This window comes from Polypterus senegalus, chromosome 12, assembly GCF_016835505.1.
Source record: "Polypterus senegalus isolate Bchr_013 chromosome 12, ASM1683550v1, whole genome shotgun sequence".
In the NCBI taxonomy this organism is placed as follows: domain Eukaryota; kingdom Metazoa; phylum Chordata; class Cladistia; order Polypteriformes; family Polypteridae; genus Polypterus; species Polypterus senegalus.
Genome location: NC_053165.1, coordinates 32,976,228 through 33,048,316, shown reverse-complemented (window position 1 = coordinate 33,048,316; position 72,089 = coordinate 32,976,228). Strand labels below are relative to the sequence as shown.

The following is a 72,089-nucleotide window of genomic DNA, read 5'->3' as shown; positions in this document are numbered from 1 at the left end:
GCTTCGATACGATTTCCGACACAATTGCTTCAAACGTTTTGATGCTTCATGAGGCTTCACTCCGCCCATCACTAATTGCACCCAACACTAAGACCTTCTAGCAACGAACAGCCGGCTTCCGTGTTGTGATTCACTGCTTTGTGCTGCCTGTCACTGCCGCAAGTGCCGTTTCTCCTCCCATACCTCCTCCCTCTTCATTAATTGAGTGGCTCCGCCCTCACGAGCATGATTCTTTTCTGCCACGAGCTGCAGAAATATTTCTTTGATGTTTAACAACCACGAATTCGTAGCAAAATGATCTGCATTTTGGCTAACGGTGCCTGATGTTTGGGTATATATTCGTGTAGTTTAGAATATTCCTCATGGTTTATATTTTATCAGGTGTATGTTGCCTGAGGAGTGGAGAAGAAGGACTACAGGACGGTAGTGAGACCAGATATGTTATATGGGTTGGAGACGGTGGCACTGACCAGAAAGCAGGAGACAGAGCTGGAGGTAGCAGAGTTAAAGGTGCTAAGATTTGCATTGGGTGTGACGAGGATGGATAGGATTAGTAATGAGTACATTAGAGGGTCAGCTCAGGTTGGACGATTGGGAGACAAAGTCAGAGAGGCGAGATGATAGAGAGGATAGAGCTGCCAGGGAAGAGGAAAAGAGGAAGGCCTAAGAGAAGGTTTACGGATGTGGTGAGACAGGACATGCAGGTGATGAGTGTAACAGAACAAGATGCAGAGGACAAAAATATATGAAAGAAATGATCCGCTGTGGCAACCCCAAATGGGAGTGGCTGAAAGAAGATGTGCACGTAGAAGATAAATCAAATGACCAGTAGTTTTCAATTTCAGTCCTGGAGCCCATTGTGGCTACAGGTTTCTGTGCCATCATGTTTCATTTTTTTACTTTAATTCAGAAATGAGCATTATTGCTAGGTTTATAAGAATTTAGGAACATTTTGTATTTTTTTCTACATCTTCAAATGTTTAACTCTGTGGAGGTTACTCATGTAAGTGTATGCAGATACTGACATGATTAATGAAGCATAGCAGGCTCTAGAGCATGGGTTTCTCAACATTTTATTCTGGTGTAACACCCCCAGGAATTTTAATGTTCCAAAGTACCACTATATTTTTCTGTTTCAAATTGTTAAGTACTGGACTCTTATTAGGGTATACTAAAAGAATACTTCATCTGCCCCAAAATTTTGTAATGTCTCTTTCCAGGTGGGAAAATAACCTACACTGGCAAGTGGTTGTAAACCCAAAGGTTTTATTTCTCTTCCATCTTAACTGGCCAAATGTAGGCAGGAAAAAAACAGGCCTAGAACAACCCACAAGACAAAAACACACTCTCTAACAATTTTGTATAAAAAACAGAACTTCCTTACAATGTCCCATAAGTCCCACCCGGCTTCCCAGAAGGTTGCTTTTTTAAGTGTGGCAGATGTCTCTCCTCATCGGGGACTATACACCCATACTTAGCCGCCAGGGCAGTACAGGTGTCTCCTTGCTCTTATGTCATAATGCAGCTTTTGGGTAAAGCCAGCCTTGTGCAGATGCCATCGTGCGAACGCGTGAGCCCTGTCGATTCGGTCCTGAAGACATACTCAGGTCCAGAGTGCTGTTCTCCCCTTTCCGATAGCAAACCATATTTGAGAGAAGCTGAGGTCCTCAATTCCCAGCCTAGCATGAACAAGGTAAGGGTGCATTGCGTGGACTCCTGCACCGCTGTCCGGCAAGCCAATAGAACCAAGGGCAGTTGCTGATCCAACTCGCGTTGGTCCTTGTTGACCACCATAGCCAACTGAGCAGATAAGGTACAGATGAACTGCTTAGCCAAACTGTCACTCTGAGGATGGAGCTGAGTGGTGCATGTTTTTAATATGTGTAGGAGGTCACACACACAATGAAAACTTTACTAAAATTATGCCCTTGGTCTGAATGGAGTTCTAGCAGCATGCCGAACCTACTAAACATGCCCTCAACCAGGGTAGTAACCACAGTTTCCGTATCTTGGTTAGGAATATGGTACACCTCCGGCCACTTGGAGAAATAGTTTACCCCAACAAGGATGTACCTATTCCCCTGTCAAGAATGGGCAAAATGCCCCAGTATGTCTATCCCGCTCCATAAGCAGACCAACTTGATATTGTTGAAGGGGGGCAAACAATTGTCTATAGCATCTTTTTTTGCTTGGTGCACACATCACAGCAGCAGCAGCAGTGGTCTTCAACATCTCATTGGCACCACCCCCATTAAAACATCTGTCAGAGCCGCTTCAGAGTCTTACTGACCCCAAAGTGGCCAGACCCCACACCCCCATGTACCAACTTAAGGACTTCATCCTGTTCCTCCTTTGACATTATCACCTGCCAAGTGACCTCTCCAGTGGCAGGGGCTCACCATCCTCTCATCAGCACCCCATCCTGAATGGCCAAATTGTCCCACTGAGCCCAAAGACCCTTAACAGTCACACCTTCTGGGGCTACCTCCTCCCAACTAGGTCTGTGATTTTCTGTCACCCAGGCTCTAACTTTATCTCTGGATCCTGGTCCTGCCAAAATCCCCAATCACATCGCTCCCTTTGCAGCACTAACACGGAGCAGCTGTGTTTCACCTCCTTTGTCCGCTCTCAGTCTTCCTGATGGAGGCAGTAGTCACAGTTTGTCTGAGCACATGGCCTGCAGAATGGCATATCTGCGTTGTGATGCTGACCCCCACCCAGTGATGCTGGATTTCAAAATAAATTGACTGAAATGTAGCCATTCTAGCCACCTTGCCACTTGCCCCTGTGGCTCTCTAAAAGACATCAGCCATTGCAAGCATGTGTGGCCACTGTGCAGTATAAAGGCAGACTCTTGTAAATAGTGTCAAAATTGCTGGAGCGCCTCTTTCTCCGCATGACACAGTAATTGCATTCTTCTCTGATTAGGGCTTGGCTGAAGTAAGCAACTACTTGATCTCTCTGGGAGTATGGTTGTGACAGGATGGCCCCTAGGCCTTCATTGCTGGCATCCGTATCTAAACAAAAGCCAGGACAGGGTCAGGTAGGGCCAAGATGGGAGCCTGGCATAAGGCATCCTTCAGGGCTTGGAAAATGCACTGTTCTTCTGCTCCCCAGCAGAAACACTGACCCTTTTTTGTGAGCTGGTGGATGGGTGCAGCCACCATAGCGAGCCCGGGGACAAAACACTGGTAATAGGATGCCAATCTGAGAAACCCTTGGATTTGCCGTATGTTAACTGGAGTCGCTTGAGTCTTGCTGTCTTCTGTGGCCACCCCCCTTTCACTCACTCGGTGCCCCAAGTAGGTCACTTCCCGGCACAGCAATTGACACTTACCAGGGTGTAGCTTAAGTCCTGCCTCCCGCAATCTTGCAAGCACAGTTGGAAGAGAGTGCAAAGCGACTTCAAACGTGGGTCCCTGTGCCATTACATCGTCCAAATATACCAGGCATCTGGAATGATGGATACCTGAAAGAATACAGTCCATTAGCCACTCGAAAGTTGGTAGCACTCAGAATTGCCAAAACCCACCCTTGTCAAAAATGCAGTTTTTTCCTTGGTTTCTGGGGCCAGCTCCACCTGCCAGTGGCCACTTCTTAAATCTAGCGTGGAGTACCAATGCGACCCAGACACCAGATCAAGGGCCTCATCAATTCTAGGAAGCAGATACAAATCTTTTTGTGTAACTGCATTCAACTAGTGGTAATCAACACAAAAACACCATTCTCCTGATTTCTTTTTAATCAAAACAACAGGGGAGAACCAAGGAGAATATGACAGCTCAATAATTCCAGAATTCAACATCTCAAGTACCAGATGATCTGCCTCAATCTGTTGTGCCAGGGTGATGTGCTGCAGCGGTTGCTTAATCAGGTGTGCATCTCCTGTGTCGATGTGGCGGTGGATGAAGTGGGTTCGGCCAAAGTCCTTAGAGAAGGTGGCGAAGCAGTCTCCAAATTCCTCCAATACATCCTTAAATTGTTGTCGCTGAGGTTCCTTTAGTCCCTGGCAGTTTCCTTCCCAGAGGCCATCCAGAGTATTGTTCCAACGCCCACTGTTATTTCTCATGAGGGTGGGGAAGGCTCCCAGTTAACTGACAGAGTGGGGAGGCGGTCTCGACTGAATCTGACAGCCCATCAACTGACAGGGTGCACTGCCGGGTATCAACAGGGTCCTGTGGCCAAAGTCAATGAGCCTGGGCTTTAGTCAAAAAGTCTAAACCCAAGATGCAAGGGTCTCTGATTTTTGCTACCCAAATGGGGAATGTCCAAATGTGTCTTCCTATTTTTAGGAATTGGCCGAGAATAGCTTGTAAGCAGCAGTTTTTAGGTAGCAGATTGTGTCGCACTATAGTAGACATAGCCCCAGTATCTATCAAAGCCTTCACATCAGTGTCCCAAATTTGGATAGGCAAATTACAATAATCTCTACAGCCTAGATGTCCCACAACAACAACAACAACATTTATTTATATAGCACCTTTTCATACAAAAAGTAGCTCAAAGTGCTTTACATAATGAAGAATAGAAAAATAGAAGACACAGTAAGAAAATAAAATAAGTCAACATTAATTAACATAGAATAGTAATAGTAAGTAATAGTAAGGTCCAATGGCCAGGGTGGACAGAAAAAAAAAAAAACTCCAGACGGCTGGAGAAAAAATAAAATCTGTAGGGATTCCAGACCATTAGACTGCCCAGTCCCCTCTGGGCATTCTACCTAACATAAATGAAACAGTCCTCTTTGGATTTAGGGTTCTCACGGAAGGACTTGATGATGATGGTCACGTAGACTTCTAGCTTTTGATCCATCCATAATTGTTGGAACATCATGATGCTTTGAGTAGGTGATGGTGGCGCTGGCCGCCACCACAAAGAAACCGGAAAAAGAAACAGAAGAGAGTAGGGGTCAGTATGGATTTTGGAGCCACTGTGAATAGTTATTATGATGAATTGAACATACAGAGTATCAGTATTATGTTAAAGTGAAGTTATGAGAAGGCCATGTTAAAGTAATGTGTTTTCAGCAGTGTTTTAAAGTGCTCTACTGTATTAGCCTGGCGAATTCCTATTGGCAGGCTATTCCAGATTTTAGGTGCATAGCAGCAGAAGGCCGCCTCACCACTTCTTTTAAGTTTTGTTCTTGGAATTCTAAGGAGACACTCATTTGAGGATCTAAGGTTACAATTTGGAATATAAGGTGTCAGACATTCCGATATATAAGATGGGGCGAGATTATTTAAGGCTTTATAAACCATAAGCAGAATTTTAAAGTCAACCCTGAATGAAACAGGTAACCAGTGTAGGGACATCAAAACTGGAAAGATGTGCTCAGATTTTCTTTTCCTAGTTAGGATTCTAGCAGCTGCATTCTGCACTAGTTGCAAATGATTTATGTCTTTTTTGGGTAGTCCTGAGAGGAGTGTGTTACAGTAATCTAGTCAACTGAAAACAAACGTGTGAACTAATTTCTCAGCATCTTTCAGTGATATAAGAGGTCTAACTTTAGCTATGTTTCTTAAGTGAAAAAATGCTGTCCTAGTGATCTGATTAATATGCGATTTAAAATTCAGATTACAGTCAACAATTACCACTAAGCTTTTTACCTCCGTCTTGACTTTTAATTCTAATGTATCCAGTTTATTTCTAATAGCCTCATTGTATCCATTATTGCCAATCACTAAGATTTCAGTTTTCTTTTTATTTAACTTGAGAAAGTTACTATTCATCCATTCTGAGATACAAGTCAGACATTGTGCTAGTGAATCAAGAGAATCGGGGTCATCAGGTGTTATTGATAAGTACAGCTGTGTGTCATCAGCATAGCTGTGGTAACTCACGTTGTGCCCTGAGATAATCTGACCTAACGGAAGCATGTAGATTGAGAATAACAGCGGACCCAGGATAGAGCCTTGTGGAACACCATATTGGATATCATGTGTCTTCGAGTTGTAATTCCCACAACTAACAAAATATTTTCTCCCTGTCAGGTAGGATTCAAACCAATTTAGGACTGTGCCAGAGAGGCCCACCCATTGACTAAGGCGATTTCTAAGAATGTTGTGATCAATGGTGTCAAATGCAGCACTCAGATCTAAGAGGATGAGAACAGATAAATGGCCTCTGTCTGCATTTACCCGCAAGTCATTTACTACTTTAACGAGTGCAGTTTCTGTGCTGTGATTTGTTCTAAAACCAGACTAAAACTTATCAAGAATAGCATGTTTATTTAGGTGGTCATTTAACTGCATAATGACTGCCTTCTCCAGAACTTTACTTAAGAAAGGCAGGTTAGAGATGGGTCTAAAATTTTCAGGGGTCAAGATTATGTTTCTTAAGTAGGGGTTTAACTACAGCAGTCTTAAGACAGTCTGGGAAGACCCCCGTATCTAATGACGAATTTACTATGTCAAGAACATTATCAATTAGCATGCCCGATACTTCTTTGAAATAATTTGTTGGTATCGGGTCAAGGATGCAGGTGGAGGGTTTTAATTGAGATATTATTTTTTGTAAATCAGGTAAATCTATCCTAGTGAAAGAGTTTAATTTGTTTATAACAGAATGCTGGGGTTTATGAGGATCCTTAGTGTTGGGGAGATATACTATGTTATTTCTAATATCGTTCATTCTTTGTTTGAAAATTACAGCAATAGCCTCACAGGTTTTACTGGAAGTACTTTGGAGGCATTCCTTTGAGTTACCTGGGTTTAGCAGACGATCTATCGTAGAGAACAAGACTCTGGGATTACTAGCATTGTTATTTATAATCTTAGAGAAATAGCAGCGCCTCTCAAGACGGACAGTGTTATTGTATTCTGCTATTTTAACTTTTAATATTTCATAGTGGATAGTTAGTTTAGTCTTCCTCCATGGGGATCACAGGCTCGTCCTGGCCTGCATTTGTTGTTGGTTGCAGCGGTACTACTGGAGGGTCTGAAAATGTCCCGCCTTCTCTGAACCCTTGCTGTTTTCCCGGCATTTCTCTGGAGCCCAAGATAGTTGCTGGGCGGAAAGGAAAAAATGGATGAAGGTGCCCGGGTTGGCCACAGCGTCAGCAGGTAGGGGGTGTAGTGAAGAAGTTGATGTTCTAACAAGGCTTAGTCCCACTGGGGGAATTCTTCCTGAAGTCTCCCCTCCCAGACACAACACATGGTCGCATGGTGGCTGGCGACACATCCTTTCCTGCTCCCTCTCATGACCCACAATATAGGTCAATTCCCCCTCACATACCAATTTGAACTTGGCAGCACGCTCAAGCACCTCTTCTAGAGTTGTGGGTGGGGCAAGTTGAGCATGGTGGCATAGCGCTTTGGTGTCAAGTCCACGAAGAAATGCGTCATGTACCAATTCGTCCTGGACCCCACATAGGAAATGTGCATAGACTCGCCCCACCAGTCCCTGCACTTCTGGGGTAAAAGTTCCTAGGCACTCTTTAGGCCACCAAGTTCATTTGTGTAGTTGCCTTTGCAATCCTAATATGGTTTCTGTCCACCCAAAATAATGCTCAATGGCTTTCAAAAGCAGTCCTAAATTCGCTAAATCCTCCCATGGAACATCCTCAAGGGTTTTCAATGCCTCCCATTCTAGCACCACCACCAACTGCACTGCTCTATCATTGGCCCCCCACCTATTCGCCTCTGCAGTAACTTCGAACCTGTTCTGAAAGGTTTCCCAGTTTCCCGTCCAAATTTCAGGAGGTGGAAATTCTTCATCAGCCATTCTTGCGTCCTTTGCTTCTTGCAACAGCGGTCTCAATGGGATGGCTCATTCCACTTCTGCCACCAGTGTAATGTCTCTTTCCAGGTGGGAAAATAACCCACACAGGCAAGTGATGGTAAGTGTCCAAAAAAGACAAAAACAACTTTATATAAAAAAACATAACTTTCTTACAATGTCCCACTCCCCCAGCATTCCAGAGACTACTTTATTTAAGAGTTGCAGATGTGTCTCCTCTGCCTGCCCCTCCCCACAGCACTCCGAGCGGCCCCACGTTTTTTAAAAAAAAAAATTATGGCTTTTTTTGGACAGACTGCGTCAGTGACAATTTCTTTTCCAGATTGTTACAGTATTGTATTTGATGGTTTTAATAAGAAATTACAAATAGTTTGTGTGTGTATCCTTTAATTGTTGTTATGTGCACCTAATATTTTTTAATAAATTATTTTAATGTGTGGACATCAGTGTTATTTGGTATGGAATAAAAATTAGAAAGTTTTACAATTAGTGAGTTTAATTGTACGTAGTTGTGCACTGCATTAGCACTAGAATAACCAATAGTTTAACTAAAAAACCCGGACAAAGCAGTATAAATGAGTATAATTTAATTACCATTACGCCTATATGTGCACTAAATTAGAACTACAACAATAGATCATAGATTAAAGAAAAAATCCACACAAAGCGGCATTAACACAAATAGCTTAATCACCATTCCAAACTGTTGTAACAGTCCTTTTCAGCTGTGTTCTTCCGAGACCTTAAATATGGCTCTGCTAAATATTAATAGCATTAACCAGCAAGATTTTTTTACATTAACGATTTTATAAGTGTTACGAAAATAGACTTTATTTCACTAAGTGAATTGTGGAGCTCATAGGGTGCTGCTATATTAGGCAGTGTGGTGTAGTAGTTAAGCTTTGGACTTCAAGCCCTGAGGTGGTGTCTTCAAATCCTGCTAACACTAGGTGACCAGGAGCAAGTCACTTACCTGCCTGTGCTCTAATTGGAAAATCAAAAGAAATGTAACCAATTATATCATAAATGTTGTAGGTCACCCTGGATATAGGCACCAGCCAAATAAGTAAATGCAATTGATTCAGGTTTCTAATTGTAGGCGATTTTAATTTTCATATGGACAACCAGTGTGACTCAAAAGCAAAAGAATTCATGCACCTACTGAAATCATTTGATCTTACCCCGCACATTAGCCAGCTGACACATAAGGGGCACATACACTGGATTTAGTGACTTCAAATGGATTAAAAGTTGACATGAGGCAGGTCATGGATATCGGTATATCAGACCATTTTTGTATATTATTTAATGTAGAAACACTGACAACTACAACCAATGAGAAGTGTATTGTTAAAAAAACATTATTTTGATACATCTACAGATTCAAGGTTTGCTAATATTCTAAACAATCAATCTGACTGTAATGCTTACCTTAATGATGATAATACTATAAACAGAAAGGTAGAACATTTTAATGCAAAGGTAAAAGCTGCAACCTAAAAAAACAGTTAAGAAATCCACCACCACTGTTATACCTTGAAGACACAAAGATTGTCTGATTTAAAGAGAACATGCTGGAGAGCTGAGTATAAATGGAGAAAAACAAAACTGCTAATCCATTATAATGAAGGCTGAATAACTGAATATAACAATGTAGTTTACTTTGAGAGGCAATGCTATTTTTCTGAAATTATAAATGATAATGCTGAAAATCCAAGACTTTTATTTTCAACTATTAATTGTCTTTTAAACCCAGCCCGCTCAATGGAATAGCTACTTAAAACTACTAGTAAAACTTATGAGGCTTTTGCTATATTTTTAAACATTAAGTAAATTATGTTAGAAATAATATAGTACACCCCTACAAAATTTATCCAGTTGAATTCCAGAATGTCCTGTTAAGCAATTCTTTCAACAGAATAGATTGACCTGAACCTGCAGTCTTGACTCAGTACCAAGATGCTTTTTTCAGATGTCCTTGACATAGTGATCTAATTTATTGCATATGGGGATCTTCCCTGTCTAAGGACTACAGTTAAACTCCTGCTCAAGAAAAATAATCTTGACTCCAGGAAATTGGATTCTTTTAGGCCAATTTCTAAACTGGCCTTTCTTGAATAGACAGTTTTTAAGTAGCCAAATGATTATTTAATTAAACATTCCATTTGTGACAAATTTTAGTCAGATTTTAGAACTTAGTACATAAGTACTGTACCATAGTACAGAAACTGGTTAAAATAGTAAATGATCTCTGGATTAATGCAGACAGAGGACATTTATCTGTTCCTGTTCTCTTATACATGAGTGTAGCATTTGACACCATAGACCACAGTATTCTTATAAATCACCTTAAACAGTGGGTGGACCTCTCTAGTATCGTCTTAAATTGGTTTCAGTCTTACTTAACAGGTTACATTCTTTGTGAGTTGTGGTGATTGTACTTTGTTGACCCATGATATTGCATATTGTATATGGTATACCACAAGAATCTATTCTGGGTCCAGTGCTTTTTTCAATCAACATGCTTTTATTAGGTCAGATTATCTCAAAGCACAAGGTGAGCTAGCACAGCTATGCAGATGACACACAGCTTTATTTATCGATAGCACGTGATGACCCTGACGCTCTTGGCTCTCTGATCCATTGTCTTAGTAGTACTTCTGATTGGATGAGTAGAAACGTTCTCAAATTAAATAAGCAGAAAACAGAAATATTAGTGATTGACAAACATGGATAAAGTGAAGGTATTAGAAATGAACTTGACTTCTTAGGCTTAAATGTCAAGCCGGAGGAAAAGAATTTGGGGTAATTATTGACTTTGACCTTATCTTTAAATTGCATATTAACCAGATTACTATGTCTGTATTTTTCACTTAGGGAATATAGAAAAATTTAGACCCCATATAACTTAACAAGACACTGAAGAATTAGTTCACATTTTTGTTTTTAGTTGATTAGATTACTGTAATGCACTCATAACAAGACTACATAAGAAAGACATTGGTTGTCTGCAACTAGTGGAGAATGCAGCTGCGAGAATCTTAACTAAGAAAACAAAATCTGAGCACATCTCACCAGCTTTAACATTGTTACATTGATTGCCTGTGTCATTCAGAACTGACTTTAAAATATTACATATGTTTTTAAAGCCTTAAATAATCTTGCTCGGTCCTATAGTTTGGAATGCCTGTCCCCACTATGCTTCAAGTTGTAACCTTAGATTTTCAGTTGGGGGTGTGCTTCTAATTCCAGGAGCCAAGCTTAAAAGAAGTGGTGAGGAAGCCTTTTGCTGTTATGCATCTGAACTTTGAAATACTTTTACTGAAGGAAATTCGCCAAGCTAATACTGTGAAACATTTTAAAAATTCATATTATTACAGGGTTTAAATGAGTACTTAGATGTTTCTGCTGCTGTATGCATCTGAATTTCCCCTAGGGATTAATAAAGTTTATCTAATCTAACCTAATCAAGTCTACAAGAAGTCTTCATTATGTTTTTTAAATCAAGAGGATTTCAGTATGGGATTTATAAACAATTATACTATCATGGACTACCTAATTTATCATATCACATGCAGTTGCAGTTTCTGTCCATTAACTTAAAAATAAAAACTGTTTAACACAAATACTAAAAAATGTAAACATTATTAAGTCACGGCCACATGAATTAGTGAATATCAAAATAATCAGTTTCAAGCTACTTTATTTCCTGTGTTTTTAAACATATCCATGTCTTTATGTGTACACATTCTATTCTGTATTTACAGTAGTAATTTGTAAAGTTTATAACTGGTTTTTTACCTGAGAACTTGTCACAGCACTCTGCACCTACACTTAGTGAAGAACACTATACTAAAATAAACTGAAATGAATTTTCATTTGCAAAAACTCTTTAAAGCTGCTTTTATAAAAATATACTTATCAAATAAGGTTTGACACAAAGACACTTTTGTGAGGTTTATGACATTTGCTGTCATGAGATTGCTTGAGTGTATAAACATTAGTTAGTTAATAAGACTTCTAGAAAGAGTAATATCAAATCCACAATTCAAATTATTTCACATTTCTCTAACACAGTGTTTCCCAAACGCTGTCCTGGGGACCCCCAGTGGCTGCAGGTTTTTGTTCCAACCAGCTTTTGTTTTTAATTGGACTCCTGGGCTAATTAAGTGAACTATTATTTCCCAAGATCTGTGTTTTGGGAACAATATGGAAATTAGAAAACTAGGTTTGGTAAAAAAAAAAATCAAAATATATTAAAATGTACCAAGTACTTGTATAGGAATAATGTATTTTTTTTTTCTTTTTAACAGTATTTTCATCTTGATTTTCATTCTACTTTTCAAGGTGTTCTAATTGTTTAATTAATCCATTATTTACTAATCAGTGGGTCTGACACTAAAGTAGTTGCAGCCTTTGATTATTCATTGTTGTTTGCCAGCACGACTGCTCTGCTCATTTTTAATTGTTATTAATAAGATACAATAAAGAGGAAAAACTGCACAGAGAAAGGGCAAAATATAATGAAATCAACAAAAGAGAGTTGACCATTTAAATCTATAGAAAAAGCAGAAATATTTCTAAATTCTGTTGTGAAGTGAGATTTTGGATATAAGTTGATAAATATTTTGTATGTCTATTTTTGTAATTTAGGCAAAACTAAGTCAGGAAAGCGAATTTTACAACAGAGTTGGGGGAAGTGCTTGAAACAAATGTTTCTCTGCTAGAGTCTCTCTCTCATCCCCCAGATTGCCTAACTGCCAAGTTTTACCTTAACATACGGTCTTGGGGGTGGCAGGTATTAAAATGTTCTATTCCCCCATTGGTCTGAAGTATGGCTGTTTGGAACTGGCTTGTATCAGAAGCCTTTAAGTACCATGACACCCTATTGGCTGTAGGGGTTGGACAGAACATCTATAAAATTTGCTTGGTTAACCTCACTCTCTCTCTTACTAACATCTGATGAATATTGCTCGCTCTCTTATCAAACTGATGCATGAACTGACAAGAACAACACAATGGAGAACACAGCTCGGCAGCCATATTGAAACAGGTATGCCTATTCTGAAGAAAGCTGACCACAAAGGATACCTTAACTAGAGACATTTTTTATGTATATTATCAATAATACAATTTTAAAGTGTAACTTAACTCCTGCTTGTCTTTTACTACACCTAATTGCCTGAGGTTGTAGATGTAGAATGGAAAGTGGGGAAAAGTTATATGGTACAATACCTTATAAACAGTGGTAAGTCTGTGAGATTTGAGGCATTCTGACAGAGGCTATGTATTAATAATACAATAGGGGAAAGTAGAGTAATATAATACTCTACCAAGACTCTACCTGTGCTTTTCTGAATGTAGAATAAGAGAAAAATAATACCAGGTAATTAAATGAGCTCAGTGCTATCAGGTGTTGTCACTGATTAGGAATCTGGTTGGAACAAAAACCTGTAGCCACAGAGGGTCCCCAGGACCAAGTTTGGAAAACACTGCTTTAACACTTTAGTTTAGGTATTCAAAAAATGCATCTATTACTCATTTATTTTTATGTAGTAAGACCTTAGCAAAGGCTTCTTTTGGTCTTAATTACAAATTTAAAGCATAACTAAATAGATTATTTGTCTCTGTGCAGTGTAGCATTTTAGAAGCCTTTGAGACACTGGAAAATGACTTCTGACTATGAAGAATTCACATAAAACATACTGAAATATGCAATATCAATAGAAATATGTCACAGTGAAGCCATTTCTGACAATTCTAATGTAAATTTATTTTACTAGTTCACATAGCACAGACAAATAACCATTGTACTGATGCAGTTGTGGTGTGAAATTTTGTATATAAGTTGATAAATATTTTGTATCTCTTTTTTGTAACTTAGAGAAATGTAATATTAGTGTTATATCATTGATAACAACAGCAATGGTTTGATGTTTAAGAACCACCCCCCACCCAGTCTTTAGGACTGAGTCTTTGTAACTTTACAACAAGGTCAGGAGAAGTGCCTAAAACCACTTTGGTAGGTAATTCTTTGCAGGACTCTCGCAATCAACCCTCACAAGAAAGCCAAATTACCTAGCTGGCAAGCATCAGCTCAAGAAATGGTTTTGGGGGCAGGTGTGAAAGGTATTGTGTGCCCCATTTGTCTATATATATATGACTGGTTGGGACTGGTTTGAATCAGAGGTCATTCTGTAGCTTGACGCCCTATTGGTGTAAGGATTTAGACAAAGAATGTATAAATTTGGTTGCTTTATTCATCCCTGTCTCTCTTACACCATCATGATGAAGGAGCATCTTCACACACCATGGACTGAAAAGAAAACCTCATTGAAGCATAACTCGGCAGCCATATTGAGACAGGCATGCAGCCTGTTCTTAAGAAAGCTAGAAAATGATGACTTAACTAGAGACATTTAAAGTAACTGCAAGTCTGCGTGCCGCCTGAAACTACACATTAGCATTTATCAGGTTGTATGGTTGAGAATATTCACATGTACTTTACTTATTGTTATTATTTTATAAATATTACCAATAATATATTATTTAAAGTTGTAACTTAAATCCTGGTTGTCTTTTACTCTATGTAATTGCCTGAGGTTATAGATGTAGTAGGGAAGGTGGGGAGAAGTTATAAAGTACAATACCTTCTAAACAGTGGTGAGTCTGTGGGATTTGAGGCGTTCTGACAAAGACTACATATAAATAATATAAAAGGGGAAAGTAGAGTAATATAGAAATCTGCCAAGACAAAATTGTGCCAGTAACACTAAAGAAAGCCTGTTTTAAGAGGTCTTGTTACATAAGAGTAAATGATTAATAGATGCAGTACCTTAACTAAAGTGTTACCCAAATGTCAAATGTCACACACATGATGCTTTAAAAAAAATATGTGAGAAAGTCATCACAATCACTGTTTGAACAAACAGGAATATTAGAAGTGGCTGGTGAAACAATATTAGAAGCAGTATCAAACATAACTTTAGGATTAAGCTTGTTATTTGAAATAAGATTTGGACAATAAGAGGTCATAGCAGCCATAACCATATTATAAGTGCAAAGCAAGTCTTTAAGATAAAGGCATTGCACCTCCAAGTTGGTAGTACTCGATAGGAGCTCAGTCTTTCCATAAGAAGGCCTGAACATGCAAATATCCTCATTCAACCAAGGTGATGAATTTAAAACTTCTGAATGGAGCAATTATGTTAAATATGCTACTTCACTGGTCATTAAAGACCAGGGTAGTGTCTCTACAATTACAATTGATAAAACCATCAAAACCAACAAACATCTTAGAGAACTATGTGATGTAAATAATATGAGCATGACTAGTATAATTAGAGACAACGGGATCTGGATTGAATGACACATCAAACAAAATACATTTGTGATCACTGAAAGTAACATCCATAGGCACATGACATTCAATAGCAACACCAAAAGAAAAAAAAAAACAAGATCAAGCCTATAGGTGGAGCCAGAGACATGTTGCTTAAACTGAAATGCCTTAAGAGATATTAATAAATTTAGAAACTGCCCTACATGAAAGATCATCAACATGAAGATTAAAACCCTCAACCAATATCACCCTGCCCAGCTTAATAATAGAAGATAAAATATCAGAAAACTCAGATACAAAAGAGCCAAAGCAGGGCCAAAGGGGAGCAATAAATTAAAACACAGTACAGAGTATTAATCTGGCCAACTCTCATCATTTTCAGTTCAAAAGAACAATGATGCTCATCTGCTGACAGTTAAACTTCTTCCTATGCACAGCTCCAAGTAAATCACTATGACCAAATAACTGTTGTGTGCTAAGAAATTAAAAGTACTGTGGACAAAGTTAATTGAGACTTATAAATTCCATGTCACATTTCCAAGTTTCAGTTACAAGCATAAAATTCACTTTTTTACTACAGAAAAGGTTGTGGAGTACAAAAGACTTATTAAAAATGGAGCATGCATTGACCAAGGCCATCTTATATATAGATGAAGAAATATCAGCAGCAGACAGTTTTGGAGGCCAAGGTACAGCACAAAATAGCCCAGGGCTATGCCCACAACAGACCTTGCCTCTATTTGCCTTAGGCTGCAGGCAATCAGCTGTCCCATAAAAACTATCTGGAATGATAGCCATCAGATCAAAGCAAATTCTAGGAACAATGGCCCAAATCCTATGCTGCAACAGAGTTGGCAGCATAACAATCAAGACAGAGATGCACACCAACAGGATCATTGCATCCTCACCTGCAGCCTAGCCCTCATCCCATGCATCCTGCAGCTTGACCACAGCTTGGTGTCAAGCAGAGGTAGAAAAAAATGAGTTATACTGTTGACACTGAACAATCAACATCACGCCTCTAACAGAAAGAGATCATAACACCAAGGCAGCAGGCACACTAGGTATAGAAAATAATTCCAGTAAGTAGCACAGAAAATAAACATAAACAGATAAACAATAAAATAAACAAAATAACCAAAACGTCCACAAATATATGAAAATTCTCCACCAGAGCGAGGATTACAAACAATCCATCACAATCAAGCATGTGAACACAAAGGGCAACGGAGAATTTTTATACTGTACATCAAAGAGTTATTTACAAAAATCAGCAAATATAACCAAATGCTTAAAAGAGCAAAAAAAAAAGCCAAAAAGACCCCTTCATCCATAATACTGTGGAACTAAATAAGAAAGGGCAGAGCAAACTCTTTTTTGTTAAGAGAATGTGCTCCTTTAATGTGGGTAGTGGGTTTTGACTACATTTCGTTTCCTGGGGCCTCATGTATAAATGGCGTGTATGCACAGAAATGTTGTGTAAGAACATTTTCACGTTCAAATCGCAATGTATAATACCTAAACTTGGCGTAAAGCCACACACATTTCCACGGTACCTCATACCCTGTCGTACACAAGTTCTACGCCCGGTTTTGCAGACTGGCGGCATCCAGCGTCAAAGCAGTGCTACTGTTCCTGTGTGGATTCCCTTTCTCTTTTAGATCCACATTCATGACGCGGCTTTGTAAATACACTGAAACTAACCGCGTATTGTTTATTAGTGTAATGCATCTGATTGTAATTAACTTGTAACAATATAATGGTTCACAGAATGGTCAAACTATTCTAAATACCATAACTGCTTTAGCGTTGTTACTCTCACTGCACCTTCTTTTTCTTCTTTCAGCTGCTCCCGTTAGTGGTTGCCACAGCGGATCATTTTTTTCCAAATTACTCTCACTGCACCACTCGGAGTATTTATTTCACCGTATCTGAGTGGGGAATCACAGAAGCAGCTGATCGGAAAGAGAATTACCGGGATACAGCATCAAGCACACGCTGCCTCAGCCACAGCAAAACACTTCAGAGACTTTCCCGTACGGACCTCGCGGTTCAGAAACAGTTTCGTCCCAAGAACTTTAAACAGTTAATCAGTCCATCAAGTGCTCCTGGTAGAACTATTTGTACCTATAAGTACAATCACCTCACTGTAAACTTGCACTACAGTTATAATATTACACAACCTGCGCCACTTTATAAAGCACTTATTTACATATGATGATATCATTTTTAAGATGAAATGCAGCAAAATATGTTGATTATATTATACAGATAAAACTTTAACTTCATTTAAATAATCTGTATTGTTAATAATTAAACATGTGAGGACATGGTGTCACGGCGCTAGCTAGTTCACAGATTGATCCTACCTTGTGCTGCATTCTTGCTGGGCTGGTGCGAAACTGGAAGAATAGATGGATAGAATAATTAAACACGTACTATGAAGATATTTCAATGTTCCTTAAAAGTTTTGAAGAATCAGCGTTGTAAGCTTACAGATGGCCTAACGTCTATTACAGAGTTGATTGTGTGGCGATTGGGTATTTGGAGAAAGAGAAAAGTAAGGACAGGAATTGGAGGTTAGTACGTTTGAAAGAGATAGTACTGCTGCAATAATTTCATCGAAGGTCGCACACAATCACTGCGCCACTGTGTTCCCATGTTTAATAACATGCTTTAACTCCTATCATCATGAAAGAAGATATCACGTATACATCTCAGTATTTTAATTATTCAGAGAGCTGTAATATTATGAATGTAATTGATTCTGTGTCCTGTCAGAGAAAGAGAAAGTGTGCAAGCACGTAGTGATTCACACACACAGAGCACATAGAAGATCAAATGCAAAACAAAGCATTTAACGTGCTACTTTAGTTACGATGGGATGTGAGAAACTAGTACATTAAACGATTTTAAGATGAAGTTTATGATGTTCTACTTTAATGACAAAATAAACTATGTGATTAAAGTGGAAATTTCAAGATTAAAGATGACATTTCATGTTTTTTCCCCACTGTGTGCCTATTTTTTTTTCTCTGTACCCTAATAAGCTTTCATATGACACTCAGACGGCGGGCTACAACTCGTCTTTTAACGGTCACTTTGATATCTGACAACTTCTTTTTTATTTCGGGCACTGTGCGACTTTGTGAACTTGAGCTTTCAAGTTTCTCCGACACTCTGTCATTCGATCAACTTCCTTTTGTTGTTCATACCACTGTTTAAACCAACAAATAGTATGTTTTTCCTTTGGCTACACTTGGTATTCGCTGAAATTCTTATATTTTCCCCAGTGCTTTTCCCATTGTCTTTTCACAGAAGGCTGAGCTTAAGGGCTATTTATATTGATTTGCATATTCAAAGAGACATAATTCTGGGAGGAGTTGGGGCGGGATAGCAGGCGCGTTCACGGGCATTACTTTTCACGCTGATCAAGATTTATGTAGCGGAAGAACGTGGAAGTTTGTGAACACAGATTCCTGCATCTGGATTTTTCAATGCGTATGCCCATTCCTGCTTTTGTGCTTACGCCATGTTATAGTGTGAGTTCTACACACGGTGTTATACATGAGGCCCCTGGTCTTTTTCTAGGCTTCAGGCAAAACAGAAACAAAGCAAGAGTATCTTAAATACCAGTAGATCCAAACAGAAACAGCAATACTCACAGGACTTCACAATAAACAGACAATTTTAAACTCCTGATTTTATGTTTCAGCCAGGGATCCTCCCCTAGCTGGGATTCAAATTCTTGTTTTATGTCTTATGTCTTTTATGTTTTTTGATTCTTTTGTCTATGTTAATATTGTTACTTTTGTTATGTATTTGCCTTATTCTGTGTTTTTTATTTGTTTTGTGTACAATGTTATTTCTATGTATCCATGCCGGTGTTACCATTTTTTATATATTTTATGGGTGCTTCCCGAAGAGGCAACGCCATCTGCCCATTTCCATCAAGGGCTATAAGTGAGACTACGAAGCTAGACAATTCCCTCTATTCAAAAAGAAGGCCAATAAATAAATAAATAAATAAATAAATAGATAGATAGATAGCTAAACATAAGACATTTTTTCAAATAATTTGCCGAAAATAAATCTAGAAAGAAAAAAACTGTTATTGTGATTCCATGATTAGTTTTCTATATGACTAACATTTATGAGAACAATCTTCTAGATTTGATTGTGATATTCAATTTATCAGTTTTGAACAGTAACTTGAGAATATGATTAACAAGGATTTTCTGTTTTATTGATGTGATATCACATTTTCATTTTTATAAATTGTATATCATACCATGGAAAATATAGAAAATAATCAAATGACTGCTGTAACACAATTTAATGTATGTTTTCTGTTATTAACATTACAATAAACATTAATGAAAATCCACTGTAATTAAAGGGTAACTGTATGTGTGCATTCAGTTGCTATGCCTCTGTCTTTCCAATAGATGGCGCATCACAGACATTAACACTGCTTTTATGAGGCCACACCAAACGGCGTATAACAGAGACATATCCATTACATGACGCACTGCAAACATTAATGCAGAGGTCTTTGTTGATTATTTAGGTTTCAACCAAGATTAGTCAAGCAGCACAGCTTGTAGCATATACAACAATATATGAAAATCCATGCCGCAATAGTTTTAAAGTAGTTGCATTAATTGTCCATTCAAATAATAACTACAAAATATTTTACCCTGCATTTCAATTTCAAGTGGCCACTTCATGTTTCAGAAATAAAGTATTCACAGTGGCCTCTTACACAAAAAATAAACATTTGACATAGAAAAACTTATCTAAAAAAAAAAACTCTATAGTCAATTAAATCTACCTACATTTTTTATTTTTTTCTTGAAGTCTTTATATTTCTTTTTCTTAATATTATGTGTTTGGCAATATACTAGCTATGCCATTGAGTCAGAGGTATTTTGATTAAAGCAGTGACCCTTCAGTCTAAATAAAAATGCTAAGTGAGATTAAACATCCCTTACCCTAGCATGCAAATCATTTAACAGTTTGAGGCCCCGTATATAATTACTCCGTCTCCTACAGTTATTTATAGGCTACTTTTAATATTTTACATTGCTATCTTCAGATCATATTGTGTATTCTTGGGCATATGCATTATTAGCTTTTGTTAAGTAAATAGTAACAAAATCATTGAAACTTTGCTGTATCTATTTATTATAATCAAAGTTTTAAAATCTTCAGAACATACCTTGATTTTTTTAGTTGGAAAAAGGTGTTGGACAAATACATGGATGCAACTGCATAAAGATACACTTGTGTCAAATGTAACATGCTGGGAAATTGTGTTCAGAATTTCAATATTGCTGGGCTTTAATTAAAAACAATCCAGAATTCTGTAGCCCAGCACACGGCCAAATTCTTTAAAGGTTATGATCTGGTTACTTCATAACGTCCCCGTCATTCTTACTGGGTCATTCTGGGAGTGGGAACGACTAATACAGATTTCATCTAAACATTACGGTATCTTAGATGTAATCTTCAGATAGCGTTGCAATAACGTTATTTTTTTTTTTTTTGCTCGATATAAAATAAGTGGGTAAACTCTTAACAATCAATGCTAGTGAGCTGGAAGAAAAAAAGCACACAGATTGTGCACTATGCAGTATCAACAAACATTACAGATTGTGCCTAGCTTTTCAGATAAACTGGGCATCTCCTGCCGCCATTACGTCTAGTTCTTTCGATTCTCCATATAAACAGTTGGCTGAGTTAAATAGAAATTGCCACTTGATGAAAAGTTCAGAAGAAACCCAGCAGCCTGTGAACGCCGGTAGTGCGCAGATTCGCCAGTGACGTCATTTTAACCGGCGCAGCGTCATTGGTTCAATCGGCTTGATAGATGTTTAAACGCCCGCCCTCAAACGAACTCTCCTGCACAGCTCGTAGAGAAGAGGCCGCGAGCCGATGGGTGCTACTGGGTCGTCGGTGTCGCGCGTCCCAGGGGCGGATGAGATTCAAAAGGAAACGGGCTGTAAGTGTGGTTGTACCGGGGACTCGGGCCGTACAGGGCATCGGAAAAACTCAGTAGGCCGAGGAATAACGGTTTGCATCAGAGAAAAAGTAATTGAAAACAGCTGACAAAGACATGAAAAGTCCGAATGCAGAGATTCTTAACTTTTAAGCGCACTTATTACACAATCAACAATAACACTGGAGAACAACACATGGGGGACTACAACAAAATATTGCAATAGCAACATAAATATAAAGTTAAATAGAAAGAAATCTATTATTGTAATAAGTAGGCATGCGTAAATTTGAGTCAAAAGAAGAAAGTTAAATACATTGTGATTGCAGTAAATGTTCAAAGAAAACGTTAAGGTGAAGAAAAAGAAAAGGGGAAAGAGTGAAGGTAGTGTTATACTTAGATAGTAAATAATGAGAGATGTGCAAAACTGATATTTTTACCCTAAATCCCGTGTCTACAGAATTTTTCTCCCAACCAGACTCTTAATCGGTTGCTTTAATAATTAAATGCCTTTTCCATTAATATTTTTATTAAAACAAGTCCAAAACACTAATATAAAAGCAGATGTTTTTCAAAGGTATATAGCAAGTATTAGTTTGTGTTTTGTGCACAGTTGGACTTTCTGGTTTGTTTTGATAAAACTTTGTTTAGATGTATATTGTATTACTAAATGATATGTATGATAATGAAAGTACATGCTAAATTGCACAGGATTTGCTTCTTCTCTTACGCATTTATTGTCACTTCCGGGTCATCCATTCATTTTTCAATCCTGCTAATTTAAACTTTATTGTCAAAGGATGATGGTCAATTGTAAGACACACTTATATCTATAACCAACGAATAGTTACCAGTTTACCTACTTGCCTGACTTTGGGATGTAGGTGGAAAACTGTACTACATGCTGGCATGTTGAAAACCCAACACAAACTTTAAATGGGTCACATGTAAATAAAAGGATCAGTTAGTGAATGTAGAGTTCTGTTTCTTTGTGCTCACTTGTTGTTTTTGTTTCAACTAGTGTTCTTCTCATTGAACTATCATTTTGAAAAATAAAAATGCTATCCGTGGCCCTCACCAGTATAAAAAGTTTTGACAATGGATAAGATCAAAATTACATTTTTCTTGCCTCTGATTATTATTACGTAGTTTGTAGCAATCTTAATTGGGTTGTATAACAATGGAGTATTTTTTTTTTTAACCGCAGTGCTTCTGCAGCAGATTCAAAACAATGTGTCATCTGTTAGATGTGACACTGACTATGCTGTCCAATGTATAGGTAACATTATAAGCAGTGATGTGACAGTAACCAGCTTTTTCAGAACTGGGTTATTATTCAAAGTATGAGAAGACCTCTGCAATGCAAGCACAAAGAGGTTTTAAAAATTGGAATTGAGTAGCTTTGTTTTGAAAGCAATAAAAATCTTTACTAAAATATGATGGCTTAATTTAAAACAATTATTTGATTTCTTTTCAATTTATACATATTTATAAGTAAAGTAGGAAATACTCAGACCTGTTATTTTTGAAGAAAGGTGGTTCATGTACTATTTATTGAAAACCGCACCCCAGGTCACTTTGCTAAGGGTGCCACCATCTTTCATGCCATAATGGTGTGTATGGCTGTGTTTTGTGCTCAGAGTGTATGACTTGTATTTACGATAAAAACTAGCAGTCGGCCTGTGTAATGTGCTCCACTGTCAGCAGATATCACCAAGGTTGTTTTCCTGTCAGTCATGCCACGTGCCTGCAGTGCCACTTGCCATGAGAAGAACCTAAAGCCTAAAAACTTGGTGGAAGTAGCCCACATCTCCAACTCTTTGGTCCTATAGGACTTGCTTTGGCACTCGCAGTGTATGGCCTGCATTTGCAATGACAACAATCAGTCAGCCTGTGCAATGTGGTTCACTGTAAGCAGATGTCACTATGGTTCTTTTTCCATCAGCTGTGTTGTGTGCCTTCAGTACCATTATGCGTGGGTGTGCCACTGCCTGCTGTGAGAAGGACCTGAAGACAATTACGTGGCCGAGGTAGCTGGAACCTTCCATTCTTGGGTCGTGTTACGATCAAAGTTCAAGACTCAGTGGTTTGCATGTTTTTGTGTGACAAATAACCCTTAGAATTTTATATATATAAATAATTGAATCCGCTAAGGTCAGTTTAACGAAAGCTGCCATGAACACATTTCTTACAGGCTCACCAGCAGTGTTTATATTGATTTCTTACACATCTTATTATAAGTCAGATATAACATTTCTTCTGTCTCTTTTACCACATGGCCCAGGGAGGGGCAGTATGGTGTCTGGCTTTTCTGCTTTATTTCTTTTTGAGTTTGTTTTAAATCCTAGCCTTGTGAAATTTGCATACTCTCTATGTATTAGCATGGATTGTATTACAGTTTCTTTCTGTAGGTGTGTGCCTTGTCATAATGTGGTGCCCAGTCCAGGGTTGGCCTTGCCTTGCATCTAAAGTTACTGTGATAGTGTTTGCTCCCTTAGAGCCTTCAATTGCATTAAGGCTGGAAAATGAATGGATTGTACAAGGATCCATTTAATAAAGCTCTAATGATAACAATAGGCATGAAAGCTGAAGAGGAAACTGATATGGCAAAAAGTAATCCTTAACTTTAACGTTTGAATTCCGATTTTGATTCCAGTCTCTTCTGCACATATCTATCGACTGTATGACAGATTCCAAGTACTGGACAAAGATGACAATGGTGTGCTCAGGTAAGCTTTCATTATGTGCTATAAGAAGGAATTTTAGTTTTTAAGTGTATTAATAATAGTTTTCTGAAACAGACAAAAATTTGTTTTGTATCTGCGTTTGACAGGATGAAATTTTACTTTACATGAATTATATAAATCAAGGATGAGACTAAAGTTGAAGTATCAACTGGTGTGCATCTGTCATCAACATCAGTATAGATTGACTTGGACAAAATTCAGAAATGTGAAAAATGGAGTTTAACATACAGTAAATAAATGTAAAACCTTGCACAAAAATAGAAATATTAGATTTGGTTACATAATGGAATATGCTTTATAAGAAATATTCATTACTCTCCTTAGCAAGATGGTGTACACAGTCAGTTAAAAGGGATAATGTAATATTAGGTTATGTAGTGCACTGTATAGTGTATGAGTTATATGGAAATTATATAATGTATTTATGAGGCTACATCTACAATATGGCTAGTTTAGACTCTGTATTAGAAAGACATAACTGGATTAAAGAATAAGTTCTGTATTTTTCCATGTCAAAGTTATTTTTTCAAAAGATGGTATTTACGCATTTGTCACATCAAATTATACTCCAATTTTAAGCGTTTTTAATAAATTGAAAAAATATATATCTCGCTTGCACTGCCATTTTATAATAGAGACATGAGGCTTGGAGCACAACTGAAAATAAAAGCCTAAGAATTACCAAATATGTCCACTTTGAAGGGGCAAAAGTTTGGATGTAAGAAAACAGGCCGTCCATGTTTCCAATGCATGTTTCGGGCATCTAAAGGGATATGGAAATAATAATAATTTTATTACATATACCTGGTGCAATTTTTCTTAAGATGAGGATAGTTTTTCTACTTGCTTATGTGATGGCAGGGACCTTCATAGGAGAAGTTTTCATACAAATAAGTAAATCGACATGACACCAAACACATGACAGGAAACGTTTACTATGATTTGGTCTTTTGAGAGGAAACATCACCCCTTGTGGGGTGGAAGATTATTGTGGAGGAAGGCAAGTGTCAAGCTAATGCACATGGCAGGTCTTCTTTTTAAACGGCTAAATGTCATAACATTTGGTGTTTTGTTTTTCTCAAGACGCAGATCAATGCCTGATACGTTTCTTGGTTTGAAAAATTGACACATTCTGCAAGTTTTTATTTTTGGTGGTACTCCAAGGCCTCCAATATAAAATGTATTTTTAAAAAGGTATTTTTTTAACTTGCAGAATACATTTAATTTTTGAAAACAATTTCATGTGACAAATGCATAGTGTATATTCCATGTTTGTGAAGAAATAGCTTTGACTTGAAAAATACTGAACTTATCCTTTAAGGAGAGTTCAGAAAAGAGCTTTTGGATTAATTTGAGGACTGTAAAGCATACAATATGATGAAAAATTGAAGAGGTTAAATCATCAGCTTATAGAAATGAAAAGTAAGGTGTGACATGATAAAAGTTCTTAAAATTATGAAAAGAATAAATAGACTGGATGTCAGCTTTACATTACATACGTTCTTCACTAAGAACACTGAAATATAGATTGAAGGCAGTTAAGATAAAATTCTACCATACATTTTATTAAATATTTTTTCATAGAGTACTATACTATATATGGAGCAAGTCAGCAAGTAGTCCTAAGTCTTATGGGCCTTCAAATCTTGCCAAAATTTTGGAAACATTCCGTAAATAAGAATTGACAAAATATGTTTAACTGAATGACTTTCTTGCATTGAGTTTTTCATATGTAATTATCATTGATTGACTTAACTAGAATGTGGTAAATATTATTTCTTGTATTTAACTAAAAGTAGGAAAAACCTGTTTAATGTTTTGAAGGGTCTGAGGTAGTGTGAAAGAAGGAATGAAGGGTGCATGGAAAGTTTTTACGTGAATTGTTTATGCATTACTAATTTATCATTTAGCCGTAGAGATCTCCAAAGCATTGGTGAGCTTGCAGTAAACCCACTGGGGGACAGGATCATAGATGCATTTTTTCCTAATGGGTAAGTTAAGAAATATCTAAATAAAACAGATTTTTTAGTTATTTAAAGTTATTTGCACTTTGTTGGAATATTCACCATGTGCACTGTATAATAATGGGATTATAACATGCACAGAACAGAGTGTGTGCTGCTCCCCTGGAGTCCTTTGTTGAAATGCCAGCTTGTAATACTGCCTGTGTGGAGTTTTCTTGTAATATCTTCTATTACAAGTTTCTCCTACAGGTACTATTAACTTTCTTCCTCATTCTGTAGATGTGCTTGTTAGGTTAATTATTGAGTGAAAGGATATGCAAGGTTGCTTCCTGCCATGTGCCTGATGCTGCTCTCACTGGCTGTAGTCTGGACAGTAGTAGAAAATTTTAGAAGTGGAAAATTCTTTTAAATCGAGTCTTCATATTTAAAATATTTTTTATTATGTCTGTCTTGTTGTATAGTATAACTGGGAGGTAGTTTAGCGTCTTTGTTATGTGAGTCTGTGAAGGCTGCAATGTAGTCATAGTCATTGGAAAACAGGACAAAAGCAATAGAGTGAGTCTTGACAAAGTGAAAAGGGTTATATTTTTATCTAAAAAGAATTGAGGAATGTGGTGGAATGAGCGTGGATTGCTGATATTCATTCAGATATGTTATGATTTGTTCTAGACAACAGCTATTCAATCTCAACTGTGCTTCTGAGTTCCAATTGACAATTATTTTTTCTAGTTTTTAAAAGAAAGAATACCATACAGAAGTGGTTAATGCAAATATCTAAATGCATACACTTCTGTGTTTGAATAAGTGAGTTTTAAAGTTAATGTGAGGAGTTTATTGGATATCCTGTTTTCCAGGGTGGAGACAATTGACTTCCGTTCATTTGTCAGAATCCTTGCTCATTTCCGGCCCACAGAAGAGAACCGAGTGAGGGAACCTAATGCATCAGAGCCACTCAACAGCAGAAACAGCAAGTTAAAGTGTTAGTAATGATGCACTTAAAACTGGTAAATGCTGTTAACAAGTGTTCAGTTTCATTTTACATGCCACCAACATCCTCAAAAAGAAAGTAGTTGGATCTCTGTTTTTGTCTGGAGATGTACAGCTGGTTAAATAAGGCATAATAACTGCGTTTTAACATGTTTTTCAGTTGCATTTCAGTTGTATGACCAAGACAAGGATGGTAAAATCTCTAGAGCTGAACTTTTGCAGGTAAACACTGCTGCTAAGGAAAGGGATATCAGCAGCTTGCAAGTTGATCTTTGTGATACAGGGAAAGACCTTCAATGCTCGTTAGTTAGGTTTCTAAACTGTGTAATTACGATCATCTTCAGGTTTTACGAATGATGGTTGGGGTGGAGGTTACAGATGAGCAACTGGAAAGCATAGCTGACCGAACAATCCAGGAAGCTGATTTGGATGGAGACGGAACTATCTCCTTTGAGGAGTTCAAGAAGGTAACTTTTGGCAATTATTTAAGCTTCTGCTTCATTCTATGGTATAAATGAACATTATCAACTTGATGTAATTTATTTTGTAGTCACTGGAAAAAGTGAATATTGAGCAGAAGATGAGTATACGCTTTTTGCGATAGAGAGCATTGCTTCCGGGATGTACATGGAGAGTGACTTCATAGTAACTTCACAAAGATCCAAAGCATCCAATTGTGTCCAGATTTCATCTCATGTGGTGACTCATCTAATAATAAATAAGTATTGAACAAAGCTGATTTGCTCCATGATTTCTGTCAGAAAAGTCAAACCTCCCAGATCAGACTGAATTACAGTTCAGAGCTCTATCATACATATTTTTGGAATTGATATTTTACATGATGGTAATTAACTTTCCTTAAGATAATGGACAAGTAAATAAACACTTTGATTTCATAAAACGTACAAGGTGAAGAATAGCACACTGCCACTACCACAACACTTTCTGACATTTTTCTTTCTCTCTTTATCCTTTTACTTAAGCTATGCGGGTAGTGTTAACAAAGCCTCCACCACCATGTGTAGTAGTACTAATATCCTTCTGGCTGATTCTCAAAGTAATCATCCCAAATTATGCTTTCATTTCTCTGTTTTCTTGGGCTGGAGAGTGACCACAATGCACAAAAAGGTGAAACATACAATTTTATTTTTATAGTATACATGAAGTTTAAAACATACTTTTTTGTCAGCAGCATAACATGGTGCCTGTCTGGTATGGACAGTTACAGTGGCATCCTGCTTAATTCTTTTTTGGCAGTGAAGCAATTAGAAGCCAGTACAATGAGAATCCTGTACCTAAGATAGAACAACAGTTTATTAATAATATGGCATGTCAGAAACAAGGAGACTGGAGGCTGTGACCCAAAGAAAAGTCACCTAGTCCTACCTGCAACTGTGATGGCCATGGTAAAGCGATATAATAGGACATCCACTGTCCCTCCTTTTATGTGAACAGGTATCCCATTGTCCTCCTGAAATGCAATTAAAAAGTTAACATTTTGTGACAACTAAAAGGATCGAGCTTTACAGTATATCCCAAACTGTTCTTGATGGAAACTCTGTAGATATTCTATACCAAATGGAGAAGAGTGATGTCTAATGTTTTGTTATTGTGGGTTGAAACATCTAGGCAATACATTATTTGAAAAGAAATAATATTTCACTGGAAATTTCAATGCTATGTGTAATACTCCAAAGACCAAGATCACTAATGATGAACGAAACATGCAAGTTTTGATTTCCATACAATTTTGCAAAACTGATACTAAAATTAGTTTTGCAGGTAATTTCAAAATTAAGAAACAATAAACTCACTTGGAAGAGAATTTTGGAAGTTTTAGTGTTTTTTGGGGGAGGTGGAACATAAGGAATGTTGTCTCCATAAAACCTTGTTCACAGTTCTGTGTTGCATGTAATCTGCTGCACACCAGTAAAATCATTTCTGTTTATGACCCTCATTCACATCACAATAGAGGAACACACTGAGATTTTTTTAAAATGTGACATTCTGCTTTTTATCCACACAAAGATGCACTAAAGTGCTCCATTTTACATATTACTGTGTTTTCTCCACATGAGAATCTCACTACAGGGAAACTACCTTCACCATCCCCAAGGAACTGCCCTTCCCTGTTTCTTGATGCTTGTTGAAGAAGATGAGGATATGTACTGTCCAAGTGCCATGGAGCGTTAAACTTCTTTTCTGTCTCTAATGCAATTTCAGGATTGTAATCGCCAGATTGTCATTATTGGCAAAGTGAGACTTGAACAGACACATCTGGCCCCTCAACAAAATGTCTATGTATGACAGGAAATAAGTTGGGTAATTGTTTTTTTGCATAAAGGTTTGCTGAATTTGGCAGATCTTTCATGTTGTTTTACTTTAACTGGCAAATGAATAATGGTGAAGCACAGAAAAACAGTACTCATAACAGTAAAAGAGAAAGTAAAAGAACAGTAATGAAAAAATGTTTACCCTACATAAGTAGTTCTTTTGACAGTATGTCTAATAGTACTAATATTACAGATCCTGTAGGAAATATAGATATCCATAAATACAATGTTTTAAATGTTTCCTGTCTGGTAGAAATGTCTGCATTGATTATTAGTTAGAAGATTGTCAGAACATCTGGTCATCTGCCATTGTTTCTCATGTTGACATTGGATGATCATTTCCAACAAAAACTCATTGAAGTAGACACCAATTGTGAATGCTAACAAAGTTATATCTGAAAGTTGTCATTACTATATCTATCCCTGAAGTGATAGTGATAGTGCAGGTGAAGATTTAGGCAACATCTTTAGATTTATAGCTAGAAATTTCTAAAAACTCTTTGAGCTTAGGGAATGATTGGAAAGGGATTTCTTAATAGAAATTTTAGAAAAGGAATGAAATTCAGCAAATCATAAAATGTACTCTAGCATACCATAATTCAATTTAAATATGGTTTATTATTTACAGTATACATTTACAGTATCTCATCCAAAATTATCTAAAATATACTTAGTACAAGATCCAAACTGTTAGATATGTCAAAGTAATGACCTATAGAATACTTAAACCAGTTTTGGCAAAAATATTTGCCTTGCATTTAAAATCGCTCTCAAAGCCTTAGCAGCAATATTTGGAGTATTACTAAATGAGTTAAATAGTGTGCTGTAAAAATGGTTATAATATCCTATACCATGCTAATTGCACAAGACTTATTTTGCTGAACTAGACAAATCCCAATCCACCCTCTCCTCTTTATGAGGATTTGTGCAGAACTTGGCAGTGTAGGTTGGCGGCATGTGTGCTAAAGAAATTGTACTGCTGTTTGCAAACTGCTGTTTGCCTGCAAAGACATAGTTTCTGTTATTTTGCACACATGACTTCCACAAATGGACATTCAAACAGTCTTCTGTTTTAGCAGTTCATTGGGATTAATTTAAGAATTTATCAGACATGTGGTATCTTCATAGTCACATTGGCCATAAGTTACTGGTAATGTTATAGTGAATCATTCTGGGCTATTTTCAGAAGGGTATGTTTCTGCAAAATATTTCTATAATTATGCATGTTAATCAAGTAGATCCCAGGGTCAAACTGTGGGTTTTATGGCATTTAAAGTGTCAGCCTCTTCCTCAATTAGTTTGTATCTTGCAGCAGCAAGTGGAACTGGTTGAGCTTTGATCTCTGACTAACTTTAGCTTTTTAGGATGTATAAGGATACCTCTTCAGGTACCAATAGGAAGTTAATTATTTATTACATCCAGAATGCTGCCTATGCATTTCTAGTATTCCTTGTTTTGCCACTTTTATTTAACTTTGCTACTGTATATACTCTTGAGTTTGCTTTTAATTGTCAATTACTTATTTATTTTTTTTAATTTTATTGATTTTATTATAATTATTCCATACAAATAGATCCATTTTTACAAAAAATAGGACTGAAAACAAATCAACACCCACCCCTGAGAAAGAGAGCGTGGCCAACGGAGTAAAACTTTAAGCTAGTAAAAATAATTAAATTGATGAGTTTAATAGGCGGATAAAGAGAAATGGAGAAGAAAAAGAAATGGGAAGCGAATCTGCTTCCTCAGTGCTTTATGAGCTTATTCTAAAATGTTATTGATTAGATCCTGCCAGGTTCTACACAGATCCTGTAAGTGAGAATTTGATTTTTCACAATTTCAAATGATATATAACATCAGTTACCCACTAACTTAAAAGAGGAGAGTTAGGATTCTTTCAGTTTAGCAAGATAAGTCTACGTGCCAGTAGTGTAGTGAAGGTAATCACAGCTTGTTTGTCCTTCTCCACTTTTAGCCCATCTGGAAGAACACCAAACACAGCTATTGTCAATTATTGTACTAATTATCTTTTTGCTATTATTGCAATTAATACTGAAAAGGTGTAGCCAATTTTACTATGGACACATGCTGGAATGCAAACTCAGTGGTTCACAGTCTGAATATTCCTGTTTGGTGAGTATTGCATGTATCACACTGAGGTTTTATTCTGGAACACAAGCTAAAGAATGGCACTGAGCCTTTGAGATTGCATATGAAACTGTGAGGCTGTAGTAGAACACGATGAGTTGAAACTAGCAAAAAAATGCCTACATATGCTGGGTCTGTGTGGTCAACCTTTACGTCTTTCCTGATGTTTTATCATATGCTAATAACTATGTTAGCCAGGACTCTTTAGCCACAGGGCTCTTTTTGTTGAGTGGGGATTGATTGCTGAGTTTCATGGATTGTTTTCAAAGCATACTATTGTACTTGCTACGTTATTTTCATTTGTTTGATTACGTTTATTATACTTTGTTGGTTGCAAACTATAGGATGCAACAAATTGATGATGTCAAAAGAAAGACAGAACAAGCAAGAGACATTTAAATTTTAAATGGTTAATTGAAGGAGCATCTGATCTGAATAAAATGTAGTACTGTTTGTTTTACTGATCTGTGTATATTGTAATAAAAAGCTTGTAAAGAAATAGGTACTTAATACTATAACAGGCTTGGACCAAACACATGGAGGGTCATTACCCACTTAGAATCAAACCCATACCTACTTAATTGCCAAGGAAGGTTACTACCATTGTGTCATGTAGGGTGGTGTTAACTCTAACATCTACAACATATTCTAATACCATTTCAGATACATTTTTCTGTGGGGTGGCACGGTGGCGCAGTGGTAGTGCTGCTGCCTCGCAGTAAGGAGACCCAGGTTCGTTTCCCGGGTCCTCCCTGTGTGGAGTTTGCATGTTCTCCCCGTGTCTGTGTTGGTTCCCTCCCACAGTCCAAAGACATGCAGGTCAGATGCATTGGCGATCCCACATTGTCCCTAGTGTGTGCTTGGTGTGTGTGCCCTGCGGTGGGCTGGTGCCAGGATTTGTTCCTGCCTTGCACCCTGTGTTGGCTGGGATTGGCTCCAACAGACCCCCATGACCCTGTGTTAGGATATAGCGGGTTGGAAAACTGACATTTTTCTGTTTACACATTGAAAACACAACTAAGTTAGTGGAAGTATTTTATTTCCCTGCCAGATATAATTGTCACCAGGGTCTTTGAAATGGCTGTGCTTTTCAATTGTACTAAAGAAAAAAAAGTAAGAAAAATGCTAATGTTCGAATAACCTTAATTATTACCTGTGTATTTTGTGAAAAAAAGGAATAGTTTCCTTCTGTATGCTTAACTAAAGTAGGAATGTTTTATTGGGAATGGTATGGCTTTGTGGTGAAGTAATTAGTAATGGTGTTTCACAACTTCCAAGTACTGCCTTTAAATATGTCCTGTTCTCATGGAGTTTGTATATTCTTCCTGTGTTTGTGTTAGTCGACTCCCTGTATTCTTGTTTCCTGATATATCTCAAAGATTTACAGTTTAAACTGATTGTCAAAATTAATTTGCCCTGGAATTGTTGAGTGTGGATATGTATTTATGTTTTCCCAGTGATGAATGAGCGCTCTGTCCGGTGTTGCAGATGGGATAAGCTCTGATCTCCACAATCTTTTTTGGGATTAAGGAGGTTTGAATGAATATATCTTCTGAATATATCCAGAATTCCTTTGACATATAAAACACAAACTGTCTCCTTGTCGAGTGATTGTTTCTTTCTTGTGCCCATTGCCTCCTTGGATAGGCACCAGGTCCCATCAACTCTGCTCGGGATAAAGTGGGTTTAGAAAAAAGACATACGGATGGATGGATGGATATAATAGTGCAAATTAGTTGTTATTAGATGTTCTGGGCTGGCACAGAGGCGCAGTGGGTAGCACTGTTGCCTTGCAGTTAGGAGACCCAGGTTCGCTTCCTGGGTCCTCCCTGCGTGGAGTTTGCATGTTCTCCCCATCCCACAGTCCAAAGACATGCAGGTTAGGTGGATTGGCAATCCTAAATTGTCCCTAGTGTGTGTGTGTGTGTGTGTGCCCTGCAGTGGGCTGGCGCCCTGCCCAGGGTTTGTTTCCTGTCTTGTGCCCTGTGTTGGTTGGGATTGGCTCCAGCAGACCCCCGTGACTCTGTAGTTAGGATATAGCGGGTTGAATGATGGATGGATATATGTTCTGTCCTATGAAACAGATTATTTCAGAGACATTATAATAAACTTAACTAACAAGGTTATATAGATAGATACTTTATTAATCCCAAGGGGAAATTCACATAATCCAGCAGCATGTACTGATACAAAAAACAATATTAAATTAAATAGTAATAAAAATGCATGTAAAAGCAGACAATAACTTTGAGTAATGTTAGCATTTACTCCCCCGGGTGGAACTGAAGGTTGTTAAATGTCTTAAATTGTATTCAGTATTTACAGTACTTAGTCCTCTCACTTTGAAACTGCAATGATAAAGGTTACTTTTATATTTCAAAATGATGTCTGTTTATTGAGGAATTAATAATATAACTTTGTTAGACATTACATTGGACTAATTTAGTTTAATTATTTTTCAGAAGCAAATTTAATAAACCACAGAGTTCAGTGTAGAGGTCTGCATCCCCGCAGAAATCCTGGAGGACCCAACTCAGTTTTTTAGTGGCATTGGACTAAAATTTAACGGTAGAGAGCAGACATGTGTGAGTTGAGTGTCTGCTGAAAGGGCAATTAGAGTGTTGATGAACGTCTGATAAAATACTTTACCCCCATAAGCCCCAATCCCTGGGGTGCTCTAAGTGCCAACCATTTCAAGTCTCTGCCTCTCACGTTGTGAAGAGGGGGGCTGAATGCATGCTAAGGAGATGCGGTTGCTCCTCTGAAACCCCCTCTTAAATGGTGATACAGTGGGAAACAAATAATTTTTTTACCTCCTGTATGCTCGATCAGCTGGCTTGTGCCGTGCTGTGTGATCTGTATGTCGCGCTGCTCGCTGAACATTTAAGAGCCTGTACAGCAGCTGTCCTCCTTGTCTCGGGAACATTAAATTGTCTCTGAGAAAATCACGTCTCGACCAATGATTTTTTTTATATAATTGAGAGACATAAATTTACATTATTATATTAATTTATCATTATGTTACAATCAATACAGCTACTCCATAAAAGCCCATGCAGCTGAAAAAGAAGAAAGGATACTGTGCATGTCTGTCATACAGTCGTGTCTAGCTTCTTTCTGTTATTTGAGTTTTCTAATGAACCATTGCAGACATTATGATGCATGTGCATAGCACCTTATAGGGCACGTATGAGGTGCCATTTACAAGAACTGTAATGTTTTTTTTCCCCTCTGTATCTGTATTGATGTACTTTTGTGTGTTTGGGTTAGCAATATGTTATACTGTGCTGCAGTTTTTGAAAGAGGAAGACCGGGGCAGGGATAGAATTGAAACTTGACACATGCCTTCCTATACAATCGGTCTTTATTAATTTTACTAATCAAACAATTTGATCATATTAAATATTGTAGTTTATATTCAATTACCTTTTAGGGCATTGCAGAGTTGATAGTTCTCTTCTGTAATAAGAAGAGGAAGCACACAAAACATGCTAATTTTTTTCTTTTTTTCGTAATGACAACCTCTGAAGTAGAAATGAAGAAATGAAGTCCTTGTTGGCCTTAAAAATGATCTGTTTTTTTGGAACTTTTTGAAAATATAATGCAACAAGTGTCAAAAGGTAGTCTTTCACTTCTGCTGAGGATCTGTCTTCCTTAACTGCAGTTTTATGGTCTTTCAGTGTGAACATGAATTTTAAGTTATACTGTATATACCAGCTTTCCTCAATGCACATTCACCTTCCTATTAGTTATGTTCGTGTGGAAAACATCAGCATTATTATTATTACTATTATTATTATACTTCTCTGTAGCTGTGCACTTCCAGTTTTTGGGCACCTTATGTAATTATAAGTTGGTGTTGAATAGTAATGTGGCTGTGCCCATCTAACCACAAGGTATGCAGGTGTCTCATGTGGATTGAACGAAATCTGTAGGTCAACTGTTTGCTCACATAGTCTAACTAACAATCGAAAACAAAATCCTGGATATTTTTTTCGGATTATATAAATACCAGCCTGACCACTATTTTAAGTCTCAAAAAGAGGACATTGTCGAGAATAAGAGGACGCCTGGTCAACCTTTATCTATTCATATATTTATCTATATGTTATTTTTTTCATCTATTTATCTATCTGTTATTTTTTGAAAAATATATAACGAATCAACTATGATTGTATTGTAAAAAAATATTTTAAAAAGTCATAAAGAGATATATACAGTACCTTGCTATTCCGTCTAGTGAGTATTTTTATTTTTTTACATTTCACAATTTTTTTGCAGAAAAGAGGAATCAACATTCATATGATTGATTCCGTTTTTCAGGACACACATTGTTGCCCTTTATACAGGGTCCTTTTAAAAAATGCTTTTAACTTGCTTAAACCATTCTTAGTCATTTTTTGACAGACACCAGAAACCACAACTATTCTGGTGACCTGACTAAACTTTTTTTTTTACTTATAAATATGTATTTTAAAGGGGACAGTAATAGTATAGTGCAAGGCCATTCAGCTCCAAACCTGGAGGGCCACAGTGGCTGCAGATTTTTAATTCCTGTCTCTTTTGTAATCTGTGACCAATTTCAGCTGTTAATTCACTTATTTCCCCTTTATTTTAATTGCCTTTTTTTAAGACTTGGTCCTCTGAATTGCTACTTTTTTACATAAATGACAGCCAACAAAAATTAAATGTGAAGTGAGCTAACAGATGTTCAGGAAAGTCGGGATCTCAAACTCTAACCAGTTTCTTTATTAGAAGTTTATTCTTGTTGTTAATTAAACCAATTATTTAAGTAAACTAAGCACCAAAAACTGGTCACTAACTAAGAAGAGGGTTAGAATGAAAACCCTCCAGGGTCAGACTGGGTAAGCCACTAGTATAGGACGTCCAACAAGCCATATATCCATCCTTACCCAAATAGACATATCAGGAAAATAACTAATTTATGCTAATTCTTCATTCTTCATTTTCAAGGTTTTTTTTTCAATTTTTATTTTACATGGATTTGGCTTATTTTATCATCTTCTTTGATATTCATTTACACGGAGTGTTATACTAAATAATTTTATGTTGTGGAAAAGTCTAGATCAGGTCTGCTGCCAGAGATAAGTACTAACTTCATAAATATAATATTAAGATTCTCTGCTCCATTCCCCTTGTACATAATAACAGCACCTTTTACCTTAACTGAATTGTGAAACAGTGCCAGCTTGTATTAAGCCAATTTTAACAGAAAATACAAAGTCAACACACGTTTGCACAATACGCAAACACAAGACACGCACAAAACAAAGCAAACTACACAAAACTACAATGAACAGTCCCACAATGTTACTCTATTCTTAATGAAGTAAGGTAAATCCAAAATTGAGTAAGGCACAGTTAAATGCAACACAATGGATACAGTCACTTTCCAATGAGACACTAGAATTTCTATCCTACTGCATCTGTCCACTCCGTCAAAGTAATTCCTCTGGACACATCTCAGGAAAAGTCTGGACCACACACGTCTGGATGGTGCAGCACAGGTCTAATTCCCAGTAGTCTGTTTTCCTCTAGCGATAAAGTGGTTTCTTCTCCCAAAAAAGCAATCGCCTTTCTCTAGTTTTAAAAATCCTTCCCGACTCTGTACTTCCTTTTTTCCTTTTCAGCTGTTTTCTACAGTACTTGTGCTGATTGGGCAGTCCTCAGAACTGTTACAATGAAGTTTTTAGAAATTACATTAAGCATTTAATGCAATTTGTAAGCTTTGCCCAAGGCATGTTTACATGTTTTTTCAATATAAAAGAACAGTTTGGTATTATTATTTTGTCCAAAAGAAGTCATAAGAATTCATGTGTCAGCCCTTTTGTGGGTTCTTTTGCCAAGATGTAACTCACACTTGTTAGGATATGCAGTCCTGGAAGACGTACTGTTTGATGTACGCAGTATGACACTTTATAAGCTGGCAGCATGGATCCATTAGAATCTGAGACCGAGAGTAAATCAACATGTTTTGTGTGAGTTATTATAGAGGTTTTCATTACTAAAAAATTTTAGCAATTCCTGTTAACATCAATTTTGGATGTCATTTCAGGCTTAGGCAACAGTTCTTTTGAATTCCTGGTTAATGATTTATTTTGGAATATAGACTTTGAATTAATCTCCCAGACCATCTACAATATATATTCCTAACTGGTCTATTTGCTGGTAGCACAATGAACTTGGCATCCTTAAAGGTGCAGTTCCCTTCCCAAACTCTGGGCAGGTAAATAATCATACAATTAGACATATAATAAGGGAAGATTGCAACACTTAGGACAATGTTTACGTGGCATTGCTAGAAACTAAATCAAGTGTTTAAAAATAATACCGAAAGTAGTAACTTTGAAAGTATAGGCTAGTCCACATGATGACATAGAACCAATCAGATTTTTACGTATACACTGAAAAGAAATACATTGGATACCAATGCAACAATAAAAGATTTTCAAAATAATGAAAACTAAAATAAAACAATCCTGGAGTATGTACCAGAAAGACAGATTAGATAATCCTAAATCTTAGAACAAAATCCATCTTGCTATAGCACAATTTTGCTCCAGTGGATTATTCGGTTCTAGAACAACAGATTTCAATCGTGCTAACTTTGTGTGGTAAAATGTTGCATTGTACCCCTTGTGATATTTCTGTACATGAAACATTATATGCCCAAAAGTCAATATTGTATTCTGTTTTTGCAACATTAATGATATCACTGAAGTCTAAGACCCATGGTGTTATGTTTTCAACATACATAGAGTTGTTCTAGTTGCTCCAGTGAGAGAGGTCCCCCGTTCCCCTGCCTGTACCGAACCCTGTATTGTCTGGTAATTACATGTCAAAAGAATGCAAAGGTGAGTTAGTTTCATGTACAAGTCTGCAACAGAAGACACACTATGCCCCTTCTTTGAATGGTAACTTGCCCTGTTCAAACATGAAACCCTGGATATTGAACCTCAACGTTTTTTGCAGTAATTATGTGTGTGGCATTTCACATTATTTTAAGAATGGATAAGAGGACACATTGATATTTGTATTGAGTATTTGATATACATACTGTATTTTATTCTTAAAAGTCTTCAGCCAAATGAACTACAATTCAATGCAGAATTAATATTGTTATTATCACGCAAAAATACCGTGGTTGTTTACATTTTATTGTCCTACCTGCAACTCTGTGGAATTCCTCTGATGGTGTTTATTTAATTAATTTTCTAGAAGATAGCCTACGTGACTGTGTCTGCATGTGAGTTTGTGTATGTGAGACACTGACCCAGATTTTGCCAAAGCTTTCTCTCTGGAACAGACAAATCCTGATCCCATTCTAAAAAACAGGAGATATCCAGGAGCAGGAGTTAGTGAGTTATCCACATTTTTGGCCTCACCAATTACATAACTCTGACTTAATCAGTTCCAGAAATTTAGGTTTGGCTAGATTCAGGTCTTCTAGAACTGAATTAGCCCAATTTCCATGAATCCTAACTTACTTTAACTTGATTTCACACTAATCATGCTTTCTGGATCAGACTCCTGGTCTGTCAGACAGTTTCGTGTCATAGGAATGGGTGAGAAGCTCTCTGTAAGAGGGATTAGACAAAAGGTTTGAACATAGGAGAAGGAGAGTTGGAGCAAATGAGTAAAAGTGATGAAATGAAAGATGGTAAGAGAGAAGGACTTCACTTGTTTTGAGCACAGATCTCAGTTGCACATAGAAAACGTAAGTAGAAAAATTTGATACCTGGACTGTTTTAAGCCCAGACTAAATTAAAAATGTCCCCTAGCGTGGGGATGCCTGAATGAGACTATAGGTTAAAGGTAATGGATTGGCCTGCAATATTCAAGGCAGACTTTTGAAGTAAACTAGTGTGGATGTGAAATTTTGGAAGGGGTTCTCCTCATCTGGAGGGCATAAAAGATATTTGGGCCAACAGTAGCAGAAAGTGACTTTAATTTATTAGAGACAAAGGAGGAAAGAGGTTGGGCAATGAGGGGAGATGTACTGTATTTTGTTTCAGTAAGAAGCCCTGAAGGAGGCTCCTGGAGAGGACTTATTCAACTCCAGGTCAGCATGAAGGTAGTGTGATAATGGTACAGTTCAACATCAGGGAGAGTGACACTCTTATATAATCTGCCACAGATTTTTGTAAATTAACCTAAGCTATAAGGCTATGCTTTGTTGATTTTAGTTTGTCTTGCCATGGAAGGCTCAGCTGTCCACATGGCAAGGCTCCACCAGTTTTATTGTAATAAAGGACATCCATCTTGTATTTCATTTGGAGTGAGGACTCGTGATTATGCTTTATTTAGTGAATATTTTCCCTAATGCCATATTATTTAGAGCAGTGACTGTGCAGCTTGTTACATCAACACACTTTAAATTTCAAAGGAGGCAAACCCAAGTCATTGATCTTGAAAACTCCATAAAAAAAGAAGATTTAAATAAAATTATGACCGAAACAAAAAAAAGGAAAGGAAAATGATAGATGTGAGGAATTTTAAAAGCCTCTTCAAGAAACTTCACTGCTACTGATCTACTGGTGTAGTGTTTACTCCTGTGTTGAGTTCTTTCATCCCTGGGGTCAGACCTGTCTGATTCACAACAAAACCGTGCATAGCTCCTACTCACAGTCCATTCTTGTGACTCTGTTGTTTTCTTCCTAAGCATCTGAAAGCCCACAAGGTTGACAGTACAAAACAAGAAATAATGAAACAACATGACCTATAGCAGCTATTAACTGCGAGATGCCATTGTCCTATTTCTACCTTCCTTTTTTCTTCAGTTTCCTGTCCATCTAATCTACAATACACAGCAATCTTGCTCGTTCCCAACTCTTCTTTGTTGTTTCCTCTGGATGTTTTTATTATAACATCTAGCAAGAAATGTAATATGTACAACATGAGAGTTGTTTTGGTGAGGGGTGTAGGTTTGGTTGAACATTTTAAGTAATTAACAAAGAAAATATCAGTTTTATGCTATTAAATAAATATAAAGCATAGAAATAGAGGCTATTGTTGTAAATGTCATTTTTTTATCTGAAATGGCTCATTTACAATTAGTTATGTCTGAAATCAAAGTTCACAGAGGAGACATTGATTTACAACTAAGGATATAAAGGAGGCATTTTCTCTGGTTCAGGTCAAAGCAAACTGAATTTAAGAACAGACAAGAGAATTTAGTTACCTGGAATATCTTCTGGTTTTGTGGCACCTTGTTCTTCACAAAATTATTACCAGTGGTGCTGAAGGAGCGGTACAGTAGTCTGCTCATATACTGTAGAGACAAAGGACACCTGAATGTATTAGAAATTCTCACATCTTTTTCATTTAAAAATGCAAGTATGTCACTATAAAAGAGTTTTCATACAAGATATGGTATTTTTAAGAATCTGTGCGACAGGTACAGTTTATATAGTATTTGTTTTAGATGTGACAGTGAATATAAATCATGCACATGTAAACACATGTATCATTCTGAATAATTATAAACACAAATGTTTCTATACAGATTGTGATTTTTGGGGCTTAGCTGCCTGTCCAGGGATAACTTAGTAGACCATCTTGGTTTTCAAAATGTTGAAGAAGAGTCCTAGATCCTTGGTGACCTTGGCGAAAATGTTCAGTATGGAAGCTTATTCTTGCCACTTAAAAAAAAAGTATTTTGTTATTTTGCAAAATATTGTATTACAGAAAAACAGTGGCTTATTACACAAATGATATTGCCTCGTTTGGTTGGTATCATTATGTTTGTGTGTCTTGTGATGGCTAGTATGAGAAGATTAAGGATGTGCAATCAAGTGACAAGATGTGAAGTCAGGTATATATTTAATTCCGCATTTGTTGACGAGTGAATTTAATCCACAGAGTTTAGAGTCTTGGGGAAGCCAGTGATTATTGCAGCAGCACCAAATGTAAGGTAAGAAGTAACATTCTGTGGCCAGGAACATCGAGCATGAGCTTGGAGGAGTAGATGAAGAAAGCACATGGCTTTTAACCAATGGGCACTTAACTGAACAAAAGTTATTAGCATACATTTAATTTTAATCAGATTAAAGTTTAGTAAGCTTGGTAGATGTTTTAATATTTTAACACTGACAGAGTGGCCACTCAGAGCAGGTGTGTTGTTAGGATTTGAAGAGATCAGGGTCTTACCCCTCTCTGTGATTTTTGCATGCAGTCTGACTCAGATTACCCAAAAACTAGAGGGCTGTGTAGCATGATGCTTCCCCTTTGAAGCTGCATGATCGTCTATATAGATTTGAGGAGCTTACCCCTTTGCTTTTGCTGTTTAATCAGGGGCTGAATAAAATAGAATAGATAAAAGATCAGGGGCTGAATGATGTTAATGATGTTATCCTTATTCCTGAAAAAAGCTCCCTGTCCAGAGTTTTTTCTGCCTTGCACCCTATGCTAAGCGGGATAGGCTCCAGCATCCCCCAAACCTTGGTCTGGATTAAGCTAGGTATTAAATGAAACGGCACAAGATTTTATTCTTTTTATTTTTGTGTGGCCGGAATAAGCCTTTGTAGTTAGGAATAGTCTGTGGTTCTGCTATAGCCATTTAGGTACAATGCCTACTTCTATAATAAAAATCTTCTTATAGAATACACTACCGTGGCTGTCCATTTGTCTGTCAAGGATTTTTAATCACCTGTAGCTCGCAAACCATTTGACCTATTGACCTGAAATTTGGTACACATATACTATGTGACATCTACTATCCGCTTAGGGGTGATGATTGACCTCCTCTTTTTATTTTTATTTTGTTTTATTGTAGAATCAACTCTCGACAGTGGTCAGCAGGGCAGCCGTGCGGCGCTTGTGTACAGGCGCCGTTCTCATCCCTACTAACTTCACTGTCACTTCCCCTACCTCTTCATATCTTAAATCATTCTTGAGGCAGATTAAAGATTTAAGTGCCAGCTTAAGTGAAAAATTATGGAAAACGTACTAAATAATTGCAAAACAAACACTGACTTAATCAGTTTTAACGTGAAAAGATGCTGACAAAAGAAGAGAAGAGGCAGGCTGCTAGGGTGGAGAAAAGAAGAGCTGCTCAGAAAACAGCAAGTGAATGCTGAGCAAACTAATGCTAAACATACAGAGAAAGAGTCTGAAAACTATAAATGCTTAGGTCAGGTGTATTCACTGCATGTTATTGTGCAGTGTGCCATTACTGGTAATAGTAATATTAGGTGTGGCTTAAAAGCTAACCTCTCAGTCAATATGTACATATTTAACACTGAAAAGGAAAGAAATGTATCACTTGATGAAGGCTTTACAACTGAAATGTTGTGTCTCTGACCATCTTCTTTCCTTTTAGGCATGGAATTAACAAACATTTACAGTAACATTTCTTTCCTTTCCAGATTTACAGATTCACACTGATGCATCCCTTCACTAACTTTTGTTATAAATATACACCAGCCCAGACATGAACAGGCAGACACAGAATGTTCCAAACGTCACACACGTTTTATTTACAGTTCTGCACACCACGCAGTGACAGTGCACCAAACACCCATAATAAGTCTGTCTCTCCTGTCTGGACTTCTCCTTCTGCCGCCTTTACTCCTCTCCTCCCAAGCTTTGCCTTCTTCCTCACGACTCCAGGTGATGATTGACCTAATTCAGGCTGCACCTCCGGGTGTGGCTGCATCACAGCCCACATGGGCTCAGGAAGCCATGCAACTCCCCCTGGCAGTGGCCACGGAGCCCAACAGGGCTGAGCTCTGGTGTTCCACGATTGTGGCCCCCAAACAACAAGCAGGGGGCAGGGGGGCTGCCACCAAGTGTTCTGGGGGAAGTAGTAAGCCTCCACATATATATGTGGCGCAGTGGGTAGCGCTGCTGCCTCGCAGTTAGGAGACCTGGGTTCATTTCCCGGGTCCTCCCTGCGTGGAGTTTGCATGTTCTCCCTGTGTCTGCGTGGGTTTCCTCCCACAGTCCAAAGACATGCAGGTTAGGTGCACTGGCGATCCTAAAAATTGTCCCTAGTGTGTGCTTGGTGTATGTGCATGGCCGCAGTCTCTCTTTTTTCAAATGGATACTTCCAACAGGATAATATGCCGTATCATCATTCACTGGCCTGATGAATCATGTTTTTCTATAGATCATGTGGATGGGTGGGTGCATGTGCATCATTTACTTGCAGAAAAGATGGCAGCAGGATGTATTATTAGAAGAAAGCCTATTGGAAGAGGCAGTGTAATGCTCTGGACAATGTTCTGTTGGGAAACTTTGGGTTTTCCCTGGCATTCAAGTGGATGTTACTTTGACATGTAACACTTACTGTATCTAAAGATTGTTTCAGACCATAGGAACAAGATTCCCTGATTCCGCTGGTGTCTTTCAGTAGAATAATGTGCCCTGCCACACGGCAAAAATTATTCAGGGATGGTTTGATGAACATGACAAAGAGTTCAAGATGTTAACTTGGCCTCCAAATTCCCCAGATCTCAATCTGATCGAGCATCTGTGGGATGTGCTGGAAAGATAAGTCTGATCCATAGAGACTTTAACTTGCAACAACAGGACTTAAAGGATGTGCTGCTAGTGTCTTTGTGCCAGAAAAAACGGGACACCTTCACAAGCCTTGTGTAGTCCATATGACAGATCAGAGCTCTTTTGGAGGCACAAGGAGAACCTTCGGTACACAATATTAGGCAACTGGTTTTAATGTTGTGGTTGATTGGTGCATATTATTTTGTTTAAAAAGGATGCATTTCAGTAGATGAATGGCTTTTTTAAGATGGTGTAATTTTTAACTTTGACTTTGTGAAGTCATGCAGGTTTACTTTGTTCTGTATGCTGCAACACTGTTTTGCCATGGTAATCATTTACTTAAACTCTAAACTCTCCTTTCCCCGGAACTCTGGAACTTTCCTTTCTAGAAGTGATAACCCTTGTGACTGAACTGTGTGATGTCAGGGATTCATTTTTAAGTGGACTTGAGAGCTCTCCTCACTGGGCACAACCTTTAAAGTGCACTTATTGAAAGTGTTTTAGCTGATTGCTGCACAATAGAAAATGCAGTTAGTTAATAGGAATAAACATAGGCTACTTTTAAAGAAAGGTAATATTATGAAAAAATAGAAAATAGGATGAATAAAAGAAGCTGTCTCAAATTGCTTTTCCAGAATATTTTGTGGAAATGTGTACAATCAAGCTGCAGTTTAAGAGACTACTAGCTAATAGGGAACTTTCCGGCACTCTACCCCTCCAGAGCTGCCTAAATGTTTACTTAGAAGGAACGTTAGGGTGAAGCATTCTGAGAAAACAAATGTGGGATTAGGTGGGATTTTAAGCACCTAAAGAGGGAAAACAAAAAGGAATACGTGAGTAGAAAAGAAACCGTCTGAACATACTGTGGCTGAGAAAAAAGAGATTGTGAGCACACAAGTGGTACTACAAAATGAACATCTTTCAGTCATTCAAACATAAGTATAAGATATAAATCAAGGACTTTCATATTATGATGAAATCTAGAAAATAAGGTGTTAAGTCCATAAAGGTATTTTTTATGTGTACATCTGTAGCAAGTTAACCAGAATAATTAAAAAGTGCTTTGTATATTTAAATGTAACAAACTATCATGAAGCTTAGTATTGTGACTCTGTAGTCCAAGGTAAACTTGTTGCTTTCTTTTTAATTCATTATTAATCTCTTTACAGCACAAACCTCAATTCTTTTTGTATCCTGAAATAATTATATTAGAAAACATGCACCAAGTAAGATGTTTTATGTTAGAATATATGGTATATGATCATATTCCAGGCACTGGGATCTGTGAGGCCCTGTTCCTTTCCTCCTATGTCTCTATCATTCAGAAGTTCAGCATGAAACCTGAGAATTAGACAGTGACTGCTGTTTCTCCTCTGAAGGACAGCTAGCATGGGTGACTTTGCTATGTGACAGAAATAAAACAGCTGCCTATTAGAAGCAAAGTCCCACCTGCTCTAGCTCAGTTTAAGCCAATCAGGACTGTCTGTAACATGTCAAAAGTGTATGTAGAGGTCAGAGTTTCTGTGTTCTTTACTTACAAATCTAACAAATGACACAGGTTTCAGTGACTATTAGAATCTACTACTGTTAAAATAATGTACTGTTGTGTTTAACAACAAACTCAACCTTCTGCTAATGCTCCAAGTTATACAAGTGAAGGCATTTATATAACCTTTTAATCACCCTTGTAAGTCAACCCTTTTCACCTTAAATCATTTAACACATCCAATGTCAACATTTAGGACGCTGGTGGCAACTGGCACCACACAGCTTTGAGAGAGAAGAACTGGCCCTACCTGCAGATTCCTCATGTTGCTGAGACCTCTAGGGTAGACCTCCAAGTGCTGAATGTAGGGAGGTGTGTACTTCACACTAACACAAACATGCATGCATAGCAAGTTTGTACTGGAGCCAAACTAGGGGCAGCGGGAAGGAACAAATTTCAGAGCCTGACAGCTTGTGTCTCATTTTTTTCCGGCTGTAATTGCAGCTTGAGTGAATGACCACAAATTGGAAATGGTAAAAGGGTGACAGTAACATTCTTTGAAACTCTCTAATAATCCTTATTACCTTTGTTACAATTCCACTGGTCAGGAGTAATCCAGAGAAGCAAAACTATATAGACACAGATCTACAGATTGGTGAGGTAGAGAGAATAAATTGATAGTCCTCACCCAACTGAAATTTGGAAAAAGAGTATAAGTCATAGTTCCCTTAGCTATTAATTGGCTATTTGATGGTTTTAGGGTTGTAGGAATAAAATGCCACTACTCTGCCTGTCCTGTGCCTCACAATGAGGCTAGGGATCTACGCCGGCAATCAGAAGGTTTGAATTTCACAAATGCCAGAAGTGATTCCACTCTGTTGGGCCCTTGAGCAAGGCCCTTAACCTGCAATTGTTCCATCCTGGGTATAAAGTTAACCTACATCCAACCCTGCAAGCAGGTCCTCAAGCTTTCACGGAAAACTCGGAGGCTGGTGGCAGAATTGGCTCTCCAGCAAGTCAAGTCAAGTCTAGTTGGGGAGTATGCACTAGTACACACACAGTGCGTTGCCGCATCCACTACACGGCAAAACAACTTGGGATCCCGGTTTGCAACCCCCCAGGCAGATACGCGGTCCAGTCCCACCCTCCGGAAATGACCCTCTACCTGCTGCAGCCAGGTGTTATGTGGGTGACCCCTTGGCCTGGTCCAGCCACTTGGGTCCCCAACAATGAGGATCTTACAAGCCGGATTACTCCAGCCACTGTAAAAAAAAATCTCACACTACTCCATTCCATTCGAACTAGTGTGACAGTAATGTGGCTGCATGGTTGCGCTCAGGTCCTAATTTGGGATCCTGAGGTAATTTGTTGAGTGGTAGGTGCAGTGACACACTGCATTAGTGCATGCTCCCAACTTCCTCTCCTCACAGAACAGGAACAAGGAGGAACTGGAACAAATTTTCTCCCTGGCACTAAAAAGCAGGAACTAAAAAGTGTTAAAGTGGTCTTAGAGAATTAATAAAAGGAAAATATATCCTGGGCACAGTTGTATAAAATGAGACCATTCTACTCTTTAAAATTTTAGAGGTTTCAAGGAGCTGGTTAATTGCCTTTAGTCTGCTTTGTGACAGCACATGAAGCAGGGGCAGAAAAAGTGGAGCTAACAAACCTCCAATGAAGAATAAAAACCTTGGACAACGTTTTCCCTTGCCCGGACGCGGGTCACCGGGGCCCCCCTCTGGAGCCAGGCCTGAAGGTGGGGCTCAATGGCGAGCGCCTAGTGGCCAGGCCTGCACCCATGGGGCTCGGCTGGGCACAGCCCGAAGAGGTAACGTGGGTCCTCCTCCCCATGGGCTCACCACCTATGGGAGGGGCCAAGGAGGTTGGGTGCAGTGTGAGTTGGGTGGTGGCCGAAGGCGGGACCTTGGCGGTCTGATCCTCGGCTACAGAAACTGGCTCTTGGGACGTGGAATGTCACCTCTCTGAAGGGGAAGGAGCCTGAGCTAGTGCGCGAGGTCGAGAGGTTCCGGCTAGATATAGTCGGACTCACCTCGACGCACAGCTTGGACTCTGGAACCAATCTCCTTGAGAGGGGCTGGACTCTCTACCACTCTGGAGTTGCCCCGTGAGAGCGCCAGCAGGTGTGGGCATACTTATTGCCCCCACTGGAGCCTGTGCATTGGGGTTTACCCCGTGGACGAGAGGGTGGCCTCCCTCCCCCGGGTGGGGAAGGGTCCTGACTGTTGTTTGTGCGTATGCCGAACAGCAGTTTGGAGTATCCACCCTTTTGGAGTCTCTGGAGGGGTGCTAGAGGGCATACCTTCTGGGATTCCCTCGCTTTGCTGGGAGACTTCAATGCTCACGTGGGCAATGACAGTGAGACCTGGAAGGGCGTGATTGGGAGGAATGGCCCCGATCTGAACCCGCGCGTGTTTTGTTATTGGACTTCTGTGCTCGTCACAGATTGTCCATAACAAACACCATGTTCAAGCATAAGGGTGTTCATATGTGCACTTGGCACCAGGACACCCTAGGCCTCAGGTCGATGATCGACTTTGTGGTTGTATCGTCGGACTTGCGGCCATATGTCTTGGACACTCGGGTGAAGAGAGGGGCGGAGCTGTCAAATGATCACCACCTGGTGGTGAGTTGGCTTCGATGGTGGGGGAAGATGCCGGTCAGACCTGGTAGGCCCAAACGTGTTGTGAGGGTCTGCTGGGAACGGCTGGCAGAGTCCCCTGTCAGAAGTAGCTTCAACTCCCACCTCCGCAGAACTTCAACCACGCCCCGAGGGAGGTGGGGACATTGAGTCCAATGGGCCATGTTCCGTGCCTCTATTGTTGAGGCGGCTGACCGGAGCTGTGGCCGCAAGGTGGTCGGTGCCTGTCGTGGCGGCAATCCCCAACCCGCTGGTGGACACGGCGTGAGGGATGCCGTCAAGCTGAAGAAGGAGTCCTATAGGACTTTTTTGTCCTGTGGGTCTCTGGAGGCAGCTGATAGGTACCGGCAGGCCAAGCGAACGGCTTCGTTGTTGCTGAGGCAAAACTCGGGCATGGGAGGAGTTTGGAGAGGCCATGGAGAGCACTTTCGACGGCTTGAGGAGATTCTGGTCCACCGTCCGCGCCTCAGGAGGGGAAGCAGTGCAGTGTCAACACCGTATATGGTGGGGATGGTGCGCTGCTGACCTCACTCGACTTCGGGTTGTGGGTGGGGGAGTACTTCAAGACCTCCTCAATCCCACTAACATGCCTTCCACGAGGAAGCAGAGCCTGGGGACTCTGAGGTAGGCTCTCCCATCTCTGGGACTGAAGTCACCGAGGTGGTCAAAAAACTCCTTGGTGGCAGGGCCCCGGGGGTGGATGAGATACCGAGTTCCTTAAGGCTCTGGATGTTGTAGGACTGTCTTGGTTGACACGCCTCTGCAACATCGCATGGACATCGGGACAGTGCCTCTGGATTGGCAGACCGGGGTGGTGGTCCCCTCTTTAAAAGGGGACCGGAGGGTGTGTTCCAACTATAGAGGGATCACACTCCTCAGCCTCCCTGGAAAAGTCTATTCGGGGTTCTGGAGAGGAGGGTCCGTCGGATAGTCGAACCTCGGATTCAGGAGGAACAGTGTGGTTTTCGTCCTGGTCGCGGAACAGTGGACCAGCTCTTCACCCTTAGCAGAGTCCTGGAGGGTGCATGGGAGTTTGCCCGACCGGTCTACATGTGTTTTGTGGACTTGGAAAAGGCATTTGACCGTGTCCCTCGGGAATCCTGTGGGGGTGCTCGGGAGTATGGGGTACCGGACCCCTGATAAGAGCTGTTCGGTCCTGTACAACCGTGTCAGAGCTTGGTCCGCATTGCCGCAGTAAGTCGAGCCTGTTTCCAGTGAGAGTTGGACTTCGCCAGGGCTGCCCTTTGTCACCGATTCTGTTCATAACTTTTATGGACAGAATTTCTAGGCGCAGCCAGGGTGTTGAAGGAGTCACTGCTTTTTGCAGATGATGTTGTCCTGTTTGCTTCATCAGGCCATGATCTTCAGCTCTCTGGATCGGTTCGCAGCTGAGTGTGAAACGGCTGGGATGAGAATCAGCACCTCCAAATCCGAGACCATGGTCCTCAGCCAGAAAAGGGTGGAGTGCCCTCTCAGGGTTGGGGGAGAGATCTTGCCCCAAGTGGAGGAGTTCAAGTATCTCGGGGTCTTGTTCACGAGTGAGGGAATATGGAGCGTGAGATCGACAGGCGGATCGGTGCGGCATCCGCAGTGATGCGGGCTCTGCATCGGTCTGTCGTGGTGAAAAAGGAGCTGAGCCGTAAGGCAAAGCTCTCAATTTACCAGTCTATCTACGCTCCTACCCTCACCTATGTTCATGAGCTATGGGTAGTGACCGAAAGAAAGAGATCGCGAATACAAGCGGCTGAAATGAGTTTCCTCCGCAGGGTGTCTGGGCTTTCCCTTAAAGATCGGGTGAGAAGCTCAGACATCCGGGAGGGGCTCAGAGTAGAGCCGCTACTCCTCCGCATCGAGAGGAGTCAGATGAGGTGGCTCAGGCATCTGATCAGGATGCCTCCTGGACACCTCCCTGGTGAGGTGTTCCGGGCACATCCAACCGGGAGGAGGCCCCGGGGAAGACCCAGGACACGCTGGAGGGACTATGTCTCCCGGCTGGCCTGGGAATGCCTTGGGATTCTCCCGGAAGAGCTGGAAGAAGTGGCCAGGGAGAGGGCAGTCTGGGCCTCTCTGCTTAAGCTGCTGCCCCCGTGACCTGACCTCGGATAAGCGGAAGAGGATGGATAGATGGATGGATATTTTGCCATTTTAAGAAAATATGGAGGTAATATAGAGCCCTCCTAACTGACCTGACCCTTTAAGAGCAACCAAAAACTAAAGAGTGCCATGACATAAGGAACTGCTAATGGAAGTTCTAGACCTGTGGCCCTGAACCAAATATTTGGCCATAATGAACTTGAGTGAATTTTAAAACTACTAGAATCCTTGGGGCTTACTGAATGTACATATAGGATATGGACTGAGATGTATGCTAAACTCTTTGGTGGAGTGAAGTCCAGGTTCTTAGAGTGAGAGAGAGAGAGAGGTGGTAAGTGGTAAAAGTGTTATTTTTAGGGGTACTTTGTGGTGGGTAGTTGGAATGAATGAAATCGGTTGTGTAAACACCGTCTTGATTTCCTTTTTTTTTTTTATGGTTTTCTTGAAAGCGGTAAGATCAGTACATAAATCCTGGAGGTTAGGTAGTTAATGTGCCATTGAGTTTAAGGGGTTCTATTGGAATCCACACATTCCAAATTCTCATTATTCCAATTGATAGCCCAGTGCTTTCTTCCCTTTTTTTTTGTTCCATTTATATAATTGCTACTTCACCCAAAGCACAGGGTTAAAATTCCACCCATTTAAGAAGAGCATCAGAAAACTAGGTACAGTTTTCAAGCCTTTGTAGCAAAGAGTGTGGTCAAAAGGGAAACTTCATTTTAACAAAACAAAAACTGGTTAATTGCTTCCATCAGGAGTTATAAATGTTGTCAAGAGCATAAGTTAAGGTTGTTTGTCTTTTGCAACAAGTTCAAAAGCCATACTGAAACTTATCGAGGAGATTGTAGAGATTTTGTTGAGCCTAAACCTGTGATTCTACAATTGGTTAAGTCCACCAGGAGAAAAGGAATATTAGTTTCCTGTCTGACTTTCTGTATTATTGATTAATTCTTAAAACCGTCAGAATAAAGCCGTGAGCATTCACATGGAGTAACACCATGTCCTGATGGAAAGGATCTCCAGCGAAAAACACAAAATTAAAATCTGGCGGTCTAGAAAGGTATACAAAGCCAATTCTATGTTTCAGGGTCTCAGCCAAATAGTCAGTGCTATACCACGTACACTTCGAAAAAAGTAATCCACCAGAAGCTAAGCATGTTAGAGCCTGGTCAGTACATCGATGTTAGAACATCTAGGAAAAGCTTGGGCTGCTGATGGAACATGTGTTGGTAAGGCCATCCATCAGGGAGGTGTTTACCCTGTGTTCAGTGTATGGATTCCATAGCCCCAGTGCAGTAATGAAGACACTGTGCTTTAAAAATGGGCAGTGTCCTTCAGTTGAGGTATAAAACTGAGGTCTTGACTCTCTGTGGTCCTACAAGATCCCAGGGTATCCTTCAAAAACAGTAGGGTGTATTCTGATGTCCTAACTAAATTGCCTATCATGTCAGTGATAGTGGCGGTTTTTGATATGGGCAACATTGGCCATTGCCCAGGGCGGCATCGTGGAGGGGGCGGCATCTTGAGTATCGGCAATTTTTTTGCGCGCGCCCATGGTGCCCCGACATCATGCCAGCGCATTTTTGGGATTACATGGGCACCGATCGGTTTTCTATTGCCTATTTGCGGGGAGTAAGAGCGCCCTCCATTTGCGAAGTGCGCCTGCTGCTTGCAGCAAAGGGAGGAGAGGAGCGGGGGATTCTCTGGCTGGCTGGCGCGGCATCTAATAACCAGCTCGCAAAATAAAACAAAATTAAATCGTTAGATGGGCACTCCTTGCGTGAGCAGCATTGAGCAGAGTACAACAAACAGGAAGAATAAATTCTCTTGTGTGAAGCTGACGCCAGGTCAATGCGTGTGCTATCTGTATTCTTTATCACAGGTTAGCAAAGTCGCCATAATTGGAGTGCACATTACAGGCTTTAAAACGATAAAATATCGTCAATGAGATTTTGAACATGTTGATAAAATGATTTGAGTTAGTAAGAGTTTTTTTTGTATGGATATATATGTTTGCGTGCTAACTTGCTAATGCAATTGACTCGCGTAGTGGAAACTGGTAGGCGGGGAAAGTTAGCCTGAAATACAGTAACGAACTGGCTGCAGCTCTGAGAGAAAATGTTTATGTAGTTGTTAGTGACCTGGTGAACTGATGACTAGAGATGGTACTAAAGTGAAAATCCTTTACACTATAACGAAATATTTTGGTAATGTATAAATGTAAAATTTGATTTTCTCTCTGTTAGACATTACACTTCCAATAGTTTGTTTTATTGCACTGTATTTTTTCATTGTTTATTAAAACGCTATTAGGACCGCCCCTGATCATGGAAATGTCCATTATGTTCCCCTAATCACCCCCTTTCCCTTTTTAGTGAACTATCCCTCTCATTCCTTCACCACCTAATAGCTAATGTGTGGTGAGTGTACTGGCAAATAAATGGCTGTCATGGCATCATCCAGGGGGGTGTTGCACATTGTTGGTGGTTGAAGTGGCCCCTCACTGACTGAAGTGTCACCATCTTGGATAGTCTAAACTGTCCTTAGGGACATTCTTTTGCTTATTGTTTTGCCTTTGCAATATACAGGGTTGCAGTGACACCCCAAATTTTTATCTTTGTCTTGCCCTGTTTTGCACATTTTACCTGAGAACTTGTCACAAAACTCTGTGCCTGCACTCAATGAAGAGCGCTATACAAAAATAACTTGAAACTCTCAAGCTCCGGCAAACCTGAACTAGATTAAGCAAATTTGATAATGATATTTTAATTTATTTTTATATAGCACACTTTCCACTGACAAGCTCAGAGCATTGCATACAGTTATAAATATAACTTAACATAACATTTTCAAATCTGCTTTGTCTAGTTCAGGGTTTTGGGGGCCAGTTATTCAGTTTGGAATAACAAATCAGGCTAACCAGTAAGTCTTTTGGGAATGTGGAAGGAAGGTTCACACAACTAAGATAAGAACTTGAAAATACCAAATACTGTAGGCAACAACCTGAAGAGGAATTTAAACCTAACATCCAAAAGCTGGCAACCCTACACGTAGCTCCACCATGCTGCCTACATGCACAGAAAAAATATAGTTAAAATAAATTATAAAATGGTATTTAGTGAAAAATAAATAAAACTACAGGCATTATTTATTTTTTCAGGTTCTCACAGACATTAATACTGATATTGTAAGTAAATGGTACTATGAATCCACATTCAGCAGGTAGTGCATGCTCTTTGGGAAAATGTTCTTTAGAAGAGATTGCAGTTTTTACTAAACCAAAAGTCAGTCTCTCTCTCTCTGTCTCTTTTTATATATGTATATATTGTGAGAGATGGCCTACTGAGACTGGCATCCTGGCCAGAGCAGAACTGGGATCCTTACCTGGCAGGGATGCCAATAAAGTGGATGAACAGGGGAAGGCAATTTATTCAGGGCATTATCTCCCCCAATACCCTAGGTGGTAGCCCCCCTGGGCTTTGCTACTGCTACAGAAACCCACAGGGCATTTCAGGAATTGCTGTTCTTATGTGCAGCCCTGTTGTGTCACTTGCATGCCACCAGGGGGCACTACCTTGCTGGACTCCAGATATACCCTGAATTATCAGGACACCAGAAATGCTCCCGGATTTTACGTAAAAGGAGCAGCCTCCTTCATCTAGGCGAGCCGGAGTTGGGAGGAAGCAGGTGAAGCTTGCCTGGAGGAGCAGAGGAAAAAGAATAAGCTTTGAGAATTGTGTTGTATGTGCTGTGTGCCTTCTGAAGCCTGTTTGTGATGGGAATTTAAAAGAATAAAACCCTTTATTTCAATCAGGACTTGTGTCTGTGACTTTTTGTCTGGGGTTCTGGAACTACTGGTCAAACGTTTTAAATAGCTCAGTTTTTCCAGTTTTTCTTCACATTTAATCGGTTGAAATGCAACGAATGGCCTAAAATGTTGAAAAGGTAAGTGGTAAACTACCAAAGGTTTAAAATTTAAAGTTTAGGTTAACAAAAACTGAAAAAAGGAAATAGAATATTACAAATGGGCGTTCTTCAATGAACAACTAATAGGTTAAAGCCTACAGATGATCTACAGCAATTAAAGTTAGTTAAGCCTTGCCAAGTTAAAGCAGACAATTTGCTTAGGTGTCCTAAGTTCTGTTGATTACTTCAAAACCCTCTGTCTGTCTTAAAGCAAAGTTGTAACAGACTGTGTTACTACATCTTCTGAAGTACTACAATATTCCAGTGATAATGGCAAGAAAACAGCAAATAACAAATGAAATGAGACTTAGAATCTTAGAAGTGAAGGCCTTTCATTTAGAGAGACTGCAAAAAGAATTAAACTGTCAGTGTGTCCTATACAATCCAAAGGCAATTGGAAACTGAAAGAAACTCTGTTAGGAACTAGCAGACCCAAAGTCACAACCCAATCAGAAGACATGTTTCTCAGGGGTACCGGCTTGCATGACTGGCACCTCAGAGCACAACAGCTTCAAGCACAGCTTCACAGTGGTCACAAAATACTAGTCTCAGTTTTTACTGTGAAGAGGTGACTGCAGATTTAATAGGACAAGTGAAGTAAGAAAGCCATTACTTAAAGGATAAAATAGGGCCTTGAAAAAACGCCTGTAGACTACTACAGTATGGACAGACTTGGGTTCCTGCAGTCAGCTGTCGCTACTTTTGAGGGAAGCATGGTTCCTATGTATGGGCAGGAGCAATGTACAGTATTCCATCCATCCATAGGTGAGCTCTAATATTCAGTGCAGTTGCCAGAGCTTTATACATGCCCCACTGTCTTTATTTCCTAAATAAGAATGTGAATTTGTCAAACATAGGATTCACCCTTTGCTAACACAGGGAAACTCTAAATAGCAGACAGTAGCCCCTGAACATATGTTGACCATCACCAAATAGGGAGCACACCAGTACCATGTAATGGCCTGCTTGAGCTGCCTCCACTTGTCTCTTCCCATCTTAGTTGTGACTTCTCTCTGTCAAGTTTCTTACCCAGCAATAATGCTTTCTCCCTAGCAGAAGGTTTGCATGGCTTCGTCTGTGTTTATTTATTGCCTCAGTTAGCCGTTTTAAATAAAATGATGTCTATGGAATAAACCTCACAAATCACAGTGGCACATTTCAAACCTTTGGTTACAGAAGCCTTCAGGTTAAATTTTCCTCTGTTATAAAATCTTAAACATTGAACAGCCAACATGCTGGTTGCTTTGCTGCCCTGGTATCACATAAATCTTCACATGGTCTTCTCTGCCATGCCTCTTTGACTTTGCTGAACTTCTTAAGGCTCCAGGGCATAAGCATCTGACTGGACAGCATGAAGCTGCTGGAGGTGTGTCCTCCAGTCATGTGCTTCTATATCATCTCAAAATCAGTGAGAAGTAACTGATTCTCCACTGAGAGAGAACTGATTCTGCACTGCAGCAGAGAAAAATGAAGGGTAAGTTAGTTTTCTTTCTTTCTTTCTTTCTTTCTTTCTTTCTTTCTTTCTTATTTCCAGATTGCTGCTCTTGTGAAAAATTTTGTAACATTATTGTAACATATCATTGGAGAAACAATTTTATTTAAAATGAGAGACTTTCTACCAACTGAAAATGCTTAAAGGATGTTGGTTGTTCAGCGTGCCACAGGCTCAAAACTTTCTGAATTCTGCCCTTTAGGAATTGTGACATCAGTTTGTCTTCTTTGGAATTTACCTGCCATCCTGATTCAGCCAGCCAGCGGCTTCCAAGGAATCCATGCAAAGTAAGGCTAAAGAAAATTACGGTAGAAAGAATGGCAAATAAGCTTTATATAAGAGAAGCCAACGGCAATGTATTCAAAATGTTTAAAACAGAAAAGACTATTCAGTTGTATTGGTATGTCTAGAAAATTTAGCCACGGACTTTGATTTTTAAAGGCAAAAATATAAGAGGAAGTTGAATGAGGAAAGGTGGTTTAGTAAAATGACTCACAAAAAGGAAGCTGTGAACAGTGAGTTTAAAGGCAGGTGGCTAAACTCTCTATTTCTGCATTGCAGGTTCTGCTCCTGGGAATGCATGAAGTTCACCCTGATGTGGCCGGGTACTTACTGTGTGGTGAGTAGAGGTGGAATATAACATAACAACATGGTATAATCATAATCTATGACTGACAGGAATGCTAGCATGTTATGTTCATTGTTAAAGTGACCAGCTGATCCCATCAGTGTGACCTTTAAAACGTTTATTTTTTAAATTTTTAGAGCTTGAAAAAGTTAAAGTGCAGCATCCCCGTCAATGTGAAGGGTTGGACCATTCATGGGCTCTGGTATGTTATCACATTGTGGATACAAAGGTGCTGATCGCTTTGATCTCACAGCAATTTGTTTTTTTGTGATCATTAGTAGGAAATTCCATTTAGTTTCAAGATTGGTTAACTGTTTTTTTTTTTGTGTCACGGTCTCTCTCAGGCCCATGATACATAATGAAAACTGCTGTGATTGTTGGCCAATTTTCCGTTCAGATCTGGATGTAAGTTGACGTCACTTTATGTCTATTATGGGAATTAATTATTTAACTGAAAATATCTACATACAGTATTTTAGTTTTTTGCTTTTTTTCAGACAAGAATCTATTAACAGCAGAATTCATGCTTTTTTCTATTAGAATTAAGGATTCTGTATGCCACATTCCAGCCATTTCAGTTATTTGCTTAGGCTTTTTGTATCTTACAATATATGACATTTCATATTTAAGCCATTGCCCATCCATTCTTTCATTATCAAATCCACTTAATCCATGTCAGGCTCACACTTAACAAAGCCTAATCTAGCAGGACTGAAAACCAGGCAAGAGCCAACCGTATATACAGTGCATGTCCATTGCAATGCACACTCTTGCATACCCTATAGGGAGAAATTAAAAAGACTGAGAGTATAAAGTTTTGGGGACTTATCAGTGCCCCATTTAATCAAAATAAAAGGTTGGGAAAAAGAAAGCAAAAGTGTCAGTCCAATAATTGTGGATGTTAGTATATGTGTCCTTTAGTACCTCTTTGTTCAGACTTCCAGTGATACTTTCCTTACTGTTCTTTCTCAAGTTTGAATATGAACGCTGACTTTTAGAAACACTGTTGTGTAGTTAAGCAGCCTGCTAGGTGGAAGAGGTAGGTTCTTTGAGACCAAGCCAGAAGTGACATTAGTCTGCTTCGTCCTCTGGACCACAGATGAGTGGAGAGAGGGTGTTAGCAATTCTGTTCCTCCCAGTGCTATCTGTGACTGTACCTCTATAATGCTGCTGTAATGGATGGCACTCATGGGCTGGCATCCCATCCAAGATTGAACAGGGACCCTTACCAGGCTAGGAGGCCAATGCAATGGAACGACTTGGGAGATGATTATTGGTGAATATTTTCTTCCCCAGTACGTTACATGGTGGCATCCCTGGACTTCAGTACCCATTCTAATACCCACAGGGTATACTGGGAACTGGAGTCTGAGAGTACAGCCCTGTTGAATGACTTGAGTGCCACCAGTGGGTGCTGTGGGGGTTTACAGTCCCAGCCTTATGGGACTTCCGCTTGACCTGGAAGTGCTTGCAAAGGACCATGTCCTAGCACTGGAAGTACTTCTGGGTCTGAGATAAAAGGAGCCACTTCATCTCACCTTGGGGAATTAGGGCCGGGAGGCAGAATGTGACACTGATCAGGAAGGTGGAAGGTGCAAAGACTCTTGCATTTATAATTGTGTGTTTTGGCTGTGTTCACTAAAGGCGTGTTGATGAGGAATAAAAATGTTTTCTTTTATCCAGAATTGTGTTTTGTGATATTGTGTCTGTGGTTTGCAGCTCAGTGGTACCCCCTTGTGATTACACTACATTGATGGTCCTGGCTTGACAGCACATACATTTACTACAGCACAGCCCATTTAAAATTGCAAATAATGAAATTGAAACAATTCCAAAGAAAAAAAAAAGCTTTTAAAATTGTATATCTGATTATCCAAACACAGGGGATGGCGAACGAAGCGAGCAGGGGGCAGAGACCCCAGTTTATTTAATAATAGCACCTTAACTGGTTTACTTCAGTTCAGCACAGTATAGTTATACCAATCAGCACTCTTTCCACTTCACCATGTGTTGTCCAAGGGGCCTGGGAGTACTTTTGGTGCTATGGTACTGCACACTGAAAACACTTCTGGGCCACATGCATGCTACATGAAGCAGGAAGGTTCTTCTCCTCCATCACCCCTTGGCAGCATCCAAGTACCCCAACATGATTACCCTTCTGCAGGTGTTCAAGTTGGAAGTAAGCCACAGTGTAGCAAGAAGGTTATTTGGGCCAAATGTAATTTGTGAAATTTACTTCACAAAGCCATGTAATTCAGCCAAGAGAGACTGCCAGAGAGACTGACACATGATAGCTGTAAGTCAGGTTAGGGAGATAGGCAAAACACATGTTAAGGACACAAGCAGGTCATTTTAAAAGTTTCTGATGTCTACTAGACCAATATGATTTAAAAACCCAGAGTGTGTGAAGGTATTAAGAACAAGCCAGTTCTTCTGGTAGTCGCCATACCTGACATAAGTGTCTGATTATGCCACCAACATTCCTCGCAGCATGGAACTTCCATGTGTCAGCATTCTCCCAGTTGGCTGGGATGTCCTTTTGCTTCTCTCCAGCCTGAATATGTATGTATACAGTATTATGCATTATATTCTGGGAAAGAATGTTGTCTTTTAAAGCAAGTTGAATACATATATCTCTTTTTGTACTGTATCTCTCTCTTGTAATTATTTCTGCCATGTGTACAAAAGAAGATGGTATTGGTTCTAGTCAGTTCTTTATAAAGGAACACATCCCAGGGGAGAAAAAGTGTTCCCAGCTGAAAAGAAAACACCAGCATTTCATAAGCCAAAGGTCAGAAATTCTAGAGAGCCGAAGGATGGGCCCCGTGGCTTAGAGAGGGAATGTGAGCTCTTTGGCTGTAAATAATGGTAGCAAGCAAGAATTGTCCTTATCAAACGGATAAGATAGACAGAGTGGGATTTGACACCCCCTCAACTAAGAATTATTGGTGGAATTAATTACAGGGAGGATTAGAGCAGTGGAATGTTAGGAGTCAGATGAGGAAGAATAATGACTTAAATGATAATAATTATAATAAATGTAAAAGATGCTTATGGCTGGATACTCATTGTTCTATCTAAGTTGAATCTGTATGTGTGCCATACAATAAAGCCTGATTCTGCTGCCTGTCCCGAGACTCTGAGTGCATTCTTTGGGCCTGAGGGTGCCCCTGTCGTGTCTGCCTGCTTCAACATAACCCTGAGTGTATTCTTCAAATATTTAATGATTAATAACACATATTTAATATTTAATATCTGAATTCTCACTTCATCATTCAAGACCTTCTGAACTTTAATGCCATAAATGTAGGATAGAATTCAAATTTGGAAGTTTGGCTGATCATCATTTCTAAACAGCAGGCAGCACCTCAGACCTCAGCACCATATTCACAGATCTTGAATTCCATTTTCAGGCAATCATCATCTAAGTTAATATAGGCTGTCACTTGTTTCATCCACATCTATTGATGTAGTTTCAAATCTTCTCAGTCCAATTCCTGATCAAAAGGCCTATCTACTGTATGCCTTAAGTATTTACCAGATAGCAGGTACAAGTGTTAGATTAAGCACCACTCCAATGCAAAGCGTGCTCATATGTATACCCATATTCACTCATACTATTCTAATACTCATTTTTTCCTTCATCAAACAATGCTCAATATTCCAAAATGACAAAGAAAAGAGGATTCTAGGAATTTTTGAAAATTTATTAAAAATAAAAAAACTGAAATATCTCATTGGCACAAGTTTTCAAACCCTTTAGTCAGTACTTTGTTAAAAGACTTTTGGCAGTAATTACAGCACGGAGGCTTCTTGGGAATCATGCAACAAGTTTTGTACACCTGGAATTGTGGATTTTCTGCCATTCTTCTCTGTAGATCATCTCAAGCTCTTTCCGTTTGGATGGAGCCTGTCACTGGACAGTTATTTTCAGGTCTTTCCAGGTTCTAGTCTGGTCTCTGACTGGGACACTCGAGAACATTCCCAGCTTTGTCCCTAAACCAACCATGTGTTGTTCTTGCTTTATGCTTGGTGTCATATTCCTGTTGGAAAGTGAATCTTCAGCCCAATCCAAGGTGCATGGCACTCTAGAACTGGTATTCTTTAAGGAAATCTCTGTATTTTGCTCCATTCTGCTTCCCCTCAACCCTGTCTAATCTCCCAGTCCCTGCTGCTGAAAAATAACTCCACAGCATGATGCTGCCACCACCATGCATCACAGTTGGAATGGTATTACCTAAGTGATGAGCAGTGCCTGCTTGACCTCCAGATGCGACACTTAGAACTGAGGCCAAACATTTCAATCTTGGATTAAGCAAACCAGAGAATCTTGCTTCTCATAATCTGAAAGACCTTTTGGGTTTCTTATTGCAAACTCAAGAGGACTTTTGTCTGTCATCTGACCACACTGCCATGAAGCACAGATGCCCTTCTGGATATTTCTTTCATCTCTCCACAGGTTGCCTAGAACTCAACCAGAATGATTATTGGGTTCTTGGTCAACTTTCTTACCATGATCCTTTTGCTTGTTTGGCTGGGTGACCAGCTCTATAAAGAGTTGTGGGTGTTTCATACTTATCCCATTAGAATTATAGAAGCCACTGTGCTCTTGTGAAGCATCAATGCTGCAAGAGTTCTTTGGAGACTTCTCTAGATCTGTGCCTCGACAGAATCCTGTCTCCACTTCCCCTACAATGTCATGACTTGGTTTTCTCTCTGATAAACATTGTCAGCTGTCTTTGAAACTATAGACATACAGTATGTGTACAATCAATTGAATTTAATAGAGATGAACTCTTAAGTTGTAGGAACATCTCAACGATGATCAGTAGAATGAGATGTTCCTGAGCCAAATTACTAGTGTTATTGTGAAGGGTCTGGATATTTGTGTCAATATGATATGATAATAAATTTGCAAAACCTCCTAAAATTCTTTTGATGAGCGAAAAAACTGAATTTCATAGATTTTAGCATAAGTCTGCAACATAAAAAATGTGTTAAAAGTGAAGAGGTCTGAATACTTTCTGAAGGTACTATACGTAAATACAGTGCTTCATTGTGGTTAATAATATTAACCTATTGACAATACCTTGTAGAAAGATACAGATGCCTTCTAGCATGTTTAATGTTTAAGGTGGGATGCATTCAATCTGAATTTAAATTTTCTTATAAAGTCCTGATACAAACTTAGATATGTCTAGGTGGAGTGGTCCAGTTTCCATTATAATCAGTGTACAGCACATGAGTAAGAAAAGATTCCAAAGCTGGAACAAGCAAATAATTTACAATTATACGGGGGTACTGCACATGGGAGTTGTAAAGGCTGCAAAAAACTCAATAGTTATAAGTTTAAGCAGCTGAGAAACATTGCATAGAGTCAAATGCAATATACCAAATGGTTTACTATGGTACAGATAACCAAGTGTTGCACTTCTTCTATGTTGATGCAATGGCCAGCACAAGGTATGAAACAATGATCTTACCTATAAAGAGTAAAAAAACACGCCCAGATGCACAGCTAAGCTGAGAAGATTACCAATGTCACACAGGCAATTCCAGGAGATTGCAGTTATGTTTTGTTGGAAAATGGACTAGGCAGGTCTTTCACAAAAGGTTGCAGGATGTCTGTCCTTTGTGTGCAGTTGCATGATCAGGGTTCCCCATGGAAGAGCGAAGATGACAGACAATTGTGGGTGACTGCTCCCAGCATAAAGACACCCATGGTTCTGGTAGTGTGGATGTATTGTTCTGTTCTCCTCATTGTTTCCATGAGTGAATGTAATAGACATTAAAACTAAGAGATATGCAAGAATCATCACTGAAGTCAAGCTTGTTATTAGTTCATGGCAATGGAGATGCAATCTTCACGTCTTTACTAACAAATACCAAAGGCCTCCTGTCATTATTGTGTGCAACATTATCTCCACTGTAACATCTACATGGAACCAGTCTCAACAAGAACATTAATTTGGTCCTTACCAAACTAGCTCAGTTGTTTTGATGAATGATAAATCAATGAGTTATTCTTGAGGTCCTATAATAGAAGAACCAATTTTTTGAGGCAACTTTGATTGCAACCTGTCTGGTGTTCACTTTTTCATGGCGAGTGTGATGTATAGCCTTATAATAGGGCAACACAAATGTCAAGGCCTTAAAACACTAATCATTTGCATATAAAACTAATTTCCTGCATACATGATTATGCTGATCTTTTCATGAACATTGGATTTATCCTTTGGAGCTGAATATATTAAAGAATTTTATTTCTGAACTTTTTTGGGGAGATTATGATAACCTCTTTCTCTTCACACTTTAGGAAAGGGGTTCTTATAACACACCCTGAGGTGTGGTAAAACATGTTGTTAAAGGATTACTCCAAACAAAAATAATATTATTGTAGTAATGATCAAGAAAGTGGGCGGCATGGTGGTGCAGTGGATAGTGCTTCTGCCTAGCAGTTAGGAGACCCAGGTTCACTTCCAAGAGTCCTCTCTGCGTGGAGTCTGCATGTTCTCCCCGCGTCTGCGTGGGTTTCCTCCGGGTACTCCGATTTCCTCCCACAGTCCAAAGACATGCAGGTCAGGTGCACTGGCGATTCTAAATTGTCCCTAGTGTGTGCTTGGTGTGTGTGAGTGTGTGTACGCACACTACGGTAGGCTGGCCCCCTGCCCAGGGCTTGTTTCCTGCCTTGCACCCTGTGTTGGCCGGTTTTGACTCCGGCAGACCCCTGTGACAATGTAGTTAGGATATAGTGGGTTGGATAATGGATGGATGATCAATAAAAAATTTAAATCTCACATTTTCATGCAGAATGAAGAATACAAAGTTTCTGATATAACAGGCAACTATGGTGACCAATACTGGACTACAGCAAACAGTATCAATAACATCCATAAAGTGTCTCACTTTACTTGTGTCACATAATCCACATGTGAAGTAATTCAACCATATGCTCACAATGTCCCAAACACATCTGAAAACATTCAATTTTTGTTCATAAGAGAATTTTTCAAAAGTGGTCTGTTTAACAATATTTTCATAAAAATATACATGTTTGGGATGTGTAACGGAACTCCTACCTGTTTCTTATCTCTCTTTGTAGGTGCTGGAACCACAATTGTCCATGTTGTGGCCTACGCTAATTCAGAATAAGTCCAGTTTCTCCTTCTGGTAAGAGGATATGGCAAGTTCTACTAAGTTTAGTCTACGTCATTTCTCATAGTCTGCAGCTGTCCTCTCCTTGTTCTTCCTCCTTTAGACTTTTTACTCAGAAACATGTTGAAACTTGTCTTTGAGGGTCACTAAAGTTACAATATTTCAGTATATGATGCATGTGATGATGGTACAGAATTCACAGAGTTTGTCGGAGCTTCCACTGTTGAACTCCCGGCTTACTTTAAAAATGTTTTCCTTTAGGCAAGAAGAATGGCGCCGTCACGGTGCCTGTGCTGGCTGCGTGGAGGGGATGAACTCACCCACCAAGTACTTTCAAACTGCCCTTAAACTGCGGGGCAATTTTGATGTAGACAGGTAAGTGCATATTGGAGTGGGCTAATGTTTATTTCAAGATGAAAAGTAGTTTAAAGTGACAAAAATACTTTCTTCCTTAACAATTGTAGAGCTCTCCAGACAGCTGGTGTCTTTCCTTCCTGTAATGTATCCTATAATGTGAGTAAAAGAGCTAGACATACCCTGAAAAAATGGCTATTTCGGCTTCTGTAACAATGGTACATCTTTTGATTGGGTGTTAAAATCTCACATCTCACTCATTTATATTTCTTGTTCTCTCTTCCCTGACACTTTGACTAGTATAACCAGCTTTATTCTATATTGCGGCCCATTGCGGGTGAAGTCCTTACAATCCAATGTGTTCAGGACCACAAGGTAGGAATGTTTCTAGATTCAAGTGCTTTGTTTGCTTGTGAAGGTTACATGTATTCTCTGAATTATGCATTTAGAATGTGACTTAATTTCATTGCCATTTTATTTTTGCTTCCCTTTCTCCAGATCCACATTTCTCACTCATTCCTTTACTGTTATCTTACACACTTCCTTTCTCTCTTTCATTCTTTACATTTACTTTAAAAGGCACCTGTTTAGCATTAACATGGCAAATGTTGGTGGCATGGTAACTCCCAAAGACACATAGATTTATATAACTGAGACTCACATTTAGCCCAGTGTGCCCTCCACCAGACAGGCATCTGATCCAAAGCTGGTTCCCAACTTGCCCTCAGTGCTGCTTGGTTAGGACTATAATCAATCATGAAAAGAGGCCTTGTTTACAAAGCTTGCATATGCACATAAAAAGGCTTGAAGAGTACTATGCAACTTTCCACTCAATTGTTGGGATTTATAAAAGAAAACATAATGGGGAACATATGTATATTTACAGTATCTCTAACCCTCAACAATGAGGATCCTGAGAACCGGAACACCCATGGGGAATCGCGTCACATGGCCATAGTGTCATAACTGATGCTCCCCCTGAACTAACTCCTGACGAATCCCAGCATCAACTTGAAAAAATGCAGCCTTCACTCTGCACAGCACTCACAGTACCAGTGTACAGGCCAACCGTTATATCCAGCAACATTGAAGCTAAGTCTCAGGATGTCCCACAGGGCAGCTCGATCAACTGAGTTGAACACTTTACGAAAATCGACAATGTTTGCTCTCCATGAGAACCCTCAGTGCCAGGATGCAGTCAATGGTAGACTTTTTAGTTGTAAAACCAGAATGCTCCGGCCACTGATAGGTGCTCAAATGATCATGGATCCTATTAAGGACAACCCTAGCAAGGACCTTACCCAGCACAGAGAGCATTGTTATCCCCCTGTAGTTGCTGCAATCCAGGCGATCACCCATCCTTTTCCAGATAGGGGCAACAAGTCCCATTTTCCAGTCAATTGGGATTTCGCCAGTCTCCCAAATGGAAACAAAAATTGCTTGCAATGCCAGGAAGACAGCCTTACCACCAGCCTGGAGAAGTTCACCCCAGATTCCACAGATCCCTGCAGCCTTCCCTTCCCATAGCTGGTTCACCACCTGTGCAATCTCAGTGAAATTGGGTTGTTCACAGCTAATTAAAGGATCAGCCTCAAGAACTGTAGACCCAGAGATATCCAATGCCCTAGTCGGAACAATTAACTAGTCCCTAAAGGTATATGAATGTTGCGTTACACATACAGTTTCTAACTTCAAGTCATCTTACCCTGTTTCATATTCCTCCCTTCCCTTTCGGTTCATTATTAATATCCTCAGCTGGAAAAATGAAAAGCTTAAATAAACCTTCACAATTTTATATTTCCTGTCTTTCTTTCATTCTCTCACCCTCTTCTCTTTTTTCCTTCCTCTTTTCTATCCAAATTTCCTTTCAACTTTATCTTAAAACCCTTCTTTTAACTCTGTTTCATCTTCTCTAAATGTAAATCTTTAATTCCTCCCACTCATAGGGACGACAGGTATGGGTGCAACTGAAAATCACCATGACTAAGACATTCACCCTGGGCTGCAATAAGCTTCAGGTTTTGGATGATTCTCAGGAACCACCAGGACATCCCTGCCCAAGAACAGAACCTATCTTTTACTTCCCAATCCACAGAGAGAACCCAGCGGAGCCTTGCAAATGACCAAAGGGTCTCATAGGCAAATCATCAAGTCACCCTATTCCTGGCAATTGAGCTTGCAGAATGCTTACTGTAATAATGCTTTAAAAACACTGTGCCTGTACTAAGTAATTATTTCTACATTCCTCAGGTGGACAAGTGCTTTTTCATCTAGTGTGCATTAAATAAAATGGTTTCACCTCAGCTGTATTTTTGGCCTTGTGGTTTCATTGATGGGAACAGGTGGTTGGCTCTGTCATCGCTAACAAGTCAACTCTCATCTATACTCCATACACTTACAGACAAGTGTACTGAGTCTGGATGAAATCTTTAGTCTGTTATTTATATGCTGACATACAGAAAAATGACAAGATTTTTATTATTTTCCACTTACATGGTATTTTGTAAATATTCAAAAAAGTTAAACTATTAACACCAGTTTTAAAGTGTATTTGAATGTGTGAAAAATGTCTAAAATAAGTACTCTTCCAATAATGATTAAATATTAGCCAATGAATATGCAGCTGTTTCTTATAAAAATACCAGTGCTGTTGACTAGTTTCATGTACTTGAACAATCACAAAGTAAATCTCCTAGTGAAAGTGGCAACAGTGGAAGTGAAACTTCCATCGTTGACTGATTCTTTGTTTGCTTCACCACCACCCAACATTTTGTGGGTTATCTCCCTCCCCAAACTACCTGACGCTGTCACTACAGGCTTCCTTTTGAAAGTGCTACATGAATTGTTTTTGAATGTAAAATTACGCTACATTGTGCACAAACTAAACCTATCCAAAAAGACACAGAGCAAAAAACTTTGACTAATGTTTGTCTTTGGCATGATGACACAGACTCAAACCAACAGTCTACAACCTAACTAATAGACTTAATGCCTCAGTTGCAGACTCCTAATTTCGAGAATTTACCATCAAGGTAATCCTGAGATGTGATTTAAAGGGCGCTCCTCGCTAATTCTAGATTCAGTCCAGAATCAGTAGATCAGTTGCGTTAGCACTGGTGGGGTGGAATAGATACAGAAAGATAGAGAAGGATGGTGAAAGGGGCATTGCAGTTTAAGAAGGAGGAAAGACACATTATAAGACAAAACAGTGTAAGTGACTTGTGAAGTGGCAGGAGCAACATTGTTTCTTTATTCTGTTTGTTTGTGAGAGACACTGGGGATATTCTTCCATTCCACATATAGAAATTATATTTACACTTTATACTATAAAATCATTCACAGTTCCTTTCAAGTATACCACTCCTGGATTTCAAATGAAAGATAACAGATTTTTTTTTAATCAATATGTTTGATCCAGACTGACATGCTCAAAAAGAAAATCTTTAAATATAAAATTCCTTGTCAGCAGATTTTTTTTGAAATGTCAAAAACAGAAATATGCTACAGAGACTGCAATAATGTCTGGCTGAGAAATCTTTATCTCAATAACAGTGTGACGATGTGGGTTCTGCTCCACGCTCCTATCTGATATTTGGAAGCCCTTGAACCCAACACCGTTGATAATGTCACCGAGTGAGCTAAACAGTGAGACAACATTTGAGCAAGGGGATGGTAAAGATGTGCAAAAGTGCTTTTATTAAAAGAAACAATCAAAACAAAACAATGTTCCATGTAAAATGCAGTGCTTTGAATTCTTCATTAAATAAATAGTTCAATAAATAAATAATCCATTAAAAGAAAAACGTGGAGGAAAAAACACACACAAAAAAAACAATCCTTTTAAAATGAGGTTAAAACAACGCTGGAAGCAAACCTTTAAAAACACAAAGTCTGGTGTCTTTTTACCTGGCGTTTCCCCTGCTTCTCCCATTGGGCTTTGCAACAGGAGAGTCGCCATACCTGCAGCTGACCTTCTCCTACTCAACTGATCTGGTGGCCTTCCGATTCCTGGCTCCCCAGCTCACCTAGACCTAGACTTGGGCTCCCCAGAAACCAGGACGCTCACACCGGGGCTTCTCTTCCCAATCTCCGACTCCTGCTGCCTGTCTTTGCTGCGGCGAGCCAACCTTCTCTCGGTCACCCCTGCTCCAAACAATCGCTCAGCAGGAGCGACCACTACCATCGGCTCTCAGGTGCCAGTCAAACACCTCACTTGGGCTCGCCTCTCCCAGCTGCTCATATACAGAGTGAGCCTGCGCTTGCTCGCTCTCCTTCTTTCTCTCAACTGACTTTCTCACTCCTGCTTCCTGCCTTCTTCTCTGCAACCTCCGTCTTTCTTTTTCTTTTTCTTCCTCTCCATCCGACTCGCGCTTCTTTTTATATAGCGAGGGGCCATAGCAGCTGCAGCACATTAGCCACGGGAACAATCACGGATGTGGCCAGTTCCTCACCTGTACACTCGGTGAGAAACACCCACACCGCAGATCGCTTGCTACAACCACTACGCCCCCTCACGAAGCCACCTCGAGTGCAGTGATTATTTATAAAAAAAAATGGCCTTTGCTCAGCGAGTTGTGGACCCATAACACCACAAACAGGTGCAAGTCTTGTTAGCATTTTAAATTGTCTCTCAGCTTTACATACTGGTAAGGAGTATACTTTTCTACTCCTCTTGACAGATTTGCTCCAGAGCACTCACATTTCTGGCAGAATGCATGTGGACTGGCATTTTCAAATCATGCTTCAGATTCTCAATAGTATATATAAATAAAATGTATTATTATTATTAATATTTATTATAGAGATCAGGATGTAAGTGAGCCAAAGTGAATGTGAGCTCCATTGCATTATTTTCTGGTGCTGCCCTTTCTTTATTTTTTGTACAGTTCCATTAAGCTGCTAAGTCCAGGTTGCCCCTTTCATTGTAGTGTTAGCATTTCTATGGCAAAATTAGGTTTTTGCTTTAAATGTGAGCTCAGCCTTGGCCTCATATGAACAAAAGACCTTGTACAAAATAGTAGATGATTCACTGTTTTGCAATCTACCAAAAATCCACAAGACTTTTTTTTTCTGCCATCCTGTGTAATCCAGCAACTTTTCTTGAGATCTGAATTTATTTGCAAAGCACTATATCAATGTAAACAACTTTGTATATTTTAGCAACTATAAAGTGAAATGGTGGCACGTTGGGTAATGTTTATTTCCTGGGATCAGGCACTGCCTGTGAGGATTTAACACATTCTCCTCATGTCACTGTGGGTTTTCCGCCATATTTTCCAGGATCTCACAAATACAGAAGCTAGGTAAATTGATTGTTCTAAACTGGCCCATTGTTGGGTTTATGGGCAAGTGTGCACCGGAATGGTTTGGTGTTTATCCAGAATTCATTCCCAGATTGCATTAAGTAGGTTTTGACAATGTTACTACAGTGCATCCGGAAAGTATTCACAGCGAATCACTTTTTCCACATTTTGTTATGTCACAGCCTTATTCCAAAATGGATTCATTTCATTTTTTTCCTCAGAATTCTACACACAACACCCCATAATGACAACGTAAAAAACGTTTACTTGAGATTTTTGCAAATTTATTAAAATAAAAAAATGTAGAAAGCACATGTACATAAGTATTCACAGCCTTTGCCATGAAGCTAAAAATTGAGCTCCAGTGCATCCTGGTTCCTCTGATCATCCTTGAGATGTTTCTGCAGCTTAATTGGAGTCCACCTGTGGTAAATTCAGTTGATTGGACCTGTCTATATAAGGTCCCACAGTTGACAGTTCATGTCAGAGCACAAACCAAGCTTGAAGTCAAAGGAATTGTCTGTAGACCTCTGAGACAGGATTGTCTCAAGGCACAAATCTGGGGAAGGTTACAGAAAAATTCTGCTGCTTTGAATTTCCAAATGAGCGCAGTGGCCTCCATCATCCATAAGTGGAAGAAGTTCAAAACCACCAGGACTCTTCCTAGAGCTGGCCAACCATCTAAACTGAGCAATCGAGGGAGAAGGGCCTTAGTCAGGGAGGTGACCAAGAACCCGATGGTCACTTTGTCAGAGCTCCAGAGGTCCTCTGTGGAGAGAGGAGATCCTTCCAGAAGGACAACTATTTCTGCAGAAATCCACCAATCAGGACTGCATGGTAGAGTGGCCAGACGGAAGCCACTCCTTAGTAAAAGGCACATGGCAACCCGCCTGGAGTTTGCCAAAAGGCACCTGAAGGACTCTTAGACCATGAGAAACCAAAGTCTCTGGTCTGATGAAACAAAGATTGAACTCTTTGATGTGAATGCCAGTTGTCACGTTTGGAGGAAACCAGGCACCGCTCATCACCAAGCCAATACCATCCCTACAGTGAAGCATGGTGGTGGCAGCATCCTGCTGTGGGGATGTTTTTCAGCGGCAGGAACTGGGAGACTAGTCAGGATAAAGGGAAAGATGACTGCAGCAATGTACAGAGACATCCTGGATGAAAACCTGCTCCAGAGCGCTCTTGACCTCAGACTGGGGCGACGGTTCATCTTTCAGCAGGACAACGATCCTAAGCACACAGCCAAGATATCAAAGGAGTGGCTTCAGGACAACTCTGTGAATGTCCTTGAGTGGCCCAGCCAGAGCCCAGACTTGAATCCGATTGAACATCTCTGGAGAGATCTTAAAATGCCTGTGCACCGATGCTTCCCATCTAACCTCATGGAGCTTGAGAGGTGCTGCAAAGAGGAATGGGCGAAACTGGCCAAGGATAGGTGTGCCAAGCTTGTGGCATCATATTCAAAAAGACTGCCAAAGGTGCATCGACAAAGTATTGAGCAAAGACTGTGAATACTTATCCATCCATTTTCCAACCCGCTGAATCCAAACACAGGGGTCTGCTGGAGCCAATCCCAGCCAAACAGGGCACAAGGCAGGGACCAATCCCGGGTATGGTGCCAACCCATCGCAGGACACACACAAGCACACACTAGGGCCAATTTAGAATCGCCAATCCACCTAACCTGTATGTCTTTGGACTGTGGGAGGAAACCGGAGTGCCTGGAGGAAACCCACGCAGACACGGGGAGAACATGCAAACTCCACGCAGGAAGGACCCGGGAAGCGAGCCTGCGTCTCCTAACTGCGAGGCAGCAGCACTACCACTGCGCCACCATGCCACCCGTGAATACTTATGTACATGTGATTTCTCAGTTTTTTTATTTTGAATAAATTTGCAGAAACCTCAAGTAAACTTTTTTCTCGTTGTCAATATGGGGTGTTGAGTGTAGAATTCTGAGGAAAAAAATGTATTTAATCCATTTTGGAATAAGGCTGTAACATAACAAAATGTGGAAAAAGTGATGCACTGTGAATACTTTCCGGATACACTGTATATGTTACAAGTACTGTATATGAATATGAATCATTTCTACTTACTTGTTGAATATTTTTTGCTTACATTTATGTCCTACAGTTGATTAATGTATTGCTATTGTCTTTTATTGAACTGAGATCTTGAATAGTACTCACTTATACAATACAATACAATACAGTTTATTTTTATATAGCCCAAAATCACACTGGAAGTGCCGCAATGGGCTTTAACAGGCCCTGCCTCTTGACAGCCCCCCAGCCTTGACTCTCTAAGAAGACAAGGAAAAACTCCCAAAAAAAAACCTTGTAGGGAAAAATGGAAGAAACCTCGTGAAAGGCAGTTCAAAGAGAGACCCTTTTCCAGGTAGGTTGGGCGTGCAGTGGGTGTCAAAAGAAGGGGGTCAATACAATACAATACACAGAACAGAACAAATCCTTAATACAGCATAATAATACAAATTTTAGAAGCACGGAGCAGAATTTTACTGTAGATGATATCACATAATAAGATTTGGATATTTTTAGAGTCCTGGAGACCTCAATCCATCCATCAAGCTGCTTCCCCATTTGGCCATTCCACGGCTGAAACTTTGCTTGGCCAGACAATCCGATGAAAGGACCCCTCTTTCCCATGATTCCTGTGATCCTCCATCAGGGATGACTTTAACATAGGCAGGCAAAACAACTTGGCAGGTGGGCCATGGCACCAATTGCCACATTTGAGTACCGAGAACAGAAACAGAATAGGTGAGGGTTAGTAATGAATTATAACAATCATGTTACTTATGTTTTAGTGCTAATGACTAACAACAGAGATGCAGTCTGTACAGTTAATCAGCAGCTCTAGTCAGGATATGCTAAACTGAAGTAGTGAGTCTTCAGCCGAGATTTAAAGGCTGAGACAGAGGGGGCATCTCTTATAGAAGCAGGAAGACCATTCCACAATTTAGGGGCCCTGTAACTAAAAGCTCGACCTCCCACTGTTATTTTATTAATCCTTGGAATCATAAGCAGACCAGCATCTTGAGATCTTAATGTGTGCTCTGGTTTGTAAGTCATGATAAGTTCAGACAAGTAAGCTGGACCTTGGCCATTTAATGCTTTATATGTTAAAAGGAGGATTTTGAAA

The 72,089-nt window shown here is 39.5% G+C and overlaps 3 protein-coding genes across 3 annotated transcripts; 2 read left to right on the top strand and 1 right to left on the bottom strand.

Annotated features, from left to right (window-relative positions):
• Nucleotides 1–20,952: 20,952 nt before the first annotated feature.
• On the top strand, nucleotides 20,953–27,512 carry chp2 (calcineurin-like EF-hand protein 2). The gene is made up of 7 exons (XM_039770987.1): nucleotides 20,953–21,083; nucleotides 23,737–23,809; nucleotides 25,738–25,818; nucleotides 26,646–26,770; nucleotides 26,939–27,000; nucleotides 27,123–27,245; nucleotides 27,329–27,512. The coding sequence occupies exons 1-7, from the start codon at nucleotides 21,017–21,019 to the stop codon at nucleotides 27,380–27,382; spliced, it is 585 nt and encodes a 194-aa protein (XP_039626921.1). The 5' UTR covers nucleotides 20,953–21,016; the 3' UTR covers nucleotides 27,383–27,512.
• A 459-nt stretch (nucleotides 27,513–27,971) lies between these two features.
• On the bottom strand, nucleotides 27,972–45,686 carry LOC120540328 (cytochrome c oxidase subunit 7A2, mitochondrial-like). The gene is made up of 4 exons (XM_039770988.1): nucleotides 45,578–45,686; nucleotides 40,462–40,551; nucleotides 28,165–28,249; nucleotides 27,972–28,073 (listed from the first exon to the last, which is right to left on the bottom strand). The coding sequence occupies exons 1-4, from the start codon at nucleotides 45,668–45,670 to the stop codon at nucleotides 28,018–28,020; spliced, it is 324 nt and encodes a 107-aa protein (XP_039626922.1). The 5' UTR covers nucleotides 45,671–45,686; the 3' UTR covers nucleotides 27,972–28,017.
• A 9,691-nt stretch (nucleotides 45,687–55,377) lies between these two features.
• rnaset2l (ribonuclease T2, like) lies at nucleotides 55,378–65,918 on the top strand. Its single transcript, XM_039772227.1, has 10 exons — nucleotides 55,378–55,460; nucleotides 55,681–55,765; nucleotides 56,040–56,097; nucleotides 56,244–56,308; nucleotides 56,451–56,511; nucleotides 63,209–63,276; nucleotides 63,523–63,636; nucleotides 63,726–63,774; nucleotides 63,916–63,990; nucleotides 65,562–65,918. The coding sequence occupies exons 1-10, from the start codon at nucleotides 55,454–55,456 to the stop codon at nucleotides 65,736–65,738; spliced, it is 759 nt and encodes a 252-aa protein (XP_039628161.1). The 5' UTR covers nucleotides 55,378–55,453; the 3' UTR covers nucleotides 65,739–65,918.
• Nucleotides 65,919–72,089: the final 6,171 nt, after the last annotated feature.

What these genes read in the sequence shown, in the direction of transcription:
- chp2 (XM_039770987.1), top strand. Translation starts at nt 21,017, where the DNA reads ATGGGTGCTACTGGGTCGTCGGTGTCGCGCGTCCCAGGGGCGGATGAG. An exon ending in GATGCATTTTTTCCTAATGG is followed by an intron (nt 25,819 to 26,645) that starts GTAAGTTAAGAA and finishes CCTGTTTTCCAG; the next exon opens with GGTGGAGACAATTGACTTCC. An exon ending in CAGAAACAGCAAGTTAAAGT is followed by an intron (nt 26,771 to 26,938) that starts GTTAGTAATGAT and finishes CATGTTTTTCAG; the next exon opens with TTGCATTTCAGTTGTATGAC.
- LOC120540328 (XM_039770988.1), bottom strand. Translation starts at nt 45,670, where the DNA reads ATGCATGTTTGTGTTAGTGTGAAGTACACACCTCCCTACATTCAGCAC. An exon ending in AAAACCAGAAGATATTCCAG is followed by an intron (nt 28,250 to 40,461) that starts GTAACTAAATTC and finishes ATTGCATTTCAG; the next exon opens with GAGGACAATGGGATACCTGT. An exon ending in CATGGCCATCACAGTTGCAG is followed by an intron (nt 28,074 to 28,164) that starts GTAGGACTAGGT and finishes GTTCTATCTTAG; the next exon opens with GTACAGGATTCTCATTGTAC.
- rnaset2l (XM_039772227.1), top strand. An exon ending in TTCCAAGGAATCCATGCAAA is followed by an intron (nt 55,766 to 56,039) that starts GTAAGGCTAAAG and finishes TCTGCATTGCAG; the next exon opens with GTTCTGCTCCTGGGAATGCA. An exon ending in CCTGTAATGTATCCTATAAT is followed by an intron (nt 63,775 to 63,915) that starts GTGAGTAAAAGA and finishes CACTTTGACTAG; the next exon opens with TATAACCAGCTTTATTCTAT.